Genomic DNA, 72,089 nt, shown 5'->3' with positions numbered 1-72,089 from the left:
AATTGAACCATAGACATAAATAATCATCAATTCAATGGTATATCACCATATCCACCTTCCATAACTCAATTACCACATTCAACTTCCACAATTCAATATAACCAAACCATGCAAAATAGTCCATAACCCTAATTTTCATCACCTTTCAATAACAACCAATATATATAATCCTTTATCACACATATACATATGGAAAAGAACACAGGCAAATAATATTCATACCTTAGAATTCACCTCTTGATTATGCAATCCTGTTTGAACAAATAATAGTGCCGTCGAAGCTCTCGAGATGACAAACACAATTATCAGATTACTTTGGAATTTCTACGGTTGAATCAAAAGTAATTTAAAGGTAAAATTTGGCTAGGGTTTGTTCTTTCTTAATGATTGATGATGAAAATGAGTTTTTGAACTCATATACATGTATTTATACACATATTCCCTTCCATAATATAATAGGAAATGACCAAAATGCCTTTAAAATTTAAATAATGTCAAATATGTCCTTTGGTGGACTGTTTTGATAAGCTAAAGTAGATCGACCATAACTCTTTGCTACAATATTGGATTTGGATGAAATTGGTATAGTTGGAAGGATAATTCAAAGGGCTTTCATTTCATATAAAGTAGACCACCTAGTTCATCCTGTACAAGGAGTTATGGTCGTTTGAAGTTGACCCTAAAAATCTATTTTGATAGGCTGAGGTAAAACGAGTATAACTCCTTATTCAGAAGTTGGATTTGGATGAAACCAATTGAATTGGGAAGAAGACTCAAATATATTTCTTTTCATAGGTCGCAGCTCTCCCAGTTCATTATATTAAGGGAGTTATGATTGTTCGAAGTTGACCCAAAAATTTGGATGGCCTCAGTAGTTTGTGTGTAGGAAATTTTCCTGCACATTTACTATTCCCAAATATCCCGGCCACCGTTTTATAGTTTCGAACGTGCTCGATTATATCCGAAACCTATCTATTTTTGGAAATCTTTATATCGTTGGAAAGCTTATTCAATAACCTTCGCATGGAACCATCGATGGGCAAATTTTGGTATAAATAAAAGAAAAAATTAATTCCATATATATAAAACCAATACACGTACTTGAATACGCCAATACACGTACTTGAATACGGGGTGTTACATAGAACAACCCTAAACTTATGAGGGCTAGTCGTGGGACATCATGGATGCTCACATGGTGTACATGTCGGTTAGAAGAACCTTCCAAAGATATCCCCAACTCTTAAAAATTTTTATTGATTTAAAGTATTGAGATAAAGTATTTATTATGCAGGATGAGTTTCAAATTTCATTTAGCTTATAAGATTTGAGAACCTGAAGAGAATACATATTTTAGAACTAAGTGTAATGACTCATGAGATTTATACTACATGCTTTACTATTCGTGATTTATGAGTTCTAGATTTCAGATTACTTAAGCTTTTATGAGTCATTTACAGTTAGCATGCATTATTTTATAAATGATGATTATAAGATATGCTTTTACTTATGCATTGCACCCCATATGCTCAGTACATTCTTAAAGTACTGATACACATATATGTCTATGTGCTACATTGTCTTATAATGAAGGTACAAGTTTTAGTATGCACATTCAGACTAAGACAGTTACAGATTCCAGCCAGCAAGATGATGAGTCCTCATACTTCAGGGAGTTTAGTTAGATTTATTATATTCTTTGCTTTATTTATTAAGTCGTACTGAGTTGTGATAGTTAGGAGTCATGACCCGGGTACCTATAGTTATTACATGTAAGACCCCGTAAAATTATAAGTCTAAAATTCAGCTCCTTAAGCTTTACAAGATCTAACACTTAGAATATTTTGCTAAGTGTTTAATACTTAGTCTTATTTTAAGCCTCCAAACTTCGCAAATTTATTAGACGACCTTCCCGACCTTCATTTTTTTTATTTTCATGTTGCATTGCGATGGGGCAAGGTCATAGTACGTCCCGGGTGAGTTTTGGAATTTTTGGAATCTGTTTAGGGCATGTTTGAATTTCAAAATAGTAGCACCATGCGATTAGCATGCGTTGTATATTCATCTCACTGGTCCTAACATGCGATAGAGAATGTGAACGCATGCTCCAGTGCAGTGGACTAAAGCATGCGACGCACGCTCTATCGCATGCTGCCAAAATTTTTAGCGTCCAGATCAATGTATTTAAGGGCCAAGTGGTCATTTTACCCACCCCTATATAAGTCAAAAACACGAGATTAATCCCCATTTACACCAAAATATACTCTCTTCTCTCAAAAAACTCTCAAGAACCACCTAGGGCTTTTCATAGAAGATTCAAAATCAAGAATTCCCTCCGTCAATCTTCATGTATTTACAAACCATGGTATGTTTAATGTTGATTCATGGATTTCTTTCATCCATGAATCTCAAGAACCTTGTTTTATCTATAAATCATGGTATTTATATTGTGGGTTATTTGTAACCATGTTGTTAATGTTGATTGATTTCAAAGTTGGAATCTTTATGTATTTTTCATAATATTATGTTAACATGCAAGATAAAATCCATGAATTTAGTTGCTTATGATGTGTAATTTGGTGATTTCACCTATGCCATAATTTGTGCATGCAAGGTGTTTGTTAAAACGCTTGAAAGAATAGAAATTATGCCTTATAGCTCAAACCTGAACTAAATGTGACATGCTTGTCATCCTCTTATGTTTAAATGGTTTCCATGCTGTCATTGTGAAATGTATATGTTGTCGGAATGACCATGATATTAGGACATGAGATTATGATATGATTTTAAGCATTCCCGTCCATGTTAAATAATATGATAACCATGTACTTTATGAAATCCCCAACTTATTATATTATGTGTTGTTGATGTGGGTCATGTATTCAAGAAAGTCATGCTTTGTCAGTCTCCTTCAATCGAGTCCTGGAGGTACTCGTACCTAAAAAATTTAGCTGTGTGCCTAGAGCCATGTCATATTTTTCATGATATCCTCGGTCAATCCATGGTCCATAGAGCTCAGTCAGTCATGTGACTCAGGAAAGCTCAGTAATCTCAGTAATCTCATAAACTTAGTTAGTTTTTAGATGTTAGTAGTATTCCGTCAGTCAACAAAATTTAGTAAACACAACCCATGTTCAAATTAGTAAATCATATTCAGTGTCTATTCAGATGGGAGTAGGAGTTAGCACCGAGTGAGCCCAAGGATGGGAACTCACTTGTTATTTAGAGGATGTGATACTTAAAAATAGTCCTTGCATTCCAAAACTACATAGCCAGCGTAGGTTGAGACTTTATAGCCTGTTATATGAGGGTAGATGAGGTGGCTTAACCTATTACATGAGGGTTTCCACCATTCTCATTAGAGTAACCTATTATAAGAGGATCACACACATGTTGTACTTACTAATGGTGCGGTATTGACACCCTTCCAATCAGTGCACAGATTGTATCCCAATTTAGATATAATGCATCATTTGGAACATGTCGGTTAGATAACTACTTCCCACAGTTTCAATATCAGTATCAGTAAAAGAACTCAGACTGTTCTTCAAATTTCAGGACTGTTAAATATAGTCAACTCAGATATAGTATAAAACTCAGCTAGTTCCATTAGATTTAGGACTGTCAGGTACGGTCGCTCATGTTGTTGATTAGATCAGTCATCAGAACTCAGTCATTAGTTATGTTAGTTATCAGTGAATTCATGTTATCACGATCTCAAATATAGTTTCTATGTATTCATGCATGTATTCTCATGCTCATATTAGTCAGTTAGCCAGTATTGTTTATATAGTTGAACCCCATACATTCAGCCTACTTCACTTGCATACCAGTATATTTAAAGTACTGACGCATTTGTGCTATGGTGTCTTATACCATAGGTTCAGAAATACGAGCTCCAAAGCCCCTGTAGATTCCAGATATCAGCAGTTAGTCAGTAGTGAGTCTTTATCCCTCGAGGACGATATGAGTTATTTTTTCATTATTTCAGTACTTAGTTATTTCAGTAGTCGGAGTTAGTTGGGGACATGTCCCATCAACTCCTTCCCAAATAGTCATGTTTTAGAGGCTTTTCAGACTACAGTAGTTACAGACAGTATGTTAGTTTTGGGTATTCTATTACCTCACACAGATGTTATATCTTATCAGTTATGCAGTTTTGAACCTTATAGCCTTTCAACCTCTATTTCCATATTATATTTAGTATGTTATGTAGTGTATAAGTACAAATATCTATCATGGGTTAGCTTGTGGTCCTTCAGGGTTATGAGCACCGTGTAGCATTTTGGGTACCAGATTCTAGGCGTTACAAACTTGGTATCAGAGCCTAAGGTTCAATAGAGTCCTAGAAAGTCTGAAAGCCATATCTAGTACAGTCTTATGCATGGGTGTGTTGCGTGCCACATTTATGTGCAGGAGGCTTTAAGATGTTTTAGGAATAGTTTCCCTTTTTGTTCTCAGTAATCATGTCATGATAGTAAGCATAATTTTTAGTCAATCTCTCAGTCTAATCCATTTCTCCTCTTTATTTTAGAATACGCCTCCCAAGAGAAGAAACCAACTTGTCCAAGAAGATCCCTTGGATGAACATGTTTCTCATGCAAAGTTCAGAGCTATATTCACTACTCTTGCTCAGTCAGTTGCTGCTCAGAATAAATGACCAGCTAGCATTCCATCCAATCCTATGGCCAATTCAGCAGCAGCCAGGATTCGGGATTTTACCCGAATAAATCCTCCATCCTTTCTTGGGTTTAAGTTAAATGAGGACCCTCAAGAATTCATTGATTAGGTTTAAAAGGTTGTCAATATCATAGGGGTCACTTCTAGTAAGAGTGCTGAGCTAGCTACAATCAGTTGCAGGATGTTGCTCATACTTGGTACAAGTAGTAGAAGTCAGAAAGGCCAGATGATGCAAGGCCTATTGAGTGGGAGGAGTTTGTCACCACATTCTTGGAGAGATTCTTTCCCCAAGAGCTGAGAGAGTCTAAGGTGTTAAAATTTATCAACCTCAGGCAGGGCAACATGATGTTGAAAGAGTATTCTCTTGAATTTACCCAATTAGCCAGCTATGCCCCTCATGTGGTTGCAGATAGCAGGGCCAAGATAAGTAAGTTTGTTTTAGGGGTGAATGATAGTACGGTAAATAAGTGTAGGTCTATAATGTTGAATAGTGATATAAACATAGCTAGGCTTATGAATCATGCTCAATAGATAGAAGAGCAGAATATTAAGATAAGGGAGAAGCAGAATAAGAAAGCAAGGATAGGTAGTTTCAACATCGCTCAGCCTAAATCAGAAGGAGAAAACCGTTCTCAATTTTGTCCTAAGTCATCAGTTCCAGCTCCTTCTTCTGCTAGCGTTCCATCTCCTAAGTTCAGGGATGGTAACAAAGATAGAGCGCCAGGCTCTAAGTCTCAGGGTAGTGTTAGCAGTGCCCACACCTATCCTCTTTGACAGACTTGTAGCAAGCACCATCAGGGTATTTGTAAAGTTGACAGTGGTATTTATTTTGGATGTGGCAACCCAGGCCACATAGTCAGAGACTATCCTCAGCCAGGTCCTAAGGGTTAGCAGAACCGTTCCTCAGTCAGTCCGACCGCCCAAATCAGTAGGCCGCCATTTCCAGTGCTACTAATGGGCAACGCCCAAACAGACTTTATGTTCTCCACTCCTAACAAGATCAGGAAAATTCTCCTGATATGGTTACTGGTATGTTACAGATCTTTTATGTGTATGTTTATGCTTTGCTAGATCCAGGTTCTTCCTTGTATTTCGTTACTCCCTATATAGCAGGAGATTTCAGAATTAGTCTCAAAATTCTAGTAGAGCCTTTTTTAGTTTCTACCCCAGTGGGTAAAACCATCATAGTCCAGTGGGTATACAGGAACTGCCCGATTATGGTATTTCATAAAGTCACTTTAGAGACTTAGTCGAATTAGAGATGACTGATTTCGATATCATTCTTAGCATGGATTGGCTTCATTCCTGCTATGCCATAGTCGACTGCAGAAATAGAATAGTCCAATTCTAGTTTCTGAATTAACCCTTCTTAGAGTGGAAGGGTAGTGGATCCACTTTCAGAGGTCAACTTATTTCCTACCTTTGAGAAAGGAGAATGATATATAAAGGATGTATCTATCATCTTGTTTACGTTAAAGACACTAGTTCTGAAACTCCCAGTCTTGATTCAGTCCTAGTTTTGAATGAATAGTCAGATGTCTTTTCCGAAGATCTTTTAGGAATTCCTCCCAAAAGGGAAATAGACTTCGGTATTGATCTTTTTCTAGATACTCAACCTATATCTATTTTGCCATACAGAATGGCACCAGCAGAACTCAGAGAATTGAAAGAACAGTTGAAGAATCTCTTAGATAAGGGATTCATCAGGCCCAGTATTTCCCCGTGGGGTACACCAGTCTTATTCGTGCAAAAGAAAGATGATTCTCTCAGAATGTGCATTGATTACCATCAACTTAATAAAGTCACGATCAAGAACAAGTATTCTCTTTTTAGAATTAATGACTTATTTGACCAACTTTAGGGTGCCAGCTATTTATCTAATATAAACTTCAGATCCAGCTATCATCAGCTCAGAGTTAGAGAATATGACATTCGAAGATAGATTTTCGTATTCAGTATGGTCACTTTGAGTTTCTAGTCAAATCCTTTGGTCTTACTAATGCTCTAACAGCTTTCATGGACTTGATGAACTGTGTGTTCAAGCAATACTTGGACATCTTTATCATAGTCTTCATAGATGACATCCTTTTCTATTCCCACAGTGAGAGTGACCATACAGAACATCTCAGGATAGTACTTCAAACTCTCAGAAATCATCATTTGTCCACTAAATTCAATAAGTGTGAATTTTGGCTAAGGTCAGTAGCATTTCTTGGTAATATTATTTCTGGTGATGGCATTAGGCTTGATCCTTAAAAGATCAAAGTAGTAAGAAACTGGCCTCGCCCTATCTCTCCATCACATATCAGGAGTTTCTTGGGTCTGGATGGCTATTACAAATAGTTTGTTGAAGGATTTTCCTTTATTGCATGCCCTATGTCCAGATTAACTCAGAAGAAATTCAAGTTTCAGTGTTCATATCCTTGCGAGAAGAATTTTTAGGAGATAAAGACTTGACTCACTTCAGCCTCAGTCTTAGCTTTTCCAGATGGTTCAGATAGGATCATGGTGTATTGTGATACATCCAGAGTAGGTTTGGGTTGTGTCCTCATACAGCATGGTAAGGTCATAGCCTACGCCTCCAGACAACTTAAACCCCATGAGAAGAATTATCTTACTCATGATCTTGAGTTAGCAGCCATCGTATTTGCCTTGAATATTTGGAGGCTTCACCTATACGGTGTTCATGTATATGTATTCACAGATCATAAGAGTCTTCAGTATGTCTTTTCTTAGAAAGATCTCAATATTTGTCAGAGAAGATAGTTAGAGCTCTTGAAAAATTATGACATGAGTGTCCTTTATCATCCAGGAAAGGCCAACGTTGTGGCCGATGCCCTCTGTAGACTGTCTATGGGTAGTGTTGCTCATGTTGAGGACAGTAAGAAGAAGTTAGATTAGGAAATCTATCAGCTTTCTAGACTACGCATTTGCTTAACCGATTTAGAAGAGGGTGAAATATGGGTTTAGAGTAGTTCAAAGTCATCTCTAGTTTCTGAGGTGAAAAAAAGCAAGATAGAGATCCCAGCCTTGTCAAGTTGAAAGAGTCAGTCAAGGATCAGAAAATAGAGGTTTTCTCCCAAAGGGAAGATAGTGTCTTGTGATATCAGGTTCATCTCTGTATTTTGGGTATAGATGACTCAAGGCAGCAAATTCTTGTAGAAGCGCATAGTGCCTGCTACTCTATTTATTGAGGGGCCACTAAGATGTACTGTAACTTGTAGGAGATCTATTGGTTGAGTGGGATAAAGAGAGATATTGCAGAGTTTGTGGCTAAGTGCTCTATATGTCAACAGGTTAAGATAGAGCATCAGAATCCTAATGGTCCTATGCAGGAGTTCATTATTCCTATTTGGAAGTGGGAAGAAGTGAACATGGAATTCGTGATGGGTTTTCCTCAAACTCGTCGTCAACATAATTTGGTCTGGGTCATTGTAGACAGGATGACCAAATAAGCTCATTTCCTTTTAGTTCATACCTCTTACTCAATTGAGGATTACGCCAAACTCTACATCAGGGAGTTGGTTAGATTGAATGGTGTTCCATTATCTATAATCTCAGACAGAGGTATCTAGTTCCCCTCTCATTTCTAAAAAGCATTCCAAAAGAGTCTTGGTACCTAAGTTTATCTTAGTACAACCTTTCATCCTCATACAGATGGTCAAGCAGAAAGGACCATTTAGACTTTAGAAGAAATATTGGGTGCGTGTGTAACTGATTTCAAGGGAAGTTGGGATGACCACTTCCCTTTGATTGATTTTACATACAACAACAGCTATCATTCCAGTATTCATATGGTTCCATTCGAAGCTCTCTATGGTAGGAGGTGAAGATACCCTGTTAGTTGGTTCAAAGTTAGTGAGGCCTCAAGTATAGGGCTAGACTTGGTATTCGATGCCTTAGAAAAAGTCCAGTTGATTAGAGAAAGACTCCGGGCTGGTCAGAGCCAACAGAAGTCTTATGTAGATGTACACAGAAAAGATCTCCAGTTTAATATCGGTGATTTTGTCTATCTCAAGATATCTCCCATGAAGGGAGTGAAAAGATTTTGCAAGAAAGGAAAGCTCAGTCCTCGATATATTGGTCCCTTCAAGATCTCAGTCGCTTTGGCAAAGTATCTTATGAACTCGAGTTGCCTTCAGATCTATCCTCAGTTCATCTACTTTTCTATATCTCCTTGCTCAAGATGTGCATAGGTGACCCATCAGTTGTAGTCCCTATTAATATCATTGATGTTCAGAATAGCCTTTCTTATGAAGAGATTCCAATCAAAATCCTGGACTATCAGACTCGTAGATTGAGGAACCAAAAAGTCCTTCTAGTTAAAGTTCTTTGAAAAAATTAGTCTGTTGAGGGAGCTACTCGAGAAGAAGAAGCAGATATGCGAACCAAGTTCCCTCACCTCTTCTCCACTAACTTAGACTCATCTCAAAGTAATAGTTCTCCTTAAGCTCATTCAGTTTCATGTTTAAATTTGTTACAAACTTGGAATCAAGTACCATCGCATATTCAGTCATGCATTCATGTATCAGTTTAATCAATTAATCATGCATCGGGCATGGATTCTCACTGTGAGAAACTTAGTTCATCAGAAAACTCAGTTATCCATTCATGAATCAGTTATCCGTGCATTAGATATGCATGAATTCAGCTTATCAGTCATGCATCAAATATGCATATTCAATATGATATGTTAGGCTTGTCAACTATGTCAGTCATGATCTTATGCTTTCAGTTGTGTATGCTCTATACGTACCTCAGTGGTCTTCTTCCCCATCACAGTCAGTTTCCATTCGAGGACAAATGTTCCTAGGGGAAAGATATTGTAAGACCCCATAAAATTCTAAGTTTAAAATACAGCTCCTTAATCTTTACAAGCTCCAACACTTAGAATATTTTTCTATATGTTCAACACTTAGTATCATTTTAAGCCTCCAAAATTCAAGGATTTATTTGATGACCTTTCCGACCTCTATTTTTTTATTTTCAAGTTGCATTGCGATAAGGCAAGGTCATAGTACGTCTCGGGTGAGTTTCAGAATTTTTGGAATCCATTTAGGGTATGTTTGAATTTCAAAATAGTAGCACCATGTGATTAGCATACGTCGCATGGTCATCTCACTAGTCCTAGCATGCGATAGAGCATGCGATGCATGCTCCAGTGTTATGGACTAGAGCATGCGATGCACGCTCCATCGCATGCTACCGAAATTTTCAGCATCCAGATCAGCGTATTTGAGGGAAAAATTGTCATTTTACCCACCCCTATATAAGTTAAAAACACGGGATTAAGCCCCATTTACACCAAAATATACTCTCCTCTCTCAAAAACCTCTCAAGAACAACCTGGGACTTTTCATAGAAGATTCAAAATCAAGAATTTTCTCCGTCAATCTTCGTGTATTTACTAACCAAGGTATGTTTAATGTTGATTTATGGATTTCTTTCATCCATGAATCTCAAGAACCTTGTTTTATCTATAAATCATGGTATTTATGTTGTGGGTTATTTGTAACCATGTTGTTGATGTTGATTGATTTCAAAGTTGGAATCTTTATGTGTTTTTCATAATATTATATTAGCATGCAAGATAAAATCCATAAATTTAGTTGCTTAGGATGTGTAATTTGGTGATTTCACCTATGCCCTAAATTGTGGATGCAAGGTGTTTGTTAAAATGCTTGAAATAATAAAAATTATGCCTTATAGCTCAAACCTGAACTAAATGTGACATGTTTGTCATCCTCTTATGTTTAAATGGTTTCTATGCTATCATTGTGAAATATATATGTTGTCGGAATGACCATGATATTAGGACATGAGATTATGATATGATTTTAAGCATTCTCTTCCATGTTAGATAGTACGATAACCATGTACTTTATGAAATCCCCAACTTATTATATTATGTATTGTTGATGTGGGTCATGTATTCAAGAAAGTCATACTTTGTCAGTTTCCTTCTATCGAGTCCTGGGGATACTCGTACCAAAAAATTTAGTTGTGTGCCTAGAGCCATATCATGTTTTCCATCATATCCTCAGTCAAGCCATAATCCATAGAACTCAGTCAGTCATGTGACTCAGTAGGGCTCAGTAATCTCAGTAATCTCATGAACTCAGTTAGTTGTCAGATGTTAGTAGCATTCCGTCAGTCAACAAAATTCAGTAAACTTAGCTCATGTTCAGATCAGTAAATCATATTCAGTGTCTATTCATATGGGAGTAGGAGTTAGCACCGAGAGAGCCCAAGGAAAGGAACTCACCTGTTATTTAGAGGGTGTGATTCTTAGAAACAGTCCTTACATTCCAGAACTACATAGCCAGCATAGGTTGTGACATCATAGCCTATTATATGAGGGTAGATCAGGTGGCTTAACCTGTTATATAAGGATTCCCACCATTCTCTTTAGAGTAACCTGTTATATGAGGGTCACTCATATGTTGTCCTTACTAGTGGTGCGGTATTGACAACCTTCTAATCAGGGCACCGATTGGACCCAAATTTAGCTATAATGCATCATTTAGGGCATGTTAGTTAGATAAATACTTTCCACAGTTTCAGTATCAGTATTAGTAAAAGAACTTAGATTGTTCTTCAGATTTCAGGACTGTCAAATACAGTCAACTCAGATACAGTACATAACTCAGCTAGTTCCATCAAATTTAGGACTTTTAGATACAGTCACTTATGTTATCGGTTAGATCAGTTATCAGAACTCAATCATCAGTCATATTAGTTATCAGTGAATTCATGTTATCATGATCTCAAATATAGTTACTATGTATTCATGCATGTAATATCACACTCATATTAGTCAGTTAGCTAGTATTTTTCATGCATATAAACCCTATGCATTTAGCCTACCTTACTTGCATACCAGTACATTCAAAGTACTGATGTATTTGTACTATGGTGTCTTATACTATAGGTTTAGAGACACGAACTCCAGAGCACCAGTAGATTCTAGATATTAGCAGCCAGTCAGCAGCCAGTCCTTATCCTTCATGAATGATATGAGTTGTTATTTCATTATTTCAGTACTTAGTTATTTCAGTAGTCGGAGTTAGTTAGGGACATGTCCCTTCAACTTCTACCCAGACAGTCATGTTTTAGAGGCTTTTCAAACTACAGTAGTTACAGACAGTATGTCAGTTGTGGGTATTCTATTACCCCACGCAGATGTTATATCTTATCAGTTATGTAGTTTTGAACCTTATGGCCTTTCAGTCTCTATTTCTACATTATATTTAGTATGTTATGCAGTGTACAGGTACAAATATCAGGCATGGGTTAGCTTGTGGTCCTTTGGGGTCATAAGCACCATGTTGCATTCCAGGTACCAAATTCGGGGCGTTACAGTACTAGTAGAGGATTCATAGATAATTAGTGGTGTTAATGTATTAAATATTCAGTTTTGTTGGTAAAAGCACAGTTGTAATCTTGTAAATTCATATTTCTATTGATCAAGTTCAGAGAAGTTTTATATTTTTACTGATTTTGTTCAGATTTATGTATTTTATTTAGTTGCTTGTAAGTATGCCAGTAGAAGGGTTAGCTTGGGATCACTTGTGACCTTAAGCACTGTGTGACATCTCGGGGCCCATTTTTGGGGCGTTACAAACTTGGGTGTCTTTGAAGCCATGTCTAGTAGAGTCTTGCGGAAAGGTAAGAAAACGTCTGTACTTTTCATCGAGAGGCTACAAGGCATTTAGAAAATATTTCTATTCTTTTAAGTCTCAGATTGTGCTATAGAAAGGGTCTGTAAGAAACTTATACAAATTCTTATCTTGCTCTATTTGGGCCATCTCTGCCTTATTTTCAAGGTATCAGAAATGGTCAGCCTTAAACCTTTACTACTATGGCTTTCTCAAATAGTCTCCTCAGATAGTTATGGGATGATAAGGAAGCTAGAAAGTATCCCATCACTGCTTTTAAGTTCCAAAGTTTGAAGGGCTTTATTCATGTTTATGAAAAGTCGTGCACTAAGACCAAGTCAGTGTGCTTTCAAATTTCTCCTCAGGATCCATAATGATAATCTATACTTCTCTATCTATGTACTATTCTTGAGGTAACATAATCGGCAAGTTCCAATTCCCTCCCCTAATAATGCTCTCAGACTTGCTATCAAGGAGTTTTTGAAGTCTCACAAAGAGGCTTGAGAGGAGCCTTCTAGTGTGTTATAATTCCCTCAAGTTTAAAGTTATGTCCTCATTCTTATGAGCCATTTAGTTAAATTTGAGTAAGATGTGTATTCTTAGATCATTGACTATTGTGTGTCAAGTTTCCATCTCTTGTAATCTTATTATCATTGTGTTATTAAAATTCAAAGTCTAGTGAAGTCGTGTGGGGCTCTTTCGATTCACTAGCATAGCTGCTTTGTTACTCATCTTATTTTCTTGTTCAAAACACAAAATCAAAGTCTAGTGAAGCCGTGTGAGGACTATTTTGATTCACTAACAACTTGTTATTCATCTTATTATTCTTGTGTTGGTTAGAACTAGGGGTTTAGAGGTGTAGTGATGAGAAAAATGGTAAGGGTGATTTATTGAATGTATTTATAGCCAAATCTTTTGCATAAAATTGATTTAGTAATGAAGTGTTATGTCCTTGTGTGTTAATTTAGTAAAAGGTAGAGAAGGAGTTATTAGTTAAGGTAAATTGTTGTTTGATTGAAGTATGAAAAGAGTTGTTGACGGTGTTTGTTGTGCAAGAAAAGTATAGGTTATTGATGAAGGTACTTAGTGGAGGAGTGTTGTTAATTTAGGTGTCCCTGATATTTCTAAGGGGAGTTTAGTTGAGACTTATAGATCTATGAACTAAGTTTAGCGGTATAAAAAGGGTAGATAGTAATGATATGTAGAAGGAGGATGTGTTAATGGATTTTAAATAAGATAGATCATAGGATTGAGATTGATCCTTACTGTTATGAAGTTTTAGCGGACTAATGTTTTTAGATGTTTGACATGTAAGAATATTATGTGAAGTTGTGGTTCATCATAGCTAGAACTAGACACTAAGTTTGAACAGTTGATGGTCATCAAAGTGGATGAAATGATTTCTTAGTTAGTGATGCTAGTTATATGGAAGGGATCTAGTAGGCTTGAACAGTGTATGCAAGAAGTTTGAGTTCAATTATCTGTAATTAAGTATGATGCTATATGTATGGTGAAGAAGTATGCCCAAGGTGATATAAGGTTGCATTATTTCTAAGGTTATTACATGTTGTGTGTGATTAGTAGTACCATTGAGTTGCTAAGTGGAAGGAGACTAGTTATATATACATATGTGGAATTTTTCTTTTTTTCTTTATCTCGGTATATTAAATTGAACACTAATCCTTTGTTTAAATTATGGAAGGGTCAAAGATCTTGTGACTTTTAGTGTTGGAGGGACAAAGAGGACATTGATCCGAGGTCCAAATTTGTAATTCCTAAACTAATAGAAAAGTTGGTGAGTTTAAGAATTTAGTGGAATCTTGTCATCAAATCATGTAACCATCAGTCAATGAAGTTATAAAGATGGAAGCTTCCGAAGAAGTTGACAAGCCTAGAGTGTTCAAACAAGATGATAATTGTGTATACATCAAATTGAAGAAATTAGAAGAAGAGATTGAGAAGATGAATGAATAGAGAAGAAATGAATAAGTATCATGGCTAAAGGAAGGACTAGGGAGAATGTTCTCATATTTATTGTGTTTTGTTGTTGCATTGTAGTTATAAGCTATTGGCTTAGAATGATCTATGTAAATAAAGACTCAATAGAGTTACCTTAGGATTTTGGTGTGTATAACCTTTACTTTCATTAGATCTTTTGTAATCATCCTTGAAGTATTTATGCAATTCTTTTTTGGGATCCCTTTGTTGTTTGTGTATTCTATTTGCATGTTCATAAGAATCTTGCTTGAAGTTTCTTATGTTGTTATTCTACTTGCAAATACATGAAACAGACACAAAAAATGGATAATAATGACAGAGATTATATATACCTAAATGTGCAGTCTTGGCTGCATGTGTTGCTAGAAATATTCAAGTGACACAACACATACTTGTTTGAAATATACATTACAGTCACAGCTGCATAATATATCAACACACTGCAATCACAACTGTATAATTAAGAGATCAAAATTTGCAGTCACAACTGCATAATTGTTTGAAAAAAATAGACATCACAAAGCACACACAACTACATAATTGTTCGCGCAAATAAAACATCAAATACATGACGGAATTTAGTAGACCAAATCAGACTTCAAACACTAAACAGTTGAATAACTTGTTTGGATCAATTGATTCATTTGTGCACCTTTGGTACTTGTCTTCATTCATGTTTGTGATCTCATTTCTTGAAGTCCTTTTTGTGTGATAACAAGCTTTCCTTTCCATTTGACATCTGATCTTGGTTTATGATGCCTACGATTTCCAGTTACTGGAGAGGAGTTCAAAGACATTCCATGTTGGATTAATAATAAAATTATTAGTCTTTTGATAATTAACTTGAATATTGAAAAGTGTAAAATTATTCAAGCACTTACATTATGGATTATAAAATTACTTTGTGTATGCAGAACCCCTATCCCAACTATTCTCGATCGTTTAAAACTTGTCCCTCGACCCATACTAGTAATACCACCAAGATTAGATGTAGGATCAACAACCCCTCTACCCTTCCACTGACACCACCCATATTTGATGTAGTAGAAACACTCCCCCTACCCCTTCTAATGACACCAACAATATTTGCAGCAACAGCAGCCCCTCTACCCCTATAAGTCCCTCTTCCCCTTATAGTGTCACCACCTATATTAGATGCAAGAGTTGCAGTTCCTCTACCCTTAACAGTCCCTCTTCCCCTTCCGTTGACACCATCTATATTAGATGAAAGAGAAGCAGTCCCTATACCCTTAATAGTCCCTCTTCCCCTTCCAATTCCACCAATCATATTTACAGCAATAGCAGTTGTTGCTGCAATAGCCTAATAGTCAAAATAAGAGATATCAAAATTTAATAGTAGCTACAACAGCCTAACAGTTAAAATAATAACAAAATTCAATAAAACTTAAGGTAAATTATAAATATATTTTACTTATTTTGTAGACCCTTTTAGTCTTCCTCTTCCTTTGCTTGTGCTTAGTTGAATTGATTTGGAGCTGTAGAAGAACCATCACTTGAACTTGTCCCTTTTTCTCTACTAATTGTAGCTTTTGCACCAAAAAGACAATTTCTCTTATTGTGACCCTTTGCATGACAAGTGTTAAGGTCATTTTGATGCCTCTTTTGGATAATATACCTATCTTGTTCTTAGTTTCTTTTTCTTTCTTGACTCAGGGGGCCTGGCTAGCACTTTTCTAATTTCTGGTGGTATAATAGAAAGGTTGGTTGACTGTAGCCACATTTGCATTCCAGTAACAGGCTGAATAAAAATATTATAGGTATTTTGGTATGTTTTCTTGTTATACCAATGTGAGACATAGTTAATAGGATTCAATCTTCTAAAATGAAGTGTAGCTATAGCATGACAACAATGTATGCATTTTAGCATCCAAGATCTACAAGTACATGTTCTATTATTCAGATGCACTATAAATGTATTGACCCAATTTTCCTTAACCTCAAAACCATATTAACCATTCCATTCAAGGGTACACTTCATTGATTTAGAATTGTTCTCAACCAGTACCTTTAAATCCATTAGAGAAATACTATTATCCAAGTTTCATAGAACTGGCTCAACTCTGCTATTCTTTTCATTACTTTGACCCTTATTTCCTCAAGCATTGTGATAATAGTCTTGTATTTTTCCCCTAGAATTCATAAGTTAAAACTTTTAGCCATGTTATTATCAACACTATCACAATAACTAGAAGTACTAAAATAAATCTTGGACCACCTTTCTATGTTGTACTATAGAATATCTTCACAAATTTTATAACCTAACATCTCTATATGATCTAGATTTCTTTTCAACTCTTGCTTATATGTTGACTTGGCACATTTCCAGAAGCAATTCCTTCTTTCAATGCCTCTCCAATCTTTAGAATAGTTAGCTAAGATGTGTCTTGCACATATTTTTTGTCCTGTATTTGGTTGTAACTGTAGAATTACAGTGTCAAGACCCTTCAACAATATATAAAATGATTAGATGACATAAGAATATGGAAAAAATAAAGTAGTTAAAAACAAAAATGAGTAAGATAGAACAAATTACCGTCTGTATATCAGTCATGGTTGTCTAAGCTCTAGATCATGCCTAACAAGTGTAATAAACCATGTCCAAGTGAAAGAGTTTTCAACTTCAACCACTGACCAAGCCAGTGGTAGCATTTGGTTATTCCCATCTTTACAAATATCTATAAGCAATTGTTCTTTGCAAACACCTTTCAAGAAACAACCATCAAATTCAAAACATCTTCTACATCCAACTTTGAATGCTTTCTTCAAAGCATCAAAACATATATAAGGATTGAAACCTTCATCTTTCACCCTTAAAAGATTCTTCACCAAGCCTCACCACACATGTGCTTCCTGGATTAGTCTTTAAAAGTTCATCTCTATAATTAAGAATTCTTTTAAAATCCTCCACATGATCACCCATTATCTGTTGAACACCATATTTTTTGCTTTTCTTGCCACAGTTCTCCCAACATACACCTCCAACTCCTTTTTACTAGATTTTAGTACTGAAAAACTCTAATGCCAAGCTCAGAAATAATTCTATCCCTATACCTATATGCTAAATACTTTAAATTTACCAATTTATTTCTGGTTGTGGCGGTGCATACATGCACCGAATTATAATTTTTCACAACTAAACCTCCGGTCCTTGAATTATTACTGCCAAACAATAATCATGGATAACCATCTCCACATTTTACCCTCGCCCTAGTTCTTGAACTGCATATCTAGAAATAACTTCTCTAAATTGCTTAACATTTTCAAAAGCTTGACCAGTATCCCAAACACTTAACTTACAAGTATGATCAAACACAACTCTTTTTTTTTAGTTTTTTTTGCCTTCCTTGAATTTTTTACACTTCTTACAGGATGTTGAACCTCATCCTTAACATCAACATCTACATCAGTATCTATTTCAAAACTAGAATTTTCATCTGAATCAACGTATGGCTCATCACCACCTAATTTATCTTGGAGGGTATTTTTTTCTTGGACAAATACACATTTATTCCACATCAACTCCCTTTTTTTTTCTTAAATTAACACTTTTATCTCTAGGCTCTCTTTCTTTTCTTTCTTTTTTTGTTTTGGAAGCTCTCTTTTCCTCTCTCAAAATCCTAAACCCCTCATGAGTATCACTACTATATTCATCATCACAATTAAGCAAATCACCATAATCAGAATCTTCATTATCTTGACTATCATTTTTCCAATTAGAATGTACTACTGGAACATTTGATGCAATAGCAACAGAAGTTCCACCCAAATCATCCTCAAGACGAGCACCACCCTCACCCAAATCTTCCTCAAGAATAGCCCACCCCTACCCAAATCTTTCTCAACTGTAGCACCACCCCCACCCAAATATTCCTCAACAGTAGAAGAATGTCTACCTAATTCAACAGTAGAAGAAACTTCACTAACACCAATAGTAGGTTATGTAGTTTATTCAGCTTCTTTAAACCCTAAGTTATCCATAGAGGTTTGTGCAGGTTCTTTATCAAAATAAGCAAAATGTTCTTCACCCACATGCTTACCATATTCAAGGGGGGGGACCACATCAGGTTCATCAATTAAGTGTGACACATATAGTTCAACCACATCGCCATTTTTTAATTTAGGTATAATTCCCAAAATGTCCCTATCACATATAACCTTTGCCAAACGATTAGACTTAGGTGGTATAACATAAATAATACAAAAGGAACAATTGTATCAATTTCCTTAACATAACCTACAAACGCAAAGTAAGATAATTTATTAATATCTACGTCTAAACAATCAGTCTCCATACCTTTGATGTATTTAATATGGGGTTTTTGTTGTAATATTCCTCTATGGTGAAATCTTAAGGTAATATAAACAAAAGCCTTTTTAAACTGCAAAGAATTTGAAAAAATATGAGCTTTAGTCAAAATTGAAAATCTAAACACGAAACCCTTTGAAAATCGATTGAATAAAACCCAAGATACAAAATAGAGGTAAAAGAAAGGAATTACTAACCATCAAATCGTGATAATCTTAGAGCTCCAAGAAACTAATGATTGATTAGGTTGGAATTAGGTATTAGGTTTTCTTTTTTGGAAAGATTTGTTATTTGACGGGTTAGGAATGGGAAATGGAATGACGGGTCAGGTGTATTTAATAGGAAAAAGGGTCGGGTCGAGTTTTATTTAAAAATGGGTTGGGTATTTTATTATTATAGCGGATTGGGTTCAATAATGATGTGTACCAATCAAACCGCGAGTGACTGTACAACAATGGAGCTTGACTTGGTCTAAGCCACAAAAGGAGCAAACTAATACACTTTAAAATTTATAAAGGGGTAAATAATTACATGTCAAGTTTAATGGCTAAAGTTTCATGACAAGTTTAGGGTGGTAAATATGCCTTTTCCCTTTTATTAGTTACAAACTAATAAATTAAAATATGTAGGATACACTGAAGATGTAATCAAGGCAAGAAGGACAGTCCCCAAAGCTGAACGTGGAATAACATCTCACAGAATCCCTAATGTCAAGGAAGTTGGAGCTAGATTTGAAATAACATAATGAGGAGATATTATTTGATCCCTAACTAAAAAGAAGCCAAACTACTAAAGAAAATCACAAACAAACATAGAAAGCAGAGCACAAGGAATCATGGAAGGAAGGAGGATCAAACCCTCTATATGGACATATTTGATATGGACATGAATGACTGTGAGTCAATTTTTGATAAAGAAAGATCATATTATATGTACAAACATATTTGATATAGTAGTACCATATAATGTGAATCCTCAATCAAAGAATCAATTCAAATCCTTGATTGAGAAGAAATTCCTAGGGTTTTCCTTTTAGAGCAAAATAGCCAGATCAGATGAAGGATATAAATAAGTAGATTGACGACCAAAGACATTGTGCAACTTCAAAAAATTCTCTTAGTGTGTCTTAATCTGTAGTCTTCATAAAGCTTTACAACTTTCAATTTACAATAGTTATAAAAAGGAGAAAGATCGAGTCAACTTAGTTATACCAGTTGAGGCTGTGTCACAAGATTTGAATAACAAAATAAGATTCAAAATTGTAAAACCCATCTGTAATCTAGTTCTCTCTTTGAAAACTCTAAATAAAACCCATGTGGGACTGGAGTAGGCACCACACCGATGATCCAAACTAAGATAAATCTTTGTGTCTTTTACTTATTTGCTTACTTATGCTTTCAATCCTATTTTTTTTGATTTAGTATACTAACCTGCAGGTGAGTTGACTGTCAAGGCTGATCAGTTGACTCAGGAAAAGTTTTCAATTCTCGCTCTCCCTCTTGAATTTCAAATAGTTCTTTCATCAGGAAATAGGGCGGGTGGCAGTCGCGTTCATGTGGGTTGTCACATATATATTGTCCAAAACTGCATATGCTAGGGTATTTATGAATTATCCGCAAGTTGGGTGACTTCTTTTAATTTTTTTTAAAATAGATTTATTATGGATCTACATGTTACGTTCGTCCTATTGCCCCGACAAGGCATATGACAACTCTCTCAACCGGGTTAGAAGTTGGACATCATGAATTCTCATGGTGTATTTTGATTATAAAAAAATCCTCAATCAAAAAATTTAGTATTGTATTTACATATTATTTATGACACAAGACCATCAGTTTTTAAATATATTCCATTTGTTTTGCATTCAACTTACTTATGTTTAGTTATTTCAGCTTTCCTCATAATTTTTATGTTCATAACTCAACTTTACATTTTACTAATGGTCTTTAGTTATACAATTACCTCATGACTTAGGTATTCAAAATTCCTTATGTTTTAGTTTCGTGTTTATGCTATGTCATGTTCTTTCATGTCATTTTATATACTATACACATCATGTAACACAATGCATCATTCAATGATGCAAATTTGGGTATTCAAGTTTATGATTAGACACTTCAATAGGATTCATCTCCTCAGCTTTGGATGAGCCCTTATTATTTTCAGAATTCAGTTGATTAGAAATGACATTATTTTTATGAAGCATTTATAATGATTTCAAGCTTAAATCTTATTACATATCTTCAGAGCTTCGGCATTCATATTCTAATTAAATGCTCACGTATTATATTAGGTGATTTCGCTTGAACCAGCAATGTCTTTCCGGTACCGTCCACGTTCAAGATGTAGGCTCAGGTGTTACAACATAAGATATTTGGGTATCCGATTGAGTACCAAGAAGGTGTGTTTTATATAATGTAAATCTTTTGTGAGTAAGATCCTATGAAGAATTAAGTTTTGGACATCAAAATTCTTATCCTATATTGGAAGGACAATTGATAAAGTCTTTCGTTTTTCTCCATCCAAATGTTTTTGGCACAGGTCTTTATGTTGCCAATAAAAATGGTGTAAATAATTGAGGCCACATGTAGAAGCTTCCTGTAGATTATGGAGACAGAACTATCAAAGAAGACTCTCACTGCATGGAGTACAAGTTGTCAACCTAAGATTATATTGTAGACAGAACTATCAAAGAAGTCTCTCGGGAAAGTTTGCCAAAAGGACACTACGAAAAACTATTTTGCCAAAGTAATAAACTTCTTGAAAAAATTGCCAAAAGGACACTTAAATCCACATCATCATCAACTTTTCCAACTTAATAAATTCACCCACAAATTTTATAATAATTCACTTTAAACCAATACTTCCAACTTAATAAATTCATCCACAAATTTTAAATAATACACTTCAACCCACTCTATCATCCACCATTATATATACAAAAATATCTAGGTTTCCAAAAATATTAAATAAGAAAAATACAAAAGCTAAAAATAGAAGATGGTTGTTTTTCCCTCCAAAAAGCTCCAATTTCGGCCACTTTTTCGATGTTATTTTCTGGCGATCAACTCTAAACCAGTCCACAAACATCATAAGCTTGTCCATTACACCCATTGTTACTCTATTTGTTTGGTATCTTTTCAAACACACTTTCCACTATTGTTAAAAAGCTTGAAACCACTCACATTACTCAAAACCAATTTAGAAAGTACATTACAGCAGCTCAGGCGACTCCAAGTTTATTTATCTATTCCATAAACTCAATGATCATTGATTAGAAGTAATATTTGCAATTTCAAGGTTTTTGTATGGATAGCTTCCCAGTCATCAACCACTGATCGTCATTCATCGATCGTTCATATAACCCAACCTAGACCATAAGAATAATCTACCATCGACCAAAGCCTAATTCCAGCATGTCTATTGCAGAATTTGTTCTGGTTTCTAGTGATTTATTGGGAGAATGGGTGGAGACTCCCAAATATTGGAAATAGAGATCTTTTACCAAGGTGATAATCCCCATTGCTGTTCGCCGCAACAGTTCGTATGATAAATTGGTTGCAAGCGTAATGCTGAGTGGGGATCTAGATCTAGAGTGATGATTAGTTATCTAATGTATTCGTAGAAAAAGGTGAATCCTATGATCATAAATAGTGATGTACGTGTGTTGATGTACATGATGAATGTTGATGCAGATGGCTTTAGGACTATTTTGAAGATAAATATACTTGAGAGGTCCTTCAAAGGATCGCTAAATTCATCAGACCCCCCACCTCTGCGCCCAACACTCGATGACGATTTTAGTGATTACAAGAATGATGGCAATGATCCTATTAATACAGAAGATAATTGTATGCTTATGGGAGATATTTCATCGAACTGGCAAAACAATGATGAAGACCGTGGAACGGAATCATAACAAGGACATTTCTTCACCAATGAAACCAATTTCTATCTTGATCAAACATTCGCCGACAAGAAAGAGCTCAAAATGCTACTAGACGCAGCAGCGGTGAGGCAATGTTTTGATTATTATTTGGAGAAGAACTGCTCCAATTCTTGAAGGTGACATGCTTATCTTGTGGTTGCAGCTGGTTGTTGAGGGCAATGACGTATGACACCTCGTACAGATTTCATATATACAAGTATGTTGGATTGCACATATGTGGTGTTGAACACATCACCCGCAGGCATTAGTGATTGTCCTCCGAATTGATTGTTTCTCTATGGATAAATCATTTTTGGGATGGTAAAGGTCTAAGCATAAGAGAAATTCAAAAAATTATGTTTAAGGAGTTGCATTGCCACGCAAGCTATTGGATGTGTTTGAAAGAAAGTATAATTGCGAAAAATATCATTTGCGGGACATCGGAGCATGATATGCTTTCTTGCTGGCTTTTTCTCATATGGTGGAGTTGTTGAATCCAGGGTCTTCCTATTCTATCATGGTAAACCAGATTGATAGATTGTTTATTTACTACTTCTTAGCCTTCAGAGTTGCATACGGGGATATGCCCACATGAGAAAGGTAATTGTCGTTGATGGCACATATTTGTATGGAAAGTATGGGGGCGTGCTGCTGAGTGTAGTTGAAAAATACATCGAAAATCACATCTTTTCAATTGCCTTTTGTGTCATCGATAAAGAGAATGATGCTCTTTAGACCTTCATTTCCCAGAAGTTGAAGTCTATCATAGAAGATTAACAAGATATATATGTCATCTCCGACAGACACATCAGCATTGCTAATGGCTTATTTTGTATTTATAGTCGTGCACATCATGAACTTTACATGAGGCTCCCTGCTGAAAATCTGTGAGTAAATCATCACTGTGGAGAACATCTTTATCTATTCTACGTCGTGGTAAAGATGCATAATGTTGATGAGTTTAGCGAGCATTTTGCTGAATTACATAATAATAGCCCCGAGGCAGTACATGTTCTTGAAAATGTGCTTGGTTTTGAAAAATAGAGTAGAGCACACTTCCCAGGTAATAGGTACGATGTGATGATCACAAACATCACTTAGTCGCTCAACTCGGTGTTGATGGATGAACGGGAGTACCCCATGTCTTACATATTCAATTCAATTGCTAAAAAATTTGGTGAAAAGTTTAGGGAGTGGCATGCCTTTGTCGATGGCCAAAACAACAAATTTGTGCCTTGTGCGGAAAGGATCCTAAGGGATAACAAGAGTGAGAGCGATTTCTTGTATGTGAATAATGTAAACGTGGGTCTCGACCAATTCATGGTATTTGGCAATAGTGTTACTGCCAAGGTCAATCTGTTGGAGAGGAGTTGTTCTTGTTGGAAATTTGACTTGGTGAAAATATCATGCAAACATGCAATGGCAGTTTTATGAGTAAAGTATGGCAATGGTGTAGGTTATGGTAACTCCATCTACGAGTACTCTTCGCCAATTTATAAAGCTGAAACTTACCTCCTCACGTACTCAAAATCTATTAACATTGTCTCTCTAGAGGCCGAATGGACTGTGCCACAAGAAGTGCAAGACAGTAAGATTTCTCCACCCTCTTACGATCACAAACTCGGAAGGAAGAAAGTCAAACACTCTAGGGTGTCGGTGAGACATTCAAGTCCAAAAAGAGGAATAGGTGTTCAATATGCAAGAAATCCGGGCATAAAAGAACCACATGTAGAATGGCCAACAAATCGTAGACAATCTTTTTTTTGCTTCAATTGTAAAACTACTATTTTGGGGGATAAATGTTCATTTCTGTAGAATTTAATGCTCAGTTGTAATCGACTTAAAGCATTGTCTATGATAGACTATGTAAATTCTATGGTATAACATTCACACGGTCTATAAAATACTATGTATTGGTTATATTATTACTTATCAAACACGCTATATTGGTCTTTTTACCGCCTTATCTCTTCAATCGATGCAATGAATCATTGTTTCCTATTCCCATTTAATGAAAAGCTGCAGAAACGCATGTTCTCAAGAAAAACCGCTGCTATACGTTAAGTAGGCCTTTTCTATTCCCACACACATCGACTCATCATTTGGTGGGAATTTGAAAGGCCACATTCTATAGGTCTAAAAATGCAGTGCCTATTTCTATCTAACCCTACAGTTGTACGTAAACCCAACACACCAGAAACCCTTGTCTTCTTCTCCAAAATTAAAAGCATAATTGGTCGCCTAATTCCCCTTTGCCCAATAAGAAGAGTTTTGTCTCATCACTATGATCTATTTCTACTACGTAATGACCTTGATCGGCTTTTCTACGACCTAGGAGAAGACCGAGCATACTTGGAGCGTGAACTCCGACGTATTGCTCATTTTCTCCGAGCAATTCTGGAGAGGCTTGGCATGAATGACAATGACTACATCGCCCCCTCCCCCACCATCCCCTTAAATTTAGTTTAGATTTTTATTTTACTTTATGTATTTAAATTTTTTTTAGTATTATTCATTGCAGAAGAAGCTTTCTTGGTAGGATTGTTGTTAGAAGAAAGCTTCTTCTTTTTTTTTCGGGGCTTATTTTGCTTATTCTGGCCGCGGTGTCAATGGATGTATGATTCTCAAATTTCTGCAATGAACCAATGTTAATAAAAGTATTTTTGATTTCAAATTTCATTTCCCTCGTTTTGGTTATTCTTGTTTCTTGTGTTTTCTTTATTACATGTTCAATGAATGCATCTGTAGATCGACTTGATTGAATTGACATAGAGTAAATACAGATCACATATGGAAACTATCTTGAACATATACTAAGTATCGCATCGACCAAACATGGTAGTCGATTGTAGACTATATGAGTCGATGGCCCATGAGTGGTTTGTAGTTTGGAAGAAAATAATTAAACTAAAAAAGGTTTAAAAAAATAATCACATGATTTGGGACTAGTAAAAGAATATAATTAAATTTAAAAATATAATAACATATTTTGGGGCTGGTGAAAGGAAATAATTAAATTTAAAAAGATTTAAATCAATAATTTATGTGTTTTGGGACTGATTAAATAAAATAAGTAAATTTTAAAAATATAATCACATGATTTAGGGGTGTTGAAAGAAAATAATTAAATTAAAAAAGCTTTAAACACATAATCACATGATTTGGGGGTGGTTAAATAAACATTCTTGAACTGTTGGTGACACTTAATAGACTATTATCGATATTGACCCATGTCAAATCTATGTAAAAAATATACTTGTTCTTGGGTCCATCGATCAGCTTGGTTGATCGTAGACTTACACCTTAAGGAGTGGATAGATTGGTCTTCTGAATAATAAATTAAAAATAAATGTAGTGTGGGTTTGTACACATATGAAAGAGTGTAAACAAGTCACATAATCATATTAGAGCTTACACAAATTTGGGATGGTGAATTAAGGAGTGTGTGGGTGGGTATTGGTCGAAACAAACAATATCCTAAGAGTAATGCTAGTCGAAGTACAAGTATGTTTGGAGGATGTTGATTGTATTTGATGGCTACCCATTCCACATACTCCTTCAATCACCATTCTTCAAGCACCACCACCAAATCAAAAGAGTATATGGAATGGATAGTGGTTAGACAATCATCATCCTCAAAACATACTTGTGCTTTGACAACTATTACTCTTAGGATATTGTTTGTTTGACCAAAACCCATTCACACACTCCTTAATTCACCACCCTTAATTTGTATAAGTTCTAACATGTTTATGTGACTTGTTTACACTCCTTCATATGTGTACAAACCCATACTACATTTATTTTTAATTTATTTATTCATTTTTAAACAACATCTAAGTGTTGGTCTATATCAGTGTACATAAAACTATGTGGTCTACGAATAATTAGGAGACCAATATTTTCACTCCTTAAGGTGTAAGTCTTCCATCGACCAATCTGGTCGATAGACCCTCAAAGCACAAGTATATTTTTTATATGGATTTGACATGGGTAAATCGATGCACTTCTTAAGGCATAAGTCTATGATAGACCAACCAAATCGATAGGTCATGATCTATGACAGTCTATTAAGTGTCATCACCAGTTCCAAAAAAAATAAAATACTGTTCCAACAGTAATAAATGGCTACTTTTGTAATCCATCAGTGTTAACACTTTATTTTTACTTCATATATAAGGTGTTCATCCCTCATTATTTTATTTCATTCACTTTGTTTTGTTTTTAAAAATTCTACAATGTCTCGAGCATCTCAAACATTCAATTCTAAAAATACTCTAATTTGTCATTGTGGGAATGCGGTTGTCTTAAGGACATCACACACGGATTCAAATCTAGGTTGCAAATTTTATAATTGTGCAATTGTGAAGGTGAGCTGTGTGTGTCTTTTTTATAAAGTTAAGTTCATTGTTATATAATTATTATTTTTTCTAGGATAATGGCGCATGCTCATTTTATAAATGGCTTGATGAGCTATCACCTCCAACCAGTCCATCAACGTTGAGTCCGGGACCCGAGACATCAAATTTTCAAGGCTTGGCAAAATTTAATCTACTACAAAGGCTCCAACAATGCGAAGAAAATAAAGATTTTCTCATGACTTTGTTCAAAGAAGCCGAAGAACAGATGGATCACTTTAAAGTATTGCTACATGAAACGTAAATAGAGAGGGATCAACTGAAATAAAAATTGATTTTGGCTGAAGAAAAGGAGAATGACCTAAAAAAGATGTTATGTGCTATAATGCTAGTATTCGTTCTTTGAAAATCTGTAACATGGATGTAGTGATATTGACTAAATAAAAACACTTCTATTTTTCAATAATGTTAATACTATTTTTGATAGAATCATGGTCAATCAAACAACACGTCAACTAAAATTTGAGCAGCATGGTAATGATAGACTATGCATGCGGTAAACGAAAGATTAAGTATGCATTCTATGATATCAAGCATACACTGTACCAACTATGACAACACCCTGTATATTCAAATTCCATGCCACAAATCAATTTGATAGAAACAGATTTAGTGCAGAATCATAACAAATTTCATAAAATAAAGGAATGTTTGTCATATCCTACCACCAAATTCTTCAACCTTCATTTTGGTGAAATAAAAAAAAATTGTCATATCCTAACTACTCATCATTCAATAACACATTAATAATATTAGCATTCAAATATCTTTTTCCCTATGTTCCTCATCAAAACAAATGTTACTGTTGATTTCATCAACGATATCCATCACCACATCTTTTTTGTCAGCTTTAGCTCTTTTTTTCTCAACAGCTGCAGCTGCTTCTTCATTCTTACCTTCTTCTCCTTCTTTTTCAGCATTTGCAGCAGTTAGTGCTTCTTCAACTTCCTTTTCTTACTCAGCTTCTTCTCTTTCTACACCTGCAATAGCTGTTTCTTCCTCAGCTTCTTTTTCTTCACCTGATGCTTCTTTCTCAGTTTTTTTTTTATCAACTTCTTCATCAGCTACATCGCCTTCTTTTTCCTTTCCTTCTTCTTCAACTGCTGCTTCTTCTTTTTCAATATTTTCTTCTTCTACTGTAGCTTTTTTTTTTTACACTTTCTTCTTGGCTCTTATCTTCTTCCATTTCTTCTTCATCATCCTTCTTTTCTTCTTCTTTTTCCTCTTCTACCACAACAGTGACCAACTCATCCATTTTGCTCTTTTTTCTAATTCTTCATTTCTCTCCAATTCACGAAGGTCCACATGCACTGTATCATCATATTACAAAGTGTTACTAATATTTAAAGCTGAAAATTCATTAACAACGTCAATTATTGAATGAAGTTACCTCGCTCGTGTTGTCGCTTATCCTTTTTCTTTTTCTTCAGTCTTTTCTCTCTAATATAGGTAGAAATATTCAATGCCGCTTCCTCGAGCGCAGCAACATGCTTATGAAGATCCCCGGGAGATGAGGTGCCTGCTATATCTTTTGACGTGCTCGGAGTATCATCATTACCAATGCATACTCCAACGGGATTACCACCCAAATCTCCGTCATCATCACTGTCCTAATTTGAAATAAGGACAGTTACCCCTTCTAACTCTTTCTTTAAGCCATCGAGGACGTTATTCTTCACCTCGTTCTAATCCATCTTCATCTCACGAACAGTAGAGATAATGTATGGGTACATGTTCTATAAAATATCAATTAACAATTACATAATATTTGATATGACATTAGTATTATTGCATAATAAAAAATAAGTTTATACCTCGGTAACTTTTCCTTTGTACTTGAATAGGCCGCCTTCGATTATCTGATCACTTTTTATAGTGTGCCATCTGAGGATGCAGGGAATGGGAAAGGGCTCATCCGTTGATTTTTCAGGAAATTTTTCAAGATAAGGAAAGACCTCATAGATCTAAACTTGTAAGCAGTACAACAGTGAAAAAAGAACTCAGAGTCTATGATAGAGTATAAATAAAGCAAGAATCTACGATAAAATCACTAAAGGGTTTATAGTAGATACCATGAATGTCCAGGAAAATCTGAATAGAGCATAGGATGCTTTCTTCTTCTCATCAAATACTTCCCCTCTGCTTCTTCAGGTCACATTTCTTTTTCATATAGTCCAAGGTCTATTGAAATATCTCTTTTCCCCATGAATAATTTTTAAAGAAACTCAAAGAATCGACCATTCGAATCAGTTTTATGCCGACAATCTTCGTCAAATCTTCTGCAAGCAACATGGTGTGCAAGAACCATAGTAAACAACACTTAAACTTCTGGTCCTCATTTATCTTATTTCCTCTGATCAAATGTAACAAGTTGGCCTCCGTAATATTTTTGTTTTTGGTCACCTTAAAGCAAAAATGTTCTCCTTTGTCTAACACCTTCTTCATTTTTTATTCACTGGGGTATTATGATGATAAGTTCAGCCCCGTGATCAAACAAAACTCTTTCAAGCCAAAATAGATAGGCTTGTTGGTAACGTAGAACCACATCTCATGATGTATCTTATCGCTCTTGACACTTCGCAACAACAAATAATAGACCAGCGCCCATTGAACTTGAGATATTTCGACAGGTTTCTCAGGTGTCCGAAACAGGACCACTTGAATCTTTTCTTCAACTCTTGGTCGACAAGAACTTGCTTAAATTCTCGATAAGCAGCCATTCTTGATCTGGCCAATATTTTCATCGGGAAAGATCCGACCTCGTCCATTATCGTTCGAAGGTCATACTGCTCTATGGAAATGAACCTTGACAAATATGGCACCGATAAAGGATCATTATCTCCATGATCACTGTTTCTCCCACTTCCCTCACTCTCTTCACTGTCACCACTAACACTGCGCTTAGGAAGGACATCTTCACTAGACTCGGCGTAGTCGCTTATCTCCTTTAACTCTAGATCTGATTCGAACACTTCCTTATCAATTTTATTTCTTTTTATGACATTTTCAACTACCTCGGTTTTTCTTTTTCTACTGCTACCAGCAGAATAAGAACCGGTACCGTCTTTGCTTTTAGGATGGATGTTTTTTTTACCCATTTTAAACACAATCTACACCTGCAGAATAAATCTCCCATTTTCAGTTCATAGACCACAAGTCTATCAATAGAAATAAGTCAATTCTCAAAAGAACCCCTCACCCTCACCCAAAAAAAAAATAAAGAAATACCCCACCAAAATCCTACATGCAGTATCAAAATCAAACTAGTGCAGCTAATCAAACTAATTAGCTATTAATATTTAATTTTCACTATTTCAGCCATCATATTTTAAAAGAATTTCATACGTCTAAAAATTGATTTTAATCTGGGGCATTCTGATTTCATAGACCACCGGTCTACAGGCAGATACAGGTGACCATTGGAATCAAACTGCCAAAATAACTCTTCAAATAATGATTATCCCACTATTCCACCATTAAACAGTTCATTCCACACATCAATAACTGAACCAAAATTCAACATACAATATCAAAACACAACAATTGCTAAAAATCAAACTAGTGCACCTAATCGAACTAATTAGTTATTTCTTTCAATTTCCACTATTTAAGCAATCATTTTTAAAAAGAATTTCATACGTCTAAAAATTTATTTCAATATAGGTCATTCTGATATCATAGACCACGGGCCTACAGACAGAAACAAGTGACTGTTCGAATCAAACTGCCAAAATAACACTTCAAATAACGATTATCCCACCATTCAGCATTTCTTTGCTAAAAAAAGAAGGGAACTAAACCAAAACTCCTTAATTAACCAAATTTGAAAAAAAAAATCCTACATCACTACGAATCGATTAGCAAAGAAACCTGTTTAAATGGATCTACAAATGACCGAAACATGATTTTAACTAACCTTATGAAGCAACAACGAACTCTTAGCAGCTGCAGAAGAACAAAAAACGAAAATGACATTTGGGGAGAAGAGTTCTTGAAAGCGGGAGTCGGGAGACAATTTAAGAGAAGAGAGAATTTTTATTTTTATTTTTATATTGAAATAAGTGGATGGGTGTTAGTGTATTATGCTAAAATTGTAAAATTAGAAAAATGATACAATGGTCCCTTGGCCCACACGTGGACCTACCTTTTTTCAATTTTTTCACACTTTTTACACCCTAAACTTAAAAAATAATTCAAAAAGAAATTTAGTGTCCTTTGGCAAAATAGTTTTGAGAAAGGTATCTTTTGCCAATTTTTCCCAAGACGGTCACTGCATGGAGTAAACATCATTGAAATTGTAGCTTGTTGCAAGGATGCCATTATAAAGCTTTTGTGGAATATTAGCTACAAAAAATTATAAGCTATGAGTGAAATAGATTCACTGCTATTATGATACACAAACAAGAATATTTTTGCTGACACTCATCTTGAATTGCGCGCCTCAAAGTTTGTGGAAGAAGCTGGCTACTGTATGCGTGATATAAGAAGAATGAATCAATTCTCAATCAAATAATTCTACCTCAAGATCAAAGGAGTTTTTTTATAAGTTGAATGGAGCACATTGGGATGTAATAATCTAGATGCTCCCAGATCGATGTACATTCTAAACTTTATACTCGGGATTGACTAGGTACCTGGGAATGGAGATCAATCTTATATGTCAACTATGATGCCTTTCACTTGGTTTATCTCGTGCTTGGTACCTACTTAGAGACAAGGTATCATTAGAGTTCCTAGGAGCTGGAAGTAGGAACTATCTTGGGCCTGTATGCATGTAAAGTAAAGAAGTACAAAATGCTGAGATGTATCGATTGCCACTGGTTTAGGGCTTTCCAACTAAAAAGGCAACCATTAGGGTGAATTTTCATGAAGATTATACAAGAGGTGCATACTAGAAGAGTTAAGTTAGAACAACCAAATGAATGGACGTGCATAGTTTCTATCCTACCTAACAAATGAGCTGGTGCAAATGGAAATGATGAAGTAGTAATGATGAACTCGTGTGTCTATTCTTATGATTAGTAGTTGAGTAGTAGTTGAAGTGCTATGGCAGGTTTGTTCAGCGCTCAGATGATTATTGAGTCTTGTACTTAATAGTTTCACTTTGGTAATACAATTTATTTATATATCCCCCAAAAGAAAACATATAAATTAATTTAAGAAAGAATATGCTGAGCTAAATATTAAAATAAAATGAAAATCAAATTTTTTAATCAATAACTAAATGGAGGAAAAATTATCATCAAATAATTTAAATGTGAGGATCACAACATTAAAATTAAAATCGATGCATGATTTTGTTTATGAAGCAAATGACCCTTGAGTGAGTGGGGCCAAAATGAAAATAGTATCTATCATGTATCTTAATTTATGTGATGTAATTTGAATTTTAAAGAGATAATGTATCAAAACCTCTCGAACTTGTCTCCACAACTTACTTTAGCACTTAAACTTAACTTTCGTTTATTTACCCCCTTAACATCTTTAAAGTGAATTAATTTTAAGTTGTGGAGACAAGTTTGGGGGGAACGGGTGGGGGTGAGGGGGTGGGGTTGATGCATAAAAAAGTAACTCATAAAAAAGTAAGTAATCCTTTTTTGTTTTTACGTAACTCATAAAAAAGTAAGTTATATTTATCTTCATAATTTATGTGGATTTATAAAATTCACATATTATGTGAGTTTTCTATTTTTTTTTTGTAATTTTTATTTTATAAAATTCACATATTATTTATAAAATCAATTTTGATTTGATAAAACTCACCAATTATTTTTTTAAAAAAAAATCTATTTTTTCTCTATTTTTTTTATCTATAAAGCTATCATATACCTCTATTTTTATCATATATAAAACTCACTAATTATGTGAGTTATTTAAATATAAACTAATTTTAAGTGAGTTATCCATTTTACACATATGAAGTATGAATATAGCTCTAAAAATATGTAAGTTATGTGCACAACTTTATTAATTATGTTAAATATGAGTATGATTCTAAAAATATATGAGTTATGCAAAATAAATTATTTACAATACAACTAGACGTGAAACTTTGGTTGATCACAAAGATGATTTGAAGGCGTGGGTAGCATGGAGTAACGCAACTTAGATTTCCCAGAAGTAAAGTGAAATTGGCAGGTATCATCAAGGATCAAAACTGGTGAAGCAGGGAAACATCCAAGGTACTAATTGATCGTAACACTTTGATCCCGAATGAACCAAAATGGAAGATAATATGGATAAAAATGACAGTTCAATCGAAGGAGATAACGTCCATCAAATATTAAAGAAAAAATGTAAAAGAGAAAAACAGATGTGTTAACAATTATGTGATACACAAGTCAATAGTGAAAACATTGTTTCCCACCATAAAACATCTTTAATTTGCAAGACCTAATAATACAGAATTTTTCACATCTCAACCATTACCTTTATGGCTTCGCAACTAAAGTATCAGAGTCTCCATGCTAACCACGCCTTTAAATCATCTTTGTGATAAATTAAAGTTTCACTTCTAGTTGTATAGTATTTAATTTGTTTTGCATAACTCATATTTTTTTTAGCACCATATTCATATTTAACATTACTAATAAAGTTGTGCACATAACTCATATATTTTTAGAACTATATTCATATTTCACATGTGTGTAAAATAAATAACTCACTTAAAAATTGAGTTACTTAATTTATATTTAAATAAAGCATATAATTAGTGAGTTTTTATATGATAAAAATAGAGGCATATGATAGCTTTATAGATAAAAAAAAATTTAGAGACAAAATAGATTTAAAAAATAATAATTAGTGAGCTTTATCAAATCAAAATAGATTTTAAAAAAAATATGTGAATCTTACTTATAAAGAAAAATTACAAAAAAAAAAAATTACAAAACTCACATAATATGTGATTTTTATAAATCCACATAAATTATGAAAATAAATAAAACTTACTTTTTTTTATGAGTTATGTAAAAATAAAAAAGGATTACTCATTTAAAAAGCGAGTAATATAATTTTTCATGTTATGACTCATAAAAAAAGTGAGTTATGTAACTCACTTTTTTATGAGTTATATAAAAAACAAAAAGAAATACACATACCATCAAAGGATGTGATGCAGTAGATGCGGTTGCTCCTCCCTTAATCAGAGGTCTCGGGTTCGAGTCCTGAGTATGAAAAAATTCATGGTAGGAGCGCTACCCCCGAATGGGATCCTACCCGACGCTACTCCGGATTAGTCGGGCTCTAATGTGGGTACCGAACACAGAATGAAAAAACAAAATAAAGAAATACACTTTTCAAAAAGCCCCGAATGGGATCCTACCCGGCCGACTCTGAATTAGTCGGGCTCTAATATGGATACCGAACACCGAATGAAAAAAAAAAAAAAAATACACTTTTCAAAAAGTTTACATTGTTAATTAATGTGCCATTTAAAAGAAAGGGCATACCTCAAAAAAAAAAAAGTGAGTTAAACCTATTTATTTTTCATTATAAATATATGATATATTTTGATAATTTTTAAAAAAAGATGGCATACTTTGGTCCGTAAGGGATCGTGTCAGACGGACTATATTATGTCACTTAAATTTAAATTGGAACGGGAGAGCATACAACTTGAGTTGGCAAAAAGTGAGAAAGTGGATAACAAAAGGCCACGACAAGACAAAACTACTTATCCTACGTGTCAGTTTCTCAACAGCTCAAAAAACTACCTCCGATTCGTCAGTTGCAAAATCCATACAAACCAAAAGTACAAAATCCCATTAAAACTTCATGAATCTGCATGTAATGATCAAACAACCCCTTTATTTAACCAAATTCGCTCCATTTTTAACCAAATCAAAGCACACCCTTTTCAAATTCCACTGTAAAATGGCTTCTTTTAGAGCTACAGGTGCACCCACTGTTGAAAATGTTCCAGGATTAAGCAATGAGGAAATGGAGAAAGTTTGTGAAGAGAGTTTTGTGAGGTATAGTTCTGGTGGTTTGAGTAAGAAGAGAGGTAAAGGGGTTGTTATTGTTTGGTTTAGGAATGATTTGAGAGTGCTGGATAATGAAGCTCTTTTTAGAGCTTGGGTTTCTTCTGAAGTAATCTTGCCTGTGTATTGTGTTGATCCTAGGCTTTTTGGGACTACTCATTACTTTGGATTGCCTAAAACTGGAGGTACTGTTGTTCCGTTGTGATTCAAATTGTAATCCCTCTATCTCAATTCTTTGTTACCATATGTTGTTTATTATATCTAAGTGGTCTATTGTATGCAACCTTACGACTTGAATCTGCCACCTCCTGGTTACATCACAATAACTTTACCCCCTAAGGCTCCCCTTCTCTACTTTCCTATTAGTTGTCATATTATCTTCGTTGTCATTTTTCCTTTTCATTACTACTTTTGTTTTACTTCACTTGAGTCGAGGCTCTTCAAGAAACAACCTCTATACCTCCACGAGGCAGGGGTAAGGTCTGCATACGGTCTATCCTTTCCAGACCCCACTTTGTGGGATTCCCCTGGGCATGTTTTTTTTTTTGTTGTTGTACATAAAATTAAAACTAGTTCTCACTGAAATTTATCACTAAAAGTATTGGAGAAAGTGTTTAGAGAAATTATATGTGTAGTTGCCTCTTGGGAATTCTCAAGTAAACAGAACTTTTGGGACAGAGGGTTTATGTTTTTTCTGGTTTCAGTGTATTTAGTTGCTTGGAATTCTTAAATGGGTCCGTAAAAATGATTCTCAAAAGACAAACTTTAGGCTATCCGGTATCAATGTTGCTTTTCTTGATTTTCATTGTCTCTCATAATTTTATTGAGTTAGAAATTACTGCAAATGATACATCTCTTCTAATTAACTGAATTAATATTACTTGGTTATTTACATATACACAACTCTTTAATTGTGTATATGCCTGTTGTAAACCGAAAATTTAAGTTAAAATCTGGATATAGTAGAGGTCAAGAGTGCAGTATGGAAGTGTGATATTGTGCATTCTGTTGAGGCCTGTTGAAGCGTTTTAGTTCATGATTGGCTGAATTGAAACCACTATCACCGATGCACTTGGAGTGTTAACATCGTAGTGTTCTAATGACACATTCAAGATATAGTGCCCACTTTACAGGGTTATCACGCAAATTACTTAAAAACTATTGGGACTTTAAGCGCAACGAATTTAAAGATGATTGTTGTAAAGATGTGGGCATTTTATATGCAAGCTTAGTGATAATTATACAACAGAAGGTGTATTTAGCGCACATGGATGAAAACTAAGAGAAGGCTAGATATTTTGACACGTGATACATAGATCTTTAAATCTACCGGTTTATAGGTGACACTTAAGTTAGAATGTGTATAAAGGTGATGGCATAGATCTAAAATTGCATGGGGATGAGTTGTCTCAAAAGATCTACAATCTCTCGAAATCTATACAAACTTAAGAAAGAACATAACATGTGGATGCAAAAGATCCATATATGCGATACCATCTAGTTGATATTAAGCTGTTGTTGTTGGTAAACTTGCACTATGTCTGGCTATCGTGGGGAGGTTTTTATTTTTATAAAGGCCTATGTGTTAGTTTAGAGATAGCTGTGAGTCTCTGACTGATAATGAAAAAGGTTTAGAGATAACTGTGAGATTTGGAATCCTAGTCTTAGGAGAACCCTACTATATTATGAGCATCAGAATGAAATGGAATAAATAGTGGAATAGTTATAGAGTATTCATATCAACGCCAACTAGTTTAGTATTAAGGCATGGTTAGTTTGTTGATTTTTCATTTACCTGAAACTTCTATTCAATTTTTATTTTTTTTTGTCCTATTCCTTCCTTTCAATTTTCTTTGGTTAAGGTATATTTATTTGCTTGAATCTTCCATTACAACCTGTTTGATGAGCCAAGGCTTTTCTTTTCTCTTTGGCAGCTTTAAGGGCGCAATTCATCATAGAGTGCTTAACTGATTTGAAAAGGAATCTGGTGAAGAGGGGACTTGACCTATTAATTCAACATGGTAAACCAGAAGAGATTATCCCTTCCCTGGTGAAAGAGTATAAGGCACACACAGTTAAGAAGCTGTTTCTTTCATTCTTCTTTCTACGGATGGATGTTTCTTATACGACATTTAGTTAGATTTAAAATTATCTGTTATATCGTAATAAGTAGGTGTGTGTATGTTACAGGTGTATGCTCACAAGGAAACATGCAGTGAGGAAGTAAAAGTAGAAAAATTGGTCACCAGAAATCTGCAAGAATTAGTACTGCCATCATCTGGTGAACCAGGCAATGTGCCACGATCTAGAACTACTAAACTAGAATTAGTCTGGGGTAGTACAATGTATCATATAGATGACCTTCCATTTGACTGTGAGAGTTTACCAGATGTGTACACTCAGTTCCGTAAGGTATGAGCCTTCACAATATCTTTCTGAGTTAGGTGACTTGTAATTCAACATACTTTCTCATATCTTATCCGTCGGTGTGTAATGATGGTTTAAATTGACAGTCAGTTGAATCCAAATCAAAAATTCGAAATTGCAGAAGACTTCCAGCTTCCCTTGGTCCTCCACCAGAGGTTGGTGATTGGGGACATGTCCCACAAGTTACTGAGCTCGGGCTTCAGCAGGAAAAGGCAGGTCAACACTAGAGTTGCATAAAAAAAAATTATGGATTAATTTGTTCATAAAGCTCGAATTTATAATATCATGTTTCCTTCATTTTACAGGCTTCTAAAGGAATGAAGTTTATTGGTGGTGAAAGTGCTGCACTGGGTAGGGTACATGATTACTTTTGGAAAAAGGTGGGGGGCCTTACTTAAAACTGCAAACTGTGCACTGTGGTTTGCCATGTGAATCTTTCAAATTTTGTCTCGGATTTCTGTGTTGGGTTTCATGTTCTTTTTGTTCTACAAGATCAGGATGACCCTAGTGTTTTTGATTCATCATTCTCCTCTCTTTTTGTTTTTGGCACAACTTTAGAGTTATTACTTCGGTGACCTCACAGGTTCAAAGCATAGAAATAGCCTCTTCGCAGAAATGCAAGGATAAGGATGCAAAGGATGTATGTCCCCCCTTCCCCTTACCCGCACTAACCGGAAACACATCATGCACAGCTAAGCCTTTCTGTTTTTTGTTCCCTATGTTGCCTATAATCGCCATGTGTTTGGGTGCTGTATTGGTCCCTATGCATTGTAAGAAGTGATAAATGACACGGTGTTTTTGAAATTAAACCTTGCTTCTGTTTTTGCTGTATTTATGGTTCATCTAACAGATGGCCACGACTTAGGAAATTTGCTGATGTAATATAATTACTGCCTCCTAGTATGAGACACAACCCAGTCTAGTGTCAATTCTGTATATTCCAATTCTTTTAAATTTTTGATTGATTGCAGGATTTATTAAAAGTATATAAAGAGACTCGAAATGGGATGTTAGGACCTGATTATTCTACAAAGTTCTCTCCTTGGCTTGCTTCAGGAAGCCTGTCTCCCCGTTTTATATATGAAGAGGTACCGAACTTTGTTTCATATTGCTATGTTTCATTATCAACTTTTGTGTGCTAGTAACATAGAGAGATTAAGAAACTTCATTTGACTTGCTTAGGTGAAGAGATATGAGAAGGAAAGACTATCAAATGAATCGACATACTGGTATTGTTTCCTCCCTTCTTCCACCTCTTCATCTCCATATGCTTGTGACTGTGCTTGTATAGTTTCTATGCCTTTTTATGTTCATGAAGGCAGTGAGAGGAGATTTAATGAAGGCAGTGAGAGGAGATTTATTCTTATGAATATAGTTTGTTTGTACTAAATAATCCGATGCCCTGTATTCCTCATAATGTTCATACAACTGAGAGGAGTATATTTGATGCCTGATTTCTGTTTTCAGGGTTTTGTTTGAATTAATATGGAGGGATTACTTCAGATTTCTCTCAATCAAACAAGGAAATTTGCTTTTTCAAGCAGGTAAAAAAGATAATTATCCATACTATCTGAATGCATTTTAACTCCCCATTCTCTGATCAACTTCTCAAGAGGAATTTTGCTTCTTGCTGTTATCTATGTTGAATTGAAGGTTCATTCGTCTTTTTATTCGAATCACACAGATTTTGAAATATATGTCTAATTATTTTTATTCTATTTAGGAGGTCCTCGAAAAGTAAATATTAACTGGAGCCAAGACCAAACTATGTTTGATGCCTGGAGACAAGGTCAAACCGGGTAAATTCCTATTCTAGGGGCTGACGAAGCACCTGTTCTATAACAAGTACATTACATTCGCAGTTGCAGGTTTATTGCTCCTTTCTCTTCCTCAATCCCAAATGGTTTCTTAGTAGGAAGTTTAAATCTGAGGAAACATGTGAAATAAATACGTTCTTCATTTTTGTGGAATGAGAAATTGTTAATTTTCCAATGCAAAATCTGTAGGTATCCTTTAATTGATGCCAACATGAAAGAACTAGCTGCTACTGGATTCATGTCGAATCGAGGACGACAGGTACATGTGTATTTTATTTTTAATTTTCTGGAAAATGTTCATGCAAATTGTTAGCTTTTAAACAGTTATGGAAGTCATCAAGATAGATAGAAATCTACTGCATTCTAATTATAGCTTTTGTTTTCTGTGGGCAAACCAAGAAAGGGATCGTCATTTTTTAAGATATGTTATTTTGTCTTTTGATTTGCCAGATTGTGTGTTCTTTTCTTGTTCGAGATATGGGCATTGACTGGCGGATGGGAGCTGAATGGTTTGAGGCATGCCTCTTGGATTATGATCCTTGCTCCAACTATGGCAACTGGACATATGGAGCAGGTGATTCTCCTCGTATTATCTGGCTTTGATATATCTCCTCTTTAGGAACTGTATGTTAAGTTGAATGTTACTATGTTCCTTTCTATCAGGTGTTGGCAATGACCCTAGAGAAGACCGTTACTTCAGCATTCCAAAGCAAGTAAGTGAATTACGGATCAAATATTTCTTTTAGTAGAATCACACTCGCAGAATAAATCAATAAGGTGTATAAATTCTCTGTTATTTGCTACTTTGCAATACCTATTGATTTTGTAAGGGATATGAAAAACAGTTTAGTGAATGCTATCTCTAACCCCTCCCAATGAAACAGATAATATTCTAAGACGTTTTTACATGTTTCAGGCTCAAAATTATGATCCTGCAGGGGAGTTTGTTGCATACTGGTTGCCCGAGTTAAGAGCACTTCCGAGGGAGAAAAGACACGCCCCTGGAATGATGTACTTAAAACCAATTGTAGCTCTCAAACATGGATATACCAAGAAGACCGGTGACCCAAAAAACGCCTTTTCAGCAAGAAGAGGCAGACCAGAAGAAAATAGACGAAAGCGATATATAGATGGGAGAACGTACTAGTGCCGCTGCTAATATAGGATACTGATTTTCAGGTCACAAGTCACAAAACTGCAACTGAGATGATAAAGTTTAGCTGCACTATATTTGAAGAGTTGTAATGAGTTGCCCTCAAACTTTGGGACCTAGTCCCAAGCAGACTTAAAGGAAACTTAACAGTAAAGCACATGAAAGGAGTAAATGAGAGACATCAATTTTACGTGGAAATTCCTTTCTTAAGGGAAAACAATCACGACCTGCCTCCAGGATTTCTAAAGATCCACTAATATTCAAGCAAACTTGATTACGACCTCCATGACATCAATGATTAAACTCATAATCGCTCTTCTCCTAGTAATAACTCTATTACAAAAAGAAATGTTCAATACCTCTACTGTACCAACATCCCAGCTAACTCTAACTGAGATAACAAGCTAACTCTAACTTAAAAATCATCTAACTCTAGATGACAACAATGAGTTTTGGAACTTACAATAAAACACCTACTAATAATTATTTGCATGTAATGATCAAACAACCCCTTTATTTAACCAAATTCGCTCCATTTTTAACCAAATCAAAGCACACCCTTTTCAAATTCCACTGTAAAATGGCTTCTTTTAGAGCTACAGGTGCACCCACTGTTGAAAATGTTCCAGGATTAAGCAATGAGGAAATGGAGAAAGTTTGTGAGGAGAGTTTTGTGAGGTATAGTTCTGGTGGTTTGAGTAAGAAGAGAGGTAAAAGGGTTGTTATTGTTTGGTTTAGGAATGATTTGAGACTGTTGGATAATGAAGCTCTTTTTAGAGCTTGGGTTTCTTCTGAAGTAATCTAGCCTGTGTATTGTGTTGATCCTAGGCTTTTTGGGACTACTCATTACTTTGGGTTGCCTAAAACTGGAGGTACTGTTGTTTAGTTGTGATTCAAATTGTAATCCCTCTATCTCAATTCTTTGTTACCATATGTTGTTTATTATATCTAAGTGGTCTATTGTATGCAACCTTACGACTTAAATCTTCCACCTCCTGGTCACATCACAATAACTTTACCCTAAGGCTCCCCTTCTCTACTTTCCTATTAGTTGTCATATTATCTTCGTTGTCATTTTTCCTTTTCATTACTACTTTTGTTTTACTTCACTTGAGTCGAGGCTCTTCAAGAAACAACCTCTATACCTCCATGAGGCGGGGGTAAGGTCTGCATGCGGTCTATCCTTTTCAGACCCCACTTTGTGGGATTCCCCTGGGTATGTTTTTTTTTTTTGTTGTTGTACATAAAATTAAAACTAGTTCTCACTGAAATTTATCACTAAAAGTATTGGAGAAAGTGTTTAGAGAAATTATATATGTAGTTGGTTATGGATGATACTTGCAAGTTAGGGTTGATATGACGATACCAATATTAATGGCCTTGGTTAATAAATAGAAAATGGTTTGGTTATTTGGAAATTAGTTTTAATTGGGAAATAATGGTGGGATGTGTAGCAAAGCCGTGGAAGGTGAAGGTCCCGGGGGGACCAAAACTAGAAACTCATATTTTTTGATATGAGGTTGATCTTGGTGACCGTGTATATGATGCCGCACTATATTTTAGGAGATGTACTAGTCATCACAAGGTTTTCTTCCTTGGTCGTGCAACTACACATACCTGGGCCCTTTCAACAGGGAGAGCTGAACCCATATAGCCTATGGGTGGTTTAGGAAGGCAAAGCTACACAGTCCAGGTAAAGGTTTTGAAGGCATGCTAAACCCGGTTTGTTTTCTTGGCATGGCTATATATATCTATGTATGGTTGTGTGCATATGGATTGTTTTGCTTGATTTTATAAATGTCATTATTTTATCCTTACCCTGATATCATGCTAACGGTCACTCGCTAACCTCATCTACTGGAGGCTATATACCTACGCTATGCAGGAACCGGCCGTTCTAATCCTCCTACGTAGTGATCGACTCAGGGACAACTTTTGAACTAAAGTGGTGAGCTTTCATATTTTCGAAAGGTTTCATTTCATGTTATGGATATTTTTAGATATTTTGGTTTTATTTTGGATATTGGTTTTGGCTATGGTTGGGGGCATGTCCCAATCAAATTTTATTATTTTTTTCTTAGAGGCTTTGTGGTACTTCTATGGGTTGGAATGGGCAGGATCGGTACTAGTGTCGGCCTTGACATTGGAATAAGATGAATAGATGACATCATTGGATGAGATTATTGGTTGTTCCATCCTCTTGGAACATCTTTCGTTCTGTCCTGGTTTATGGCCATTGTTCTGGTGTGGTTTGGTATGATTGGATTATTGGTATGGAATGGTTGAAATCAATTGGGTCGGTCACGGTTGTGATCTTATCCCAGAGTCTTTATGTGAGTTGTTACACTATCTTGTTACATGCTCAAAATTCAGCCAGCTTAGGGCATGTGGCTGGAGGTTGGGTTGGCAACGGAGGGGTGGTCTCCAGTCTTGGTCGGATTTGGGACGCCTATTACGACAAGGCCTCAGGGTGTGTCGTGTCAAGAGTTGGTCCCTACATAATTTTCTAAACACAAAGAACTTTGATATGTCTCATCCTCCTCTCTATCTTCTCCTCTTTTCCATGGGTGTATATCTACAGAAGATATGAGACTGAATTAGACATGTGTGACATCATCTAGACTGGATACCTGTTCACCTAATCATAGCCAAATTTAGAGGATTAAGAGGAACATCGTGCTTTCAACTTGGTCTCATCATTCCCAACTTTATCCTATTCCCTTCAAACTGCTCCCTACCAAGTGCTTTGGTAAATATGTCAACAATTTGATCTTCAGTACTGCAAAATACCATCTTGATCAACCCCTTTTCCATATAATCTCTGAGAAAGTGATGCCTGATATCAATGTGTTTTGCTATTTTATGTTGAACTAGATCTTTGGCCATATTGACAGTACTTGTGTTATCACAGAATAGAGCACACAATCTAAGAAAATGCCCAAATCTTCAAGTTGCTGCTTGATCCATAGCAATTGAGCACAGCATGAGGCAGCTGTAACATATTCAGCTTTAGTAATTGAAAGTGCCATTGAGTTCTACTTCTTAGTACCCCAAGTGATTAAAGATGATCCAAGAAAATAAGTCATTCCTGAGGTACTTTTTCTATCAACCAGGTACCCAGCATAATCAACATCAGCATATCCAACCAGGTTAAAATTATCTCCAGCAGGATAGAATAGAACCACGTCGGGTGTTACGATTCAGACCAGGGCCTAGTTGTGACGGACATCTCAAGTCCACCGAGGACTGGAGACCAACCCCTTATCCTAATCCAATAGAACCAAGTACACCTAGCAGCGAATGAATTTCAACATAAAACAAGATATGATAGGAAAGCTCAAAGAATCTATGATAGATCAATACCCAACATCCACCAACCAATAATCAATATCAATAATCAACCATAGTACCTATGTCCGCAGTAATATCCAACAAAGCCTCCAACAAACCAAAAATAGTCTGGTTGAGATATATCCCCTACCATAGCCCAAAAAATCCAAAAGAAAGAATTAATACATAAGGAAACCCAAAGCATGAAATGGGGTCTTCCGAAGGATGGAAGATTACCACTTTAGTCAAACTCATGAGTTGTCCCACGATCACCTAGTCACTATGATGGAGAAGTAGAAGTATGACCAATTTATGCATCGCATGGGGATACATCATTTGAGGACGGTTAGCAGTTGGAGCGCTAGCATGTAACTCAAGGATAAATGATAAAATAATATCATGAACCATAAAACAGAAACCATTAAAACTAGTGCACAACATTATATGCAATACATATATATCTATCACATGCCGGGAATGGAGACGGGGATTAGCATGAACTTTAAAACCATAACCTGAACTGTGTATCTTGACCATCCTAAACCAACACCCACTGGCTATATAGGTTTAGCTCCTTCTGTTGAAAGGGCCTTAGTGTGTGTTAGCCTCACAAACTGGAGATACCATAGTAGGACGGGTATTCCACCGTACCCTTCGCCATCCATGATACAAATATACAAAGTGTGACATAAGCACGCGGTTATCTAGACCAACCCTCATGTTGGCAAACACGAGTTTCTAATATCAGTCCCTCTGGGACATCACCTTTACGACTTGGCTACATAAACCCCTTTAAGCCCATATTAAAATACTTAACACACAACCCATCCACTAATTTTGGGAGTCAATTGTTAAGGCATCATTAAGTGGTATCGTCATATCGACAATAGCTTGCAAACCATGTGTAATGCCCCAAAATCGGATCCCGAGACGTCACACGGTGCTTAAGGTCACAAGTGACCCCAAGCTAACCCTTCATCTGGCATAACCCAAAGCAACTAAATAAAATACGTAAAATAGAAGGAATAATGCGGAAACAACCCATAACTTAGTCTGACAAACATGAAAGTAAATTTACACGGTCACAATTCTACTTATATATATACAAATCTGAAATTGAATACACTGACTACTAGTGACTGTCTATGAAGCCTCTACTAGCATTGACCAAAGATAGCCAGTTCATGACTCCTAATTACCCCTACTCAATACGACTGAATACAGAAAATACAATACACCTTAAATCTGAATAACTCAAGTCCCTAAATCAAAAGGACTAATCACCTGCCGATCGAGAGCTGCGACCCAGTTGAACATGATATGTGCGTTACTGCTTGTACCTACATTTTGGTAAGAATATAGCCCATGAAAATATGTGGGTCAACACTTTAAAATGTACTGAGTATGTGGGGGTGCATGCAACAATATAAATAGTTTAATCAATTTCATGAAAACATGCATACGGACAATGATGACTCACTTGGCTTGAGTTATATCAAATCATACTTTTCGTAATTTCATAATAAACAGTTCATATGATAAAATCTCGTAATCCATGTAAATCATTATAAATCATAAATTATGATAAATCATCCTAAATCATCATAAATTATCATATCGTCAAAAACCATCATAGGTAATTATAAATCATCATAAATGACCATAAAACATCATAAACATCTCAACTCTTTGACTAAAATCTCGGAGTGACTCGGTAATTCAAGAAACTTAATCTTATGGACACGGGAGTTTCCTATAACCGACAACCCCACGTAAGCTACGTGGAATACCAACGTTTGAAACCCCCGTTGGCGGGAGCATCATACTCTTTGCCAGGGAGTACGACCTTAAAACTACAATAATCACAATCGGGCTCTCTGGCCAATAATATCATCATCAAACAACCCTGCGGTGGCACATAGGTTTGGGAAAATACCAAATTTCCCTCTTGGTGCTAAGTACTACTCCCCGACAAGCTCAGAACGCGTTAGGAAATCCACCACAACATCACAAGGGTCTATTATAAAGACCAAATCAAATCTCTTTCTCATTTATCAAATCATATCAATTTGTGGATTCCTAACTCAACACATTTTAGCTCAAAACATTTTAATCTTCCTCAACATCAACAAGGTATCAATGCATTGAACCATAACCGACTCGACATTTGGAAAAGGATATGAAGACTCAATACATATTATTTTCAACAATTTAACTCATCAAAACCATCCAAAAAATACCAAGACTCATTGCAACTTCGATATCAATATACCCAATAACTCAAATCGTCATAAGGAAGCTCAAAATTTGACACATGGCTCGAAAGCACTTGGAAATACCAATAATTCATACTTGAACTTAAAATGTGGATACATGTTCAAAATATATCAATTCTTGATAGAAAAACCAAGAATCCCAATATTAAATCTCAATTCATAGAACAAAAATAGTCAAATACTCATGTGATTCAAAACTTACAATTCAAATCTTTATAAGTTCATAATCGAATTATTTAGACATAATTCAACTTACAGAACCATATGAATCCATTAAATAATCATAATTGGAAAGCTTGAACAATTTACATATATCCATAATCAAAATCTCATGGTAGGATATCTTGGAAATAAATTCATTTGCCAAACTCATAATAATCCGTAATAAAAATTAAAGATACGGGTACAAGAATGGAAGAATTATTATTGTTCAAACCCCACATACCTTAAAATTAAAGATTGGAATGAATTCTTGCCTCGGAGCACTATTCACAAAATTGATTGGTGCATCTCAAAGAGATCGGAACGAGGACTTCATTTATTGGATTAATTTGGAATTTCCATGGTAGAATTGGAAGATTTAGGAAGGGGAATTTAGAGGTTTAGGGTTTCTTTCTTGGAGTTTTTTTTGTAAATAACAGATTTTGATGCCCAAAATCAGTTTTTATGCTTATTTCCACGAAATGGGGCAAGGATGAAATGACTGGATTGCCCCTAAGGAAATTGAAAAGTGGCAGAAAAATCCTGCGTACCTTGGCCACGAAAAACTGAATAACTCCTCGTTCGGGTATTGGATTTTTGCAAAATTTATATCGTTGGAAAGCTAACTCAAAGATCTTTAATTTTATATATAGTAGGCCACCCAGTTCTCATATATAAGGAGTTATGATCGACCGAAGTTGACCCAAATCAAATTCGTCCCTCAGTTACTGATTTGACATGCTGAAATAAATTGATCGTAACTTATTACTCTGATGTTGGAATGGGGTGAAACCAATTGCATTGGAAAGAAGACTCAAAGAGATTTCGTTTTATATATAGCAGATCTCCCAGTTCCTTATATTTAGGAAGTGATGATCATTTGAAGTTGACCCTGAAATGCTGAAAATTTTTGGAGCATGCTAATAGTATGGTGCCATTGTTTTGGGCACCCAAATGTGCCCTTATGCTACTCCAAAAATTCCGAAACTCACTGGGAATGTATTACGATCTTTCCCCATCACAACGAAACTTGAAAATCGAAAAACGGATGTTGTAAAGGTCATCAAATAAATACCCAAAGATCAGAGGTCTAAATGAGAAAGTTTCAACACTTAGCAATTTTTTTTTTGATTGCTAAGCTTCTCTTGGCAAGATAAAAAGGCTTTAATGACTCGACACATTTGGGAGAGAAATATTTAACGAAAAAAACTCGGGGTATCACACAATGTCATTAGCCAACCCTTTGGAGATTCTTTCGTATGCTGCAAACTCTATTATTAAAATCACTTGGCGGATTCCTTCGTACCCCATAAGGTTTTCAAAACCATCCTTAACTGTTTTTTCATTTATGCAATGCAATAGTTTTAAATAAATAAGTCAAGCTAATTGATAAATCACATTCCAAAACCAGTTATGCAAGTGGGCTGAAGTTACCAATTTCCGTACCAAAACCAATTATTTAGGCACTTTACCCCTATTCCATTCACCATTCCCATGAACCCCTAATGAGTGTATAAATTAATAATGTAAAGCATAGTACTTCAATGGTAATCATGAGAAAGCATTCAAACAATTTATATCCAAAACCCTCAACCCATAATTGAAAATCCAACATCAAAACCATGACTAATAAACCAATTTCATGCCATTAAGAAAATACAAGTATAGGGAAAGCGGTACATGCCTTAGACACATGAGAATTGAAAAGTAATTTCAGAGCTTGAAACCCGAAAATGAACGTATGATGAAATCCTTAGGCCCTCTTGGGGTTTTTGAGTTTGAGAGTGGAATTGTGGATTTTAATCTCTTAAAACTGAAAGAAATAGGCTATATTACGCTTAAGGGTCATACATAGGTGAAAAGACCCCAATACCCCTCATCCCAAGTAAACAAAACAAAAACTACATGGATTTTACATAGCGACGCGGCACAGACCTTATCAAGGAGGCTAACCTCCGTGCCACACTACTTATCGAGGAGGCTAACCTCTACGATACGCTGCCTATCGCAAAGTGTAGCCTCCGTGACATGGTGAAATCGCGGAGGCTTACTTTCTTCTGGATCCAAAATCACCCCGAACCCCATCTAAAAATTCCAAAACTCTCCCAAAATACCTTATTCACATGCCTAAACACAATTTAAGTCAAAAATCGACGTTTCAAATATGGGAGGGCCAAAAATAAAATGCTCAAAATTTTTAATAGTGTTACATTATACCTCTCTTAGGATCATTCGTCCCTGAATGATGAGCTAGGACACTTTTTGCACGAGAATAGCAATATTACACTAGAATAAAATTATAAACCCGGATAATAACAAGGGAAAACGAAATTCATACCTTAAGATCCTTCGCCCGACACATGGAACAAAAATGGGTACTTAGCCTTTATATCTTCTTCCGCTTCCCAAGTGGCTTCTTCCACCTTATGGTTCCTCCAAAGGACCTTTACCGAAGCTACATCTTTAGTCCTCAATCTACAAACTTGTCTATCCAAGATCTTCACTGGGACCTCCTCGTATGACTGGTAATCCGAAATACCAATACTCTTAATAGGCACCACCTAGGAAGGACCACCCACACATTTCTTTATCATAGACACATGAAACATAGGGTGAATAAAATCCAAACTTGCAGGCAATTCTAGTTATAAGCAACATTCCCCACTCTCTTCAAAATCAATGTAACGGGGACTAAGATTCTTTTTCTTTCCAAATTGCATCACTCCCTTCATAGGAGACACTTTCAAGAACACCCAATTACCTACGTCGAACTTTAACTCTCTTTGCCTCACATCCGCATAGAACTTTTGGACACTTTGGGCAGTCTTAAGCCTATCCCGAATCACCTTCACCTTCTCCATAGCTTGATGAACTAAATCAGGATTGAACAACCTTGTCTCACCAACTTTGAACCACCCAATAGGAGATCTAAACCTTCTACTATATAACGTTGGAGCAATACCAATGCTAGAGTGATAGCCATTATTGTACGCTAACTCTATAAGAGGCAAATGGGAAACCCAACTACCACCAAAGTCAATTACATAAGCTCAAAGTATATATTCTAAAGTCTAAATAGTCTTTTCTGCTTGTCCATCTGTCTGCGAGTGGAAAGCAATACTAAGGGTTACCTTAGTCCCCAAACCTCGTTGGAACAACTTCCAAAAATATGATGGGAACTTAGTACCACAATCTGAAATGATAAAAATTGAAGCATCATACAACTTCGTGATCTCCTGAATAAATAACCTTGCATAATCCTCGGTAGAATAATTATTCCTCACTGACAAGAAGTGAGCAGACTTAGTCATCTTATCCTCGATGACCAAATAGAATCAAATTGGTTCTGAGACCGCAAAAGATCGGTAACACAATCCATATTAATCACTCCCCACTTAAACACAGACAACTCATTTTCTTGAGACAACCCACTGGGCCTCAAGTGCTCGACCTTCACTTGCTGACACACCATGTACTTAGTGATAAAATTAGCCACATCTTCCTTCATGTTATTCCACTAATAAATCTCCTTAAGTTCATGATAAATCTTCGTCGAACCAGGATGAATTGAATAACATGACTCATGAGCTTCAACCAAAATTCTACCTCGCAACCCATTCATAACGAGAACATAGAACCTCCCTCGGTACTTCAAGATACCATCACCACTAATCTCAAAAACCATCACCTTCTGCTTACCCATATCATCCTTGATTTGCATCAAGATAGGATCCAACACCTGCTTTTCTTTCACGTCAGCTCCAAGAGATGACTTCGCTACCTCTTGGACAAACACACTACCATTCTCAGAATCTAAGAAACGAACTTCAAGATTAGCCAAATGCTGAATATCCTTAACCAAGTACCACTTCTCTTAATCCACATGGGATAAAATACCCATAGATAACCTACTAAGATCATCAGCAATAACATTAGCCTTACCTGGGTGATAGTAGAGATTAATGTCATAGTTCTTGAGCAATTCAAGCTATCTTTTTTGCCTGAGATTCAAATCCTTCTGGATGAATACATATTGCAGGCTCTTATGATCTGAATAAATATCAACATGAAACCCGTATAAATAGTGTTGCCAAATCTTCAATGCGAACACCACAACCAACAACTCTAAATCTTGAGTTGGATAATTCCTCTCATGAACTTTAAGCTGCCTAGAAGCATATGCTACCACCTTGCCATGTTGCATTAACACACAACCAATTCCCATACGGGATACATCACAATAAACCATGAAGCTACCAGTACCCTCGGGCAGGGTCAAAATCGGAGTAGAAGTTAATTTATCATTCATCTTTTCAAAACTCCCCTCATAAGCATCGAACCATAAAAACTTCTCCTTCTTCAGAATCAACCTGGTCAAAGGTGTGACAATTAAGGATAAGCTCTCTACAAACCTCCTATAATAATCAGCTATATCCAAGAAACTCCGAATATTGGTTGGATTCATGGGTCTAAGCCACTTTTTAACCACCACAACTTTTTGTGGATCCACCATGATCTCTTTACTAGAAAAAACATGACCCAAAAAAGTAACAACATTCAACCAAAATTCATACTTGAAAAACTTAGCGTACAAATATTGATCTTTTAGGATATACAACATAATACAGAGGTGATTGGCATGATCCACCTCGCTCTTTGAATATACCAAAATATTATCTATAAACATAATCATAAACAAGTCTAAAAACTGACAGAATTCCCGGTTCATGAGATCCATAAATGTCGTTGGGGCATTAGTCAACCCAAAAGATATGTCCAAGAACTCAAAATGCCTATACCGAGTACGAAAGGTAGTCTTAGAGATATCCTTCTCCCTAATCTTTAGCTGAGGATGACCCAACCGATGGTCAGTATTAGAGAAATACTTAGCCCCCTGAAGTCGGTCAAACATGTCATCAATCCTAGGAAGAGGGTATTATTTTTCACTATCTCTTTATTCAACTGATGGTAATCAATAACACCCGAAGAGAACATCTTTCTTACACACTAAAAGAATGGGAGCACCCCACGGAGACACAATAGGCGGATAAAACCCTTGTCAAGAAGACTTTCAACTACTTTTTAAGTTCTTTCAACTCTGATAGAGCCATTCTATAAGAAGGGATAGATATAGGACGAGTGTCTAAGAGAAGATCGATCCCAAACTCAATTTCTCTATCGGGAGGAATGCCTGAAAGATCATCTAGAAAAACCTCAAAAAATTCACTAACCACGGGAACAGATTATAAAGAAGGACTCTCTAAGTTATAATCTTTAAGTCAGACCAAATGATAAAGACATCCCTTGAAAATTAATTTTTGGGCTCTAAGAAATAATATGAACCTTTTCTTAGGCTCTAGGAAACTCCCTTCCCACTAAATAACTGACTCATTAGGGAATTTAAAAATGATCTTACGGGTCCGACAGTCTAAAGAGGCATAGCACAAATTCAACCAATCCATCCCCAAGATGACATTAAAATCTAGCTTGTCTAATTCAATGAAATCTACTAAAGTTTTCCTACCACCAACAGATACCATATAACCCCTATAGACCCTTCTAGCAAACACCAAGTCATCCACCAAATTAGAAATAGAAAAGGGGTTTGAAATACACTCAGGACTAAAACCAAAATGCACAACCACAAGTGGGGTCATATAAGAAAGGGTAGAACCCGGATCAATTAAATAGTACACATCACAAGAAAAGAGGTTTAACATACCAGTGATGATATTAGGAGATCCCTCAAACTCCTGAGGGGTAGTAAGAGAATACAGGCAATTCTGACCAGCGTCTATACTAAAAGTGCACCTTTTGGCACAAGAGTTGATGACATAGCAACCAGAACCTTATTAGCCCCCATAACGATCTTTCCCATGAGGTAACGCTTGAGTATATAACTCTACTGGCCATAATTAAGAAAATAGTTCCTTTTATCATCATAAATACCATAATAAAACTGACCACAAAGTCTACAAGAAGGAAATAATGGAGCTAATTAGGCCCCAATTGCCTAAGATTGGGTACCTATGCCCTAAAACCATCACCACTCTAAAAATGATGATCTTCAGATGACTTTGGATAAGATTCACTAGCCATCAAATAGGAACCAGAGTTGCCCCACTTCTTCTTAGACCATTTCCCACCATTCCTACCACTTTGCTGTTGACCTCCACCCTATTTCAAATACTGAAACTTCCTTCTATGCCTCCCCCCATCTCTGCTTGCTTTTTCTTTTTCTTTTTAACTTGTTCCATATATACCACCAATTGAGAGATATATATATATCCTAGTTGAATGACTCAGCCTTGATCTCCAAAATCAATTCACGACACAAATCGAAAGCGAATTTCCTTATTTTAGCCATTATTCTAGACACTAGCTCAGGAGCATATCGCAATAGCTAGTGGAACTTTAAGGCATATTCCTTCACCATCATCATTCTTTGCTTCAAGTTCATGAACTCCTCAACTTCAACCTCCCTCAACCCCTAAGGAAAAAAGTGATTAAGAAAATTACTAGAGAAATCATCCCACAAAGAGGAGTCAGCATCATCACCCCTAAGCTGTTCCCGCTCTTCATACTATTGGTACGCTATCTTTCAACTGATCAGCAGTAAATTCCATACCTCTACATCAACAACACGCATAACCCAAAAGATCTTCTCCATCTTATCTATAAAACTATAAGGATCTTCCTTAAGCTTAGTACTAGTAAAAGTTAGAGGGCTCAACCTCATAAATTGGCCAACTCTGATGGCCTCAAATGAACTCCCAACAATATCAGTAGAAATCGTCTGATGGAAATGAGATATTACCAACTGGGTCAACAGATGAATGGATTGGCAAAACTCAGTATTATCAATATCTCCCTGAGGTAACTGAGTATGAGTACCATCAACTGGAGAAGGATCAGTAGATACAGGTGGAACTCTACGTGGGCAATCAGAAGCAGTGACTCTTGATTAGGTTTGTACCTCATAAGTTGGACGAGATCTACCTATATTATCCTCAGATGGGACAAATGAGTTTTCATGAGCTTCAGATCGTCTGGGAGGCATGATCTAAAAGGGAAATAAATGGGAGTTAGATAAATCTAAGACCTTATACTCTATATCCCAAAAAAAAGACAATAAGAAAAAGAAACATTCCTAAATGCCTCGTAGCCTCTCCCTTATAAGTGTAGCGTGCTACACACCCATTAAAGAGACTCTACTTAAGATGACTTTATGAACACCAATTGACCATGAACCTACACTCTAATACCAACTTTGTTACGACTCGATCAGTGCCTAGCCATGACAAGCATATTAAGTCCACCGAGGACCAAAGATCACCTCTTTAGCCTAATTCAACAAAACTAAGTACACCTAGCAGTGGATGAATATCAACATAAAACAAGATATGGTAAGAAATCTCAAAGAATCTATGATAGATCAATATTCAACATCAACCAACCAATAACCAATACCAATAACCAACCATAATACCTATGTTCACAGTGATGTCCAACAAAGCCTCTAACAAACCAAAGATACTCTAGTCGGGAAATTCCCCTGGCCAAATTCAAAAATAAATCTAAAAGAAAGAGTCAATAAATAAGGAAACCCTTTTGAAGGATGGAATCTTACCACTTTAGTCTAACTCATGAGTTATCCCATGATTACCTAGTCACTGTGCGAGAGGAGAAGAAGTATGTCTAGTTCCTACATTACGTGGGGATACAGAGTCTGAAGACAATTAGCAGTTGGAGCGCTAGCATGTAACTCAGGGATAAATCATAAAATAATACCATGAGCCATAATGTAGAAGCCATTAAAACTAGTGCACAATATCATACGCAATGTATACATATATATATCATGTATCGAGAAAAGGAACAGGGCTTAGCATGAACTTTAAAACCTTAACTAGGATTGTGTATCTTATCCTTTTTAAATCGACACCCACGGGCTATTTGGGTTTAGCTCTCCTTGCTAAAAGGACCCAGTATGTGTTAGCCGTATAAAATGGAGGTACTATAGAAGGTCAGGGTTCTACCGTACCCTTCGCCATCCATGATACAAATATACATAGTGTGACATACGCATACGGTCATCTAGTCCAACCCTTATGTCGGCAAACATGAGTTTCCAGTATCAGTCCTCCCAGGACATCTACCTTCATGGTTTAGCTATACAACCCCCTTTAAGTCCATATTAAAACATTTAACACACAACCCATACACCAATTTCAGGAGTCAATTATTAAGGCATCATTAAGTGGTATCGTCATACTGACTATAGCTTGCAAGTAATGTCATTAGCCAACCCTTTGGGGATTCCTTTATATCCTGCAGACTCCATTATTAAAATCACTTGGGGGACTCTTTCATACTCCATAAGGTTTTTAAAACTATCCTTAACCATTTTTTCATTTATGCAATGCATTAGTTTTAAAGAAATAAGTCAAGTCAACTGATAAATCACATTCTAAAATTAATTACACAAGTGGGCTGAGGTTACTACCAATTTCCATACCAAAACCAATTATTTGGGGAATCCATTGTACCCCTATTCCATTCAATATTCCCATGCACCTCCAATGAGTGTAAATCAATAATGTAAAGCATAGTAGTTCAATAGTAATTATGAGAAAACATTCAACCAATTTATATTCAAAACCCTCGACCCATAGTTCAAAATCCAACATCAAAACCATGAATAATAAAATAATTTTCATGCCATTAAGAAAATACAAGTATAGGGAAAAAGGTACATGTCTTAGACACAGAATTGGAAAGTAATTTTGGAGCTTGAAACCTAAAAAATGAATGTGCGATAGAAATCCTTAGGCTCTCTTAGGGTTTTTGAGTTTGAGAGTTAAATTGGGTATTTTTATCTTTTAAAACTAAAAGGAATAGTCCATATTACGCTTAAGGGTCGTACATAGGTGAAAATATCCCAATGTCCCTCATCCCAAGTAAACAAACAACAACTGCACGAATTTTACATAGTAGTGTGGCACGGACCTTATCGAAGAGGCTAACCTTCGTGACTCATTGCCTATCATGGAGGCTAACCTCAACGACACACTGGCTATCGCGGTGTGTAGCCTCCATGACATGGTGATATTGCGAAGGCTCACTGCCTTTAAGGTCTAAATGGGATGTTAAGGTTACTGCAATTAGAGAAACAAAGGATCTCACTAGGATGACCCTAGATGAATTAGTTGGAAACTTAAAATTATGAAATATAAATAGATGAAGTTAAGATGGTTGAAGTTACACCTGAGAAATCACTGGCCTTAAAGGCATTAGATAGTGATATAGAGATTGAACTGGATGAGGAACACTTTGAATTTATAACCAAGAACTTCAGTAAATTCTTTAAAAAGAAGAAAGAAACAAGTAGAAAGAAGTAGTCCAATGATAATCCCTTTTGATGCTACAAGTATGGCAAGACTGATCATCAAATTAGGGACTATCCTATGTGAAAAATCGAGTGGAGAAAGGAAATAGATGAAAATGAATTGAAGTAAAAAGCTAAGAAGAATGTGAAGGAACAGTATGATATGGTAGCTATCCTGGGATTTGATTTAGATGAATCTAATAATAAAGAGGTTGATGAAACAACACTGATGGCCATTGGAGATTCAAACATGAAAAAACAAGATGAAATCGATGAGGTAAGTATTCTTGAACTTAAAGAAAAAATACAATTATTTTCCAAAAGAAAACTTAGTTCCTTGATGAGTGCTCTAATTGATGATTTCTAAGAATTAACTTCTAATAGGGATTAAATTTTTAGCAGTCTTGCAAGCTTAAAATTTGACTTTATTGATTTAAAAGTTTGCAAAGACACTGTTGAAAAGAAAACAACACTCTTAAGCAACAGACTAGTCAACTTGATTCTTCAAATCTGAGTCTCAAATTTGAAATCTTAAAACTGACTCTTTCTAAAAAGGGAAAAAGTTAAAAACGAGGAGCAAGTGAAGACAGAGCTAGAATTGACCAAGTACAAACATGAATGTTTTTGTGAAAAAAAAGGTGAAAAAATTAAACCATGAAGTTTGTAACTGAAACTTGATCTTGAAAGAGAAAATAGATGGACAAACTCCTCAAGAATTATTTACTAATTGGGTGAAAAATCCAATAATGAAAAGACTGAATTGGGGTTTTATAAAAGCTCTTATGTTACTAAGGACTTATGCTATATATGTGGATATCAAGGTCACCCAACCACTGAATAACTAGTCAGTGCAAAATATAGGTCTAGGAGCATAAACCTAATAAAGAAATCTGACTACATGTCAGCATAGAGCAACAAAAGAGAAATAAAACTGGTAAGAGAAATAGGTCACACGACCAGTTGCCTCGATAGACTAGAAGAAATATTATTCACCTTTTTTCTCATAATAAAAGACCTAGGATTGTCTAGGTTTCTAAATATAACCCCTGATTTCTTTTGCATATGAGTGTGAAAGGAATCAAGAAGCACTGGTACTTGGATAGTACCTAACATGACTAGTGATAAGAAAAAGTTCCTTTTAATCTCTAAAATAAATATAGGGGGAGTATTATTTGGTAATGGAAAAAAGGGATTTGTTACTGGAGTGGGAAATATTGGCAAATCTGAATCAAGAGCACTGAAGGATGCCTACCTTATGGAGGGATTGAAGCACAAGTTGCTCAGTATATGACAACTATATGATAAAGGTAACAAGATAATTTTTACTTCTGCAGGTGTCAAGCTCAAAAGAATGGACAAAAATAATATTGTGCTAAATGCAAGAAGACACAAAAATATGTATAAAGCTGTTAAACAGACCTGGAACAAAAATAACTTGTTTAATTGCTATTGAAAATGACCCGTTCTTTGGCATAAAAGACATGTACATGTAGTTCTGAAGCAATTGAACAAGCTTAACTCTAAGTACATGGTAATGGACTTGCCTAAAACAAAGTTCAAAGAGAATAAAGTTTGTACTGCTTGTGTTAGAGGGAAGTAGGTAAGATATTCATTCAAGCCTATGAACTATGTCAGTACAACCAAGTGTCTTGACCTGGTCCATATGGATCTTTATGGACTAATGAGAATTCAAAGTAGAGGTAGAAAAAAAAGTGAATCTGAAAAACAGGTGAAGGAATATGTTATACAACCTGGTCTATCCACAGGGGGAACTAAACCTGGAGGCACTTCAATAGGGGAAACTTAATTTGGAGGAACACTGTCAGGGGAAACTGAACCACCAGCTACTCCAGCTCAAACTAGTTAGTGTGTTTCCAGCAGCTCTCAAGAATTGGTTCCAAAAAGATACAAGTATCAAGGATCTCATCCTATTTAAAATGTTCTTACTAATCTCACCTCAGGGATTACCACTAAATATGGATTAAGGAGTCTGCATGCTTTTAATGACTTTTTGTCTATGATTGAACCAAAATGGTGAATGAAACACTTCTTGATACTGACTGGATCATGGCCATACAAAAGGATCTTAACTAGTATGAAAGAAGCAGAGTTTGGAACTCAATTCCTCCTCCAAAAGATAGAACAATGATTGGAACTAAGTGGGTGTATAGAAATAAAATTGATGAACATTGAATATTTACAAGGAAAAAAGCAAGATTGGTGGTCCAAGGATTCAATCTGGAATAAGGCATAGACTTTGATGAGACTTTTTCCTCTGTGGCAAGACTTGAAGCAATCAAACTTTTTGTGGTATTTGTTGCCTACAAGGAATTCACTATTTACCAAATGTATGTAAAGAGTGCATTCTTGAATGGTATTCTCAAGAAAGAAGTTTATGTGAAACAACCCCCTGGATTTGAAAGTAAGGAATTTCCTGACCATGTGTACAAGTTTGAAAAGGCTTTGTATGGTCGAAACAAGCTCCAAGGTCTTGGTATGAAAGATTGACAACATTTCTTTTGGAGCATTGATAAACAAGAGATAAAATTAACAACACTCTCTTCTTAAAGACTAATGGGAAGGATTTGTTGATTGCTTAGGTGTATGTTGATGACATCATATTCAGCTCCACAAACATCAACACGACTCATGACTTTGCAAAACTCATGATTTAAAAAATTGAGATGAGTATAATGGGAGAGATTAACTTTTTCTTGGGCTTGCAAATCAAACAAATCGGTGCTGGAACTATGATTCATCAACAAAAGTATGCAAAAGAACTTCTCAAAAGTTTCTCTATGGAAAGAAGCAAAGGAGATAAGCACTCCCATTTCCACTGCCACAAAACTAGATATGGATAAAATAGGTCCATTTATGGAGCAAACGTTATATAGAGGGATGCTAGGATCACTGCTCTACCTCACAACAAGTAGACCTAATATTGTTTTTAGTGTGGGATTGTGTGCAAGATTTTAAGCAAATACCAAGGAGTCTTCTCTAAAATCTGTAAAGAGAATTTTCAGATATCTCAAAGAAACCACTGATCTTGGTATTTGGTATCCTAAAGGTAGCAATTTCAAGTTGGTGGGTTATTCTGATGCTAAATATATAGGTTATATAGTGGAAAAGAAAAGTACCATAGGTATGGCTCACTTTTTTGGATCATGTTTGATCTTCTGGTCCATTAGGAAGCAAAACTCTGTAGCTTTATCATCTGCTGAAGCTGAGTATGTTGCTCACTTGAAGGATTTTGGTATGGACACGGGATGTGTTCTAATTTATTATGAAAACACCAGTGCAATAAACATTGCAAAGAATCCACTTCAATATAAAATAACTAAACATATTAATATTAGACATAACTTTCTTAGGGATAATGTTGAAAAAGGTCTTATATCTATCATGTTTTATTTTACTGAAGACTAAATTACTGATATTTTCACTGGGGAATTAAGTAGGGAACACTTTGAAAAGAACAAATTAGAATTGGGGATGATTAAAATTACATAAATCGCCTCCAAGATTGACTAGAACTTCTTGTTCTTGATTATGTATTAGGCTGGTGTGTTGATTAATTCAGTCTTGCACATTTAATTGTATGTCCTAAGTCCTGAACTTTTACTAACTTGAATAAAACTTGTATTAACTTGTGAAGTGATATTGGATCATACAGGAATACAAGTCCATGACTTTTGGCATCAGGTATGAACTTACATTACCTCCTTACATTATCGCTTTCCCATCATTGGCACTATAATGTCATCACTTTTTTGAACACAATATTTATATCTCCTTTACATTTTAACTTCCAATCATTCTCTTTTTAAATAAGTTTTATTATTATTTTTTCTCTCACCAAAAATCAAAAGCTTTTATAGTTTGCTCCCTTCCCTTTTGTATCGATCTCTAGTTCAAATCTAATCATGGCCTCTTCATCATCGTCCGAGACACCAAAATCAAACCCTCTCAATGATGTTGTATCCAATTAATTCATTGTTCATCCAAATGAAAACATTGAAATTCACATTTCTCCAAGCATCCCAATCAAATTATCTAATTTTTCTACTTGGACAATTTCAGAAATCCTTTTTCTCAATTCTCAGTCAATCCTCTCTTTTTCTCTACCCCAAACCCAGTTGTCATCAATATTCCTCCTCTTTAAATAACAGATACTGATGACATCCCCACAGAAAATATAGTTCCTTGAAGGTCCAGATCTCAATCCAAAAGAAAACAATCCTTTACTCCTATTATTATTAAAGAGCTTGAACAACATGATGAACCACGTCCTTTTACTATTTTACCTAGAAATCCCTACAAAAAATTACAAAAGGAGGCTTATATGGCTGAATCACTTAGATCCAGTAAAAATAAATGTACTACACCACCTGATCCTTCTCTTACTTTCTCTTCCCAAGATGTGTTACTTTGCTCTGCGTGAAAGGGGAAAATTGTGAACACACCATTCCCAAACCTTCTTCTTTTAGCCATCCTCCTTCTATTCCAAAATCCAAAGCCAAGCCTAAATTTTGTTCATCTTCAGAATTTTCTAAGTCCAAATTTACCTCTCATCCTAAGAAACAAGTTAGCAAATATGTTCCTTCAGACACCTCTGAGTCTGAGGCTATTCCAGATGCCTCCCTAAGCATGATAAGGATTTTGAAATTGAGGAAACACCTGAGGCTGCTAATATAATGGTAGATCATATCCTCCACTTTCAGAAAAGAAAACTTGCTCGTTGTAGAGTAGTAACTAGTTTTGGAGATCCTGCCATGGAAATTTTGTTAGCAAAATTGAATGCCCAGGAGTGGTCCAATCTGTTTCTTCAAGGAGATTTTCAATGAAAGTTTATAAAAACTGAGGTGTATGAGTTCTACACCAATGGGATTAAATGTGGAGAATTATTTTTTACAACTGTGAGAGGGGTACCCATAAATCTAGTAGCTGAGGATCTTACTAGGATCCTAAATATTTCTATAGGGGGATGGGGTTATTACGTGAAGTTTGAGTATCCCCCTTTGGATAATCTTGCATCTTCTCTAGATATCTCTAAGAAATTCTCTATATATCCTCACCTTATTCACCATCGTAGAGTTTTTAAGCAAGAAATGTCCCTTTTTTATTAGTTTTATGACGATGTTGTGCACAAGATACTTGTTCCTAGGAAAAAAAAGCGCACTGAGGCAAAATTTCTTGACCTAACCCTTATGGAAATCTTGGATACTGAGGTCAAGATTGACTTATCTTAACTCATTATCAAGCATATGCAGAGGGTCTTTATTAAAGATGCCAAAGGACATTCTCGACCATATGAGTTCTGACTTGCCTAATGTTTGAAGATTACTTAGTGCCTGTTCAAGTGTGGTCTTTACAGATCACAAAGGATGTTATTAGAACAGTGAATCACCTGGCTTTACCTATTTCAATAAGGAGTATTGATATCCCTCTATAATGATCAAGGAATGCTCTTGTTAAGAAGGATATTGAATTGGTGGCAGCTTAGGCTTCTCATAAAGGTGAGAGGGTGACACTTCTTTCTCGAATTGATTCTCTTCAGGCAGATCTTGCTCGTGAATGAGAAAAAAATGCTAAAACTATTCGTAGGCAGACCCAACTTCTCCCATCTGCTCCTTCTTTCTCCTCTTAGTGCCCTAGGATTCTTTGTTTCTATGTGCCTCATCTAGTTTATCTTATGCTCTTAAGTAATGGCTTAATGTAATTTGTGTCTTGATCTTTAATGAAATGGAACTTTTTTCTATGGTATGTCTTGCTCCTGCATCTTTTAATGCCTTGTTTATTCGCTTTAGTTCAAGTTCTGAATTGTCTTAGAGATTTCCCTAGTGGCTATGAACTATTAAATACTTGTAACTTTCCTTAAATTATCCTAAACTAGCTTTGCAATGATGTCAAAAGAGGGAAGAAGTGATTGTGCAATGCTTATAACTCAATCATTACCTGTTTTATTATAGTGTTGTTCCTTGCTTAAATGTTTTAGGAAACATGGTGGATGCATAAGGGTAGTGGTTTGTCATCATCAAAAAAGAGAAATTTGTTGGAATGTTAAAGTTTTGATGAGTGACAAATAAATGAAATACTTTACTCAAGCTGGTCAATCCATATGGTTCCCTGGTGTGCATGATCTTTGATTTATTAGTTATTGGATCAGTTTCCATTTTTGTTAACCTCCTCTTCAAATATGAGTTTTAGTAGTTTTTTACCTCGTTGTCTGTTCTGATAGCAAGTAAGTTGCTATTGCTTGAAAGAATTTTATTATATAGTTATAATGCAAAGTGTAAAGCTTCTTTAAGCTTATCCAAAAGAAGAAGTTCAAATACATTATTACAAAAACATTTATAAAATACATTGTAAGAACATGTAACTTAATTAATTCGTTTGTAACTGTACATGTCCTTTCAATTCTCTTTTAACAGATGGATTCATTTGTTGAGACAACTCTTCTTTAACTGATGAGTTAATTCATTCAATTCTCCATTAACTCAACTCTTGTAACATCTTTTGTTCCTCACTTTTATAAACCACTCCATTTGTGAACAAAACGAATACCAACAACAAAGTGAAAGAAAAAACATCTCCCTCCTTTCTTCTTAAGTTCTTTATTTTGGACAATAATTTAGAGCAACCTTCAAACTTTTAGCCACAAGTGCACGTGATTGAAAGTAGTTGTGTAACCTTGAGGAGCGACTGCCTAGGAGGATTTGCACCAGAGTCGGGCTAAAATTGCCTTCAAGGAAAGACTATTTTCTTATTGCAGTTAGTTTCCGTTTCAATATCAATATTATAGTAATTTTTTTTAATAATTTAAAAGTGATTTTCTTACATACAATATTTATAAATGACTATTTTTTTGATTTTTTTTGGATTGTCAAAACATGAGCCATTGGATGAAAATAATTTTAAATGTTGATCACAAAAATTTCTTATTTTCTTTAAACAATTAGAAGTTTGTTATGTTATGTTTAATGAATCTCCTGTTGATGGTTATCACTACTACTAGTTGTAATAATGTTGTGGTTGTTGATGATGCCACTAAAAAGAAATTTGAAAAAGATAACAAAATAGTTAGATGACATTTATTGAATCATATGACTAATTCTTTTTTTGATTTATTTGTCACTTATAAATCTGCTAAGAAAATATGAAATAGTTTGTAAAAGAAATATGATGCTGATGATGCAGGAAAGAAAAAGTACGTTGTCAGATTGTAGATTTAATTTCAAATGATTGACAGTAAATAAATCATAAAAAAATTCATGAATATGAAAACTATTGATTTTCTCAATGAGGGCATGAAGATGTGTGAGTTCTTCAAGCTAATGTTTTGCTTGAAAAATTTTCATTATCCTGGGGCGATTACAGAAACCAATTAAAACATTGCAAAAAGAATTTAACTTAGCAAGAACGTATAAAAAACATGAGGACTGAAGAAGCAAACTGTCTTAAAGATAAGATGAAAGCACTTTCTCTTAATTCTTCTAAAGCTAATATTGTAAATTTTTTGGTACTATTGTAAAAGACATGATTGAAGACAAACAAAAGAATGTCAAAAAAAAAAACAAGTGAATAAGAAAAACCACATCACAAGATAGAGAGTCAAATTAAAAAATTAAAGAGACATAATTTTGTCTGCACGAAACATAGCCACAAATTTTTCCATTGTTATCTAAGAAAAGGAAAAAAATCAAAGCAGAAAGGACAAGATGGTGTCCAAGCTCATCTTACTGAGGGAGATGAAGTGATTGCTGCAGTAGTCATCAAGAAAAATATGGTGGATAATAAGATTGACTGGGTGTTGGACACAGGCACTTCAAGATATTTTTATGCCAACGAAGAGTTATTTCATGACTTTGAGGAGTCCATTGATGGCGAATGTGTCTATATGGGTAACTCCACTACTGCTGGAGTTATGGGTAATGAAATTTTTTTACTTAAATTAGCATTTGAAAAAAATATTAGTGTTGAACAATATTTTATATGTTTTTTTCCTCCGTAAAAATCTAATTTTAGTTGCACTTCTCAATAAAGTAGGCCTTAAAATTATTTTCAAAGATAATAAAATAATTATTTCTCATAAAAGAAATTTTATTGGGAAGGAATATCTTAGTGGAGATTTATTTGTGCTGCCAAAAATGCAACTATTTCTAATTCTTCCTATATTGCTGAGTTATGACAGGGAGATTAGATCATGTTAATATTGTTTCTATTAAAAGACATAGAAAAATGAATTTAATTCCTACAATAAATACTGAAGATCTTTCTAAATGTCCTCTGTATGTTGAACTAAATCATGCCAAGAAACCTTTTAAATATGTTACTAACAGAAAGACCGATTTGCTTGAACTAGTACATTCAAACTTGATAGATTTCAAGAACATTATTATTAAAGGTGGAAAGAAGTATTACATTACTTTTGTTGATGACTTTTCTAGATACTCTAAGGTATACACCTTTATGTCTAAAGATGTGACTGAAAGCATGTTTTTAAAATTTAAAGCACAAGTAGAGTATTAATTAGATGAAAAAAATCAAGAGATTTAGATCTAATAGGGACATTTAATCAATATATATATAAAAGAGAATCTTCAATCCGGTGATGTGGCGCTCTAATATTTGAGTATTTTTATTTATTTTTTTCTCAAATTTTTTATAATTTTTTAATTTTTTCACCATTTTTTAAATATATATTTAAACATTAAAAGGATGATGTATCACCTCTCTTTGGCCAATGATAATATTTATATTTTTTATCATTTGCTTGAACAATAAAATTACTATCCCTCTATCCATTCCACTCATTCTTTATCTTTATTATAAAAGTATTTAAAAGCTGCAATATTTACTTTCACACTTAATGTAGGAGATGAAACGTATTGTAACGATTGAGAAGTTGAATGGAGTCTTGTGTAATTACAGAATATGAAAGATCTATTTTATCTTTAAATATTGAAAACTATTATATAAACATACCTATTCAACATTTGCTTCAATAGGTATGCATTTTTTCTTATGAGTTATATCATTTTATCTTCTCAATTTTCTTCTATATGCTGCTTATTGTTAAAAATAACGTTTTATATTTTAAATACCTCATCATATTTTTGCATTGTTTGGATTACATAAGGTATTCGTGTTTTATACAAAATTGATATTTCACCTTAAGTTGTATATTCATTGCTTTTTATGTAACAAAAAAGTGTATTCATTGCTCTTTGTTAGGGAAAACGAGTTATTTATTTTCAGTGGGTTTCTTCTCTGTTCAATTTTGTATCTCAAAAGAAGAATTAGTTTGAGTTTTTTTGTTTATGTTGGGATGTTGTAGATTTCCTTGAAATTAATCGAGTTGCTTGAAATTTAACCTCAATATTTCGATCATAAAAAAAATAGTTTGATTTTTGTACAAGTTAATTAGTAGTGTGAATTGAGTAATCTTGCATTTCACATTTTAGGTTTATGTCAATCATTTACAATTGTTCTAATTGTAGATTGATAATTTATTCATGCAAACAAAAAGAGATTATAAATTTTAAAAGTTTGACGTTAGAGATATTTATCGCAGACTAAAATATCTACAAGTAATGTATTACCATAGTAGTATACATGAGTCCTGTGTCAGTTTTTTGTTCTAAAAAAATATATATATATTTGTCATAATTTAGTTCAATCATTTAATTTGATAGCAATTTAGTTCAATAATAAATAGTAGTAATCTATTTGTCTTGTTTTATTATATGTCTAACAGGAACTTTGGTGAAACTATATGACTAAATGAAGAAAAAGCCAGTGAGAAAAGAAAGCAATGTTAATTTAATTTTAAAATCCTTTTAGCTAATTTAAGGAGTATTGTGTGTTAATGAAATGCCTAATTTGTAGGGTCCATTCTGGGGTAACGCTTCCAACAGGGTTTTCTCCATATCAAGAGCTCGTACCCGAGACCTTTGATTAAGGGTGGAGTAGTCTCACCTCTACACCACAACCCATGTTGGTGAAATATCTAATGTTTGTTATTGAAAAAAAACACCAAGAAATTTTCTGTAATACCACTTTATGTGTCATAATCAAATATGAGGTTAAATAATAAATTAAATTCACGATGTGAATTCAAACATAGAATCTTCAAAAAAAACTACAAGTTTAATAACTACATACAAATAATTATATACAAAGTAAAAAAATCAAAGTACTAATTATATGAGAAATTAAATATAATATTTATAAATTAAATTTTGAGTTTCAAGAATTATGTAAAAGAGTGAACTCGAATGAGATAATGTTCTTGTAGTTTTTCTTTAAAAAATAGGTTGACAGCCTCAAAACAATGTTCAAAACATTTGATTGCTTTAAAAGTGTATATTTGTGAAAAGAGAATGAGTATCAAAATTTTATTTTATTTGTTAAAAGATAAAATCATTTGTATTTAATTCATAAATTAAAACAAAAATTTAACAAAAAGCACAAAGCACGGACCAATTCCCTAGTATAGTACTAAATCTCTAGAAATTTTTTATGAGGAAAATGATATTATACATGAGTTTAGTATTCTCTATACTCCCCAAAAAAATGGTGTAGTCGAACAAAAGAATAAAACCTTAAGGAAATGATGAATTCTATGATTTTAAGCAAGGGTCTACCTGGCTATATGTAGGGAGAAGATGTCTTGTCTTCATGCTATATTATTAATAGATTCCCTCATAAAAAAGTTAAGACAAGACGAAATATGAGTTGTTAAAAGAATTTGCCTCTAAAAATTTTAAAAGTGTGGGCATATTTGTCTAAAATTGGTCGATCAAATTTTAAACATGTAAATGTATGCTCTAAGTCTTTTGACACTGTCTTTACTGATTATGCTCAAAATAGTGTTTCATATAGATTTATGCCATTAAATGATCATTCTATTTGTAAATCTAGAGATTTAGAATTTTTTGAGCATAATTTTTCTTGAAAATTAATGTGCCTAGTGATATGTAAAATAATGTTTCTATATCTTTATCAGTTAATTCTCATGTTGCGCCTTCTTCTAATGTTATTTCTAATAAGCATTAAAATAAAATTAGATAGAGTAAAAGACGTAGAATTAAGACTAGTTTGATCCTGATTATGTCATCACTTTCTTGATTGAGAATTGTGACGACCCAAGACTACCCCCTAGTCGTTACACGGTGCTTACGGTCCCGAGAGACCACAAGCTAACCCATGAGCTGGTACCTGCAGTGAGCACTGAATAACATGATCATAAATGTGGAAAAATACTAACATGCCATAAGGTTTTAATAACTAAATATAAAACTGAAATACGAGTCTGTAGAAACAACTGACTGAATTTGATAAAATAAAGATAAACTGGATCACTAACTATAATATCTAAATACTGAATGACTGACTCTAATATCTGAAAAGCCTCTATAACTGACTGACTGAATATGAGTTGATGGGACAGGCCCTAACTAACTCCAACTAACTACTAACTGAGACATGAAATAAAGTAAACCTGTCCTTGAAGTATGAGGACTCACCGCTGATACTGCTGAGAATCTGATGAGTCTACTCACGAGTCGGGAATTGAGTGTCAGAACCTATGATATAATACATCATAGCGCAAAAGAAAATGATACGATCAGTATTTTGGATGTACTAGTATGCTGAACGAGGTAGGCTGATGTGCATGGTTTCATGAATAAAACTGATGATTAACTGGATATGCATGTAAATCATGGAGTATTGAGTAGAGAACATGGAATCTGTAGATACTAATAATGTATTGAAATCTGTAAATACTGAGCATGAATAACCAAACATATAACATAACTAAGTAAAATCTGTAAACTGAAATACTGAGATAACTAAAATTTGTATGCTTTGGTCAAGAAACACTAAGACTGAATAACTGAACTGGGATTGTAATTGAGACCATATCTGAGACTGTAGGAGGTATCATCTAACTGACATTTCCCAATTTGAGCTAATCGGGGTCCAACCTGTAATCCCAGCTTGAAAGGTGTTAATATCGTGCCACGGGTACTAACAATGGCTGTGTGGATCCACTGAACTAATATAATGTCTAAAGGACTAAGGGTTCCAAGTCTGAACTAACGGGTGACCCTTGCGAGATAGTCAAACCTAATCTGACGGGGGACTACTCATATCCTATGCTGGCTACGTAGTTCTAGAGTATAGGGACTATTACTAACAACTCTGCCTATCTGACAGGGAATCCACCATCCCTACACTCACTTACTACGAAATCCTACTCCCACCTGAAAGACACTATGGTACTAAACTGTTCTGAGTTGGATGATTGATATTTGACTATTCTGATAATGCTCATAATATAATTTGAAGACTATTCTGTAATGTACTGATACTAACTAAATAAAAAGCTATGATTTTTGGGTATTCAATACCCCCAGGACTCAAAGCAACAATACTGAAAGGACACTAAAACTTGAAGGCCAAAACATTAAGGCTCTTAGTAAATAAATCACTCTTGTAGGAATTTTATCAAACACTTGTAGTTCATGATTTTAAAACAATCATAGGGATGTCATGGAACTTGTAGAAATAACATGAATTCATCATAATAGCATTAAATCATTGTTTATTTCAGTAAGTAATAGTATTAGAACATGGAAGATTGAATAATAACAATAATTTCATGGTAACATGGTATAGAATCATAGTTCATGGATATTCATGGATGAAATCATAATTTAAAACATGATAACTTGAAAAGATTTTAATTTTAAAATTTAAAAAAGTTGGTTGAACTCCATGGATGAAAGGGACCCATGGATGAACATCTAATATATTTGGGTTAATAAATTTAAAGGGATGAATGGAGAGTTCTTGAGAAATTGCGTTGAATTTGAGGGCTAGGGTTTTTTTGTTCTTGAAAGAGGAATCTTTAATTTTGAAGAAGAATTGAATAATGGTGACCACTTAGGGTGTTTAGGGGTTAAATTTCATGTTTTAGGTTAATTAGGGCCATGGAAAAAGACCCAAATACCCTTAAACAAATTTAAAACTGAAACTTGAAAACTGACCATCACGATTTTTGCCCTTGGAGCGACGTGCCACTATCGCGCCAAGCCACTAGAAAAGGGACAACTGGTACCTGGACAGACGGCATGACACGCTACCATCGCAGTAAACCTGTAGATGCCATTTTGGCCACCTCCGCAATGCTCCATGATTGCAGAGGCCCACTGGAAATTGACATACGGGAAATTGGCCCACTCTACGATGCGCTATGATCGTAGAGTCACGCTGGAAATCATCAATTGTCATTTGGGTTGCCTACGTGATGCGCTGAGGGTTAAAATAACGGTGTTTAATGACTGAAGCTTAAAATCGCCATAACTTCTTATCCGGTTATTGGATTTATGTCAATTTTATATCATTTGAAAGATAACTAAATTTCCTACGAAATGGCAGGCTCTAAACTGAAAAATAATGAGTGTTTCAAAAATTTCATATACGAATACTCATGTATTGGGACTTAGATTATGCTAGGAAAATACGAGGTGTTACAATATCTCCCCCTTGGGATCATTCGTCCCTGAATGAAATTAGTTAAGCTGAGAAAAATTGCTGGAATGAGCTTACACAATGAATATGCATATCTGATGCATGGAATGCATGACTGAACTGATTCATGAATGCATGACTGACATGAACATGATGTACTGCTGAAACTGAGCATGACAAAGAAAAGAAAATCTTAAGAAGATAGTACCTTATACTAATCTGGATTCGCATAGATAAGGTGAGGGTACTTGGTCTGCATATCTACTTCTTCTTCCTAAATGGCTCCCTCAACGGACTGATTTTGCCAAAGAACTTTGACTAGTGGAACTTCTTTGTTCCTTAGTCTACGAACTTGATGATCAATAATTTTGACTAGAACTTCCTCAAAGGAAAGACTGTTCTGAATATCTACACTTTCTAAGGGAACAACTATATCTAGATCACCAAGACATTTTTTTAACAATGAGACATGGAACACTGGGTGTACTGAGGCTAAATCTGAAGGCAACTCAAGCTTGTAAGCTACCTTTCCAAAATGACTGAAAATTCTGAAGGGGCCGACATATCAGGGACTGGGTTTCCCTTTCTTGCCGAATCTCTTCACTCCCTTCATGGAAGATATTTTCAAGTACACAAAGTCACCGACCTCAAACTCGAGATCCTTTCTCCTCACATCATTATACAATTTCTATCGGCTCTGGCTAGCCCTAAGCCTTTCTCTGATCAATTGAACCTTTGCTAATGCATCAAACACCAAGTCAGGCCCTAGTACTGCAGCCTCACCTACTTCAAACCAACCAATTGGAGATCTACATATCCTACCATAAAGAGCCTCAAATAAAGCCATTCAAATGCTAGAATAATAGCTGTTATTGTATGCGAATTCAATTAAAGGTAAATGGTCATCCCAACTACCCTTGTAATCAACAACGCAATCTCTCAGCATATATTTAAGAGTTTGAATGGTCCTTTCATCTTGACCATCTATTTGAGGTTGAAAGGCTGTACTGAGGTGGACTTAGGTACCAAGACCCTTTTGAAATGCTTTCCGAAAATAAGAGGTAAATTGGGTACCTCTTTCTAAGATGATAGATAAGAGAATACCGTGCAACCTAACCAACTCTCTGAGGTAGAGATTGGCATAGTCCTCAGCTGAGTAAGAGGTATGGATTGGAAAGAAATAAGCAAAATTGGTCATCCTGTCTATAATAACCCAAATAGATTTATGCTGATAAAGGGTACGAGGCAAACCTGTCATAAAGTCCATGTTCACTTTCTCCTATTTCTACATGGGAATATTGAACTCCTGCATAGACCCACTAGGTTTCTAGTGCTCAACCTTAACTTGATGACATGTAGAGCACTTAGATACAAAATCTGCAATATCTTTCTTCATCCTACTCCACTAATAGATCTCCCATAAATCATGGTACATCTTAGTGGGCCCTGGTTGAATAGAGTAACGCGCACCATGTGCTTCTGGAATAATTTGTTGCCTTAACTTGTCTACACTAGGTAAACACAATCTACCCGAACAATGCAAACACCATCACCCCCTTGGGAGAACCACTTTCTAATCTCTAACTGAATCTTTCAACTTAACTAGACTGGGATCTCTATCCTACTTTTCCTTCACCTTGGAAACTAGAGATGACTCTGAGCTACTCTGCACTTATACACTACCTTTTGCTGAATCGAGTAAACGGACACCTAGTCGGGTAAGCTGATAAACTTTCTTAGCTAACTTCTTCTTACCATCCTTAACATGGGATACACTACCCATAGACATTCTACTGAGAGTATCAGCCACTGCATTGGCCTTGCCCGAATGATACAGAATGCTCATGTCATAATTTTTCAATAACTCTACTCATATTCTCTGACGCAAATTCAAATCTTTCTGAGATAACATATACTGAAGATTTTTGTGATCTGTGAACACATCCACATATACCCCATACAAGTAATGCCTCCAAATTTTTAAGGCAAATACTATAGCTGCTAGCTCAAGATCATGAGTCAGATAATTTTTCTCATGAGGCTTAAGATTTCTGGAGGCGTAGGCTATGACCTTACCTCTCTGCATGTGGATACAACCCAAATCTACTTTGAATGCATCATAATACACAAAAAACCACCTGAACGGTTTGCTAGAGTCAAGACTGGGCCTGGGGTGAGTCAAGCCTTCAACTCCTAAAAACTCTTCTCATATGAATTTGACCACTAAAACTTGACTTTCTTCTGAGTCAATCTAGAAATGGGGGATGCAATTGAAGCAAACCCTTCAACAAATAGACGGTAATAGCCAGCTAAACCTAAGAAACTCCTGATATCTGATGAAGAGATGGGTCTAGGCAAGTTTCTCACTACTTTAGTCTTTTGAGGATCAACTCTAATGCCATCATCGAAAATAATATGACCAAGGAATGCTACTGATCTTACCCAGAATTCACACTTACTAAATTTAGTGAATAACTGATGGGCTCTACGAGTCTGAAGCACTATGCTGAGATGGTCTGCATGATTTCTTTTTCTACGAGAATATACAAAAATGTCATCAATGAAGACTATGACGAACATGTCCAAGTACTTCTTGAACACTAGGTTCATCAATTCTATAAAAGCTTCTGGGGCATTTGTGAGACCAAAGGACATGACTAGAAATTCAAAGTAACCATACCGAGTTTGGAAAGCTATTTTTGGAATGTCACATTCTCTGACTCTAAGCTGATGATAGCCTGATCTGAGGTCTATCTTGGAAAAGTAACTGACACCCTGAAGTTGGTCGAACAAGTCATCGATTCTAGGAAGTGGATATTTATTCTTGATTGTGACCTTGTTTAACCGACGGTAGTCTATACACATTCTAAGAGAATCATCTTTCTTATGCACAAATAGAACAGGTGCGCCCCATAGAGAGATGTTGGGTCTTATGAATCCATTGTCTAAGAGATCCTTCAACTGTTC

The 72,089-nt window shown here is 35.3% G+C and overlaps 1 protein-coding gene across 2 annotated transcripts; it reads left to right on the top strand.

Moving 5' to 3' along the window:
* The first annotated feature begins 34,618 nt into the window (after window positions 1-34,618).
* On the top strand, window positions 34,619-40,610 carry LOC107871732 (cryptochrome DASH, chloroplastic/mitochondrial). 2 transcript variants are annotated; one of them, XM_047412266.1, is made up of 13 exons: window positions 34,619-35,176; window positions 36,926-37,065; window positions 37,182-37,403; window positions 37,505-37,630; window positions 37,724-37,798; window positions 38,390-38,506; window positions 38,601-38,647; window positions 38,886-38,962; window positions 39,145-39,217; window positions 39,425-39,494; window positions 39,686-39,809; window positions 39,899-39,948; window positions 40,152-40,610. In XM_047412266.1, exons 1-13 carry the CDS (start codon window positions 34,786-34,788, stop codon window positions 40,380-40,382), a joined length of 1,743 nt encoding a protein of 580 aa, XP_047268222.1. In that variant the 5' UTR covers window positions 34,619-34,785; the 3' UTR covers window positions 40,383-40,610. The 2 variants fall into 2 exon arrangements, with proteins under 2 accessions (XP_047268222.1, XP_047268204.1); XM_047412248.1 differs by having other exon boundaries at window positions 34,620-35,176; window positions 39,142-39,217.
* Window positions 40,611-72,089: the final 31,479 nt, after the last annotated feature.

Source organism: Capsicum annuum, chromosome 1 (assembly GCF_002878395.1).
Source record: "Capsicum annuum cultivar UCD-10X-F1 chromosome 1, UCD10Xv1.1, whole genome shotgun sequence".
Classification (NCBI taxonomy): domain Eukaryota; kingdom Viridiplantae; phylum Streptophyta; class Magnoliopsida; order Solanales; family Solanaceae; genus Capsicum; species Capsicum annuum.
This window is presented reverse-complemented; position numbering and strand designations above follow the sequence as displayed.

What these genes read in the sequence shown, in the direction of transcription:
- LOC107871732 (XM_047412248.1), top strand. Translation starts at nt 34,786, where the DNA reads ATGAATCTGCATGTAATGATCAAACAACCCCTTTATTTAACCAAATTC. An exon ending in CAACTGGACATATGGAGCAG is followed by an intron (nt 39,810 to 39,898) that starts GTGATTCTCCTC and finishes CCTTTCTATCAG; the next exon opens with GTGTTGGCAATGACCCTAGA. An exon ending in ACTTCAGCATTCCAAAGCAA is followed by an intron (nt 39,949 to 40,151) that starts GTAAGTGAATTA and finishes TACATGTTTCAG; the next exon opens with GCTCAAAATTATGATCCTGC.